Source organism: Hibiscus syriacus, unplaced genomic scaffold (assembly GCF_006381635.1).
Source record: "Hibiscus syriacus cultivar Baekdansim isolate YM2019G1 unplaced genomic scaffold, ASM638163v2 tig00117026_pilon, whole genome shotgun sequence".
In the NCBI taxonomy this organism is placed as follows: Eukaryota; Viridiplantae; Streptophyta; class Magnoliopsida; order Malvales; family Malvaceae; genus Hibiscus; species Hibiscus syriacus.
The window spans coordinates 683,342-744,289 of NW_024063529.1; the positions used below are offsets into that span (position 1 = coordinate 683,342).

The 60,948-nt window shown below is 32.7% G+C and overlaps 5 protein-coding genes and 4 pseudogenes across 5 annotated transcripts in view; 4 read left to right on the forward strand and 5 right to left on the reverse strand.

Annotated features, from left to right (window-relative positions):
- LOC120196053 (dihydroceramide fatty acyl 2-hydroxylase FAH1-like) overlaps positions 1–6,857 on the forward strand; it is an 11,488-nt gene extending 4,631 nt beyond the window's left edge. The window contains exon 5 of the mRNA XM_039197944.1: positions 6,772–6,857. Coding sequence (XP_039053875.1) covers positions 6,772–6,793 — 22 coding nt within the window. The 3' untranslated portion in view covers positions 6,794–6,857. The remainder of the gene's footprint in view (positions 1–6,771) is intronic.
- Positions 6,858–7,960: 1,103 nt separating this feature from the next.
- On the reverse strand, positions 7,961–10,422 carry LOC120196061 (dihydroceramide fatty acyl 2-hydroxylase FAH1-like). Its single transcript, XM_039197954.1, has 7 exons — positions 10,313–10,422; positions 10,122–10,181; positions 9,883–9,975; positions 9,594–9,790; positions 9,381–9,486; positions 8,435–8,581; positions 7,961–8,241 (listed from the first exon to the last, which is right to left on the reverse strand). Exons 2-7 carry the CDS (start codon positions 10,170–10,172, stop codon positions 8,122–8,124), a joined length of 714 nt encoding a protein of 237 aa, XP_039053885.1. The 5' UTR covers positions 10,173–10,181; positions 10,313–10,422; the 3' UTR covers positions 7,961–8,121.
- A 3,900-nt stretch (positions 10,423–14,322) lies between these two features.
- Positions 14,323–15,656, reverse strand: LOC120196033 (annotated as a pseudogene).
- Positions 15,657–17,456: 1,800 nt separating this feature from the next.
- LOC120196034 (G-type lectin S-receptor-like serine/threonine-protein kinase At4g27290) lies at positions 17,457–22,251 on the forward strand. Its single transcript, XM_039197934.1, is given in 8 exon segments — positions 17,457–18,169; positions 18,171–18,229; positions 18,232–18,741; positions 20,175–20,332; positions 20,420–20,630; positions 21,356–21,593; positions 21,676–21,826; positions 21,949–22,251. Coding segments are annotated over 8 exon segments (2,343 nt in total).
- On the reverse strand, positions 18,047–26,441 carry LOC120196063 (annotated as a pseudogene).
- A 6,468-nt stretch (positions 26,442–32,909) lies between these two features.
- Positions 32,910–36,719, forward strand: LOC120196089 (UDP-arabinose 4-epimerase 1-like). Its single transcript, XM_039197971.1, has 9 exons — positions 32,910–33,009; positions 33,536–33,660; positions 34,140–34,253; positions 34,360–34,467; positions 34,573–34,664; positions 34,981–35,122; positions 35,273–35,367; positions 35,543–35,672; positions 36,186–36,719. The coding sequence occupies exons 1-9, from the start codon at positions 32,949–32,951 to the stop codon at positions 36,555–36,557; spliced, it is 1,239 nt and encodes a 412-aa protein (XP_039053902.1). The 5' UTR covers positions 32,910–32,948; the 3' UTR covers positions 36,558–36,719.
- A 4,081-nt stretch (positions 36,720–40,800) lies between these two features.
- Positions 40,801–48,216, reverse strand: LOC120196035 (testis-expressed protein 2-like). The gene is given in 10 exon segments (XM_039197935.1): positions 40,801–41,032; positions 41,035–41,101; positions 41,338–41,538; positions 41,856–42,050; positions 44,124–44,203; positions 45,672–46,014; positions 46,250–46,904; positions 47,704–47,713; positions 47,716–47,917; positions 48,022–48,216. Coding segments are annotated over 10 exon segments (2,055 nt in total). The 3' UTR covers positions 40,801–40,925.
- Positions 48,217–50,104: 1,888 nt separating this feature from the next.
- Positions 50,105–55,307, forward strand: LOC120196078 (annotated as a pseudogene).
- Positions 55,308–56,351: 1,044 nt separating this feature from the next.
- On the reverse strand, positions 56,352–60,221 carry LOC120196077 (annotated as a pseudogene).
- Between the last annotated feature and the right edge of the window lie 727 nt (positions 60,222–60,948).

The window sequence follows — 60,948 nt, forward strand, 5'->3', positions numbered from 1 at the left end:
AGATATGTTATTGTTTAAACAAATCTTGTACTTCTTCAATATAATAAAAAATCTCCTTTTCCTGTTTTTTTTTTAGATTTTTCACGTAAATTTAATATGTTTTATTTTCTTTTTCGATCGTTTTCGTTTTCTGTCAATTGTTTTAATAATTACAACAGTTTTTGGCTCTTAAAGTTTTATAAATTCGTCCCCTCCTAAAATTTAGAAGTTCGTTCCTAATATAAAATTGTGTTCTCCCCTTGATGGAGAGTGGTATAACCAGCAAAGCTCGTTACAACTAACCTACCAAATTTTAAAAAAGTTCTCATTGCTTTCACCAGTTCATTAATGTTTGAGATTGCCATAAAGGATCCCTCTGTATAAAACGCTCTCTTCCTTTTCTTTACTGACTTCGCTAAACATAATTCTGTGCTTTTGCATCTTGTTTATTGCAGTAGCAAAAGATGGCAGGACAGGAGTTCACTGTTGATCTGAAAAAACCTTTGTCTTCCAGGTATATTTTCTACATAAAATTATGCGTCTATTCTTGTTTCGAATGTGTGGTAGTCGAAGAAATAATATTCGTAAAGCTTCACCTCTAATTTGGATTGTATGGCACAGGTTGGTCACCATGCACTAAGCCCCTATAGAGGTCAAGTGCATCCCATTATTTTGGAAATGTGATTAAATTTAGCTTACTGTGTTAAGGAAAAAAAGAAAAATATTACAAATTTTGCATACTCATTATTTTTAAGAAAAAAAATTAAAATTTTAGACTTCATTCTTAAATTTCTGGATCCGCCACTGTTCGTCAGATTGGAGAAACTTACCAAGACTGGCTTCACACTACTATGCTGACCAAGAAAAGTCCTCGGTTTTACGAGAATGATTTCATGGAGGTACCGTCATTGTTCAAGTATCCGTATTCACACATCTGCTCGTATTCGAAGGATGAAAATCGAGCTAACGTTTTTTCCCTTGTTTGACCATGAAACACAGATGTTGACTCGAACTGTGTGGTGGGCTGTGCCAGTCGTATGGTTGCCGGTTGCGTTTTATTTCATCAAAATGTCCTACACCATGGGTCTTACACTTCCTCTAATGGTCATATTGTCTGTTTTTGGGCCTTTGCATGGACATTTATCGAATATTGTTTGCATCGCTTTAGTTTTCGCCTTGACACAAAGGGGCGTTTGGTTCACGGAAAAGATCATTATCGAGAGAAATGATCTTTTCCGGAATTGTATTCACATGTTTGGTTCACAGAAAAATCATTATCAGGTAATAACTTATTATCAATAGTAGTATTTTTGGGTTAAAATGGTAGGAATGTAGGTAATGAATAATTCCCATCACTTTGGACACAAATATCCCTGAAATAATAATAAAAAATCATATAGATCATTCTCAATTCTTATTCTTCGTGTTTTACTCCAAATTATAAACTTGATAATAATAATATACAAAGATTTAATTTAGTAAAATATTGATAAATATGAGTAATTAAAATTATTTTATATTTTTAATATTTAGTATATTAATAATGTTATAATTTTATGAGGTGAAAATATTATTATTGTAAAAAAGTAATATTAAAATAATATTTAATTTTAAGTTATTAAAAATAGATCTTATACATTAAAAATAATATATTTGTCCATTTGAGATCACAATATTATTTTATATTTTATATAAATAAATATGATACTTATGAAAATAATTTAAAATTATAAGTTTGATATATTAATGATATTAATTATATGTTAAATGTATTATTTTTTGAAAGAAGAAACTAGGGTTTATTTATTTGCAGTAAATCATTTTACGGAAAATTTTACACATTTTCTTGTGTTTGTTTGATGTAAAAGATTTTGGTGAATGTAAATTGATTTACAGTCAAAGGAAAAGCCCGTGTTTTTGTGTAAAACAACTTACCGAATAAAATCCTCAAGTCATTTTTCATTCTTCTTCAAAGCATTTTTCACTCAAAGCAAATTCTTTAACAAACCAAAACCTCATCATATAACGCCAACATCCCTTCCTCTTTGAGGAAAACAGCTCAGACGATTTTGAAGTCTCTTCTCTGTTCTTCTTTCCTTTTATTTATGTATAATTTTTCTTAATATTTTTGTTTACAGAAAAGAAATAACGACGATACTCTCCCCGTTCACAATCGGAAAATAGACTTCTATGAACAATGGGTATTGAATCCTTTGTTCACCAAATCCAACTTCTTTGTGCTCTGCTACTCCCTCTTTAAGGAATTTCATTATTTCTCCTTCAAGTTCATTTTTCACCTTTTTTTTAATGCAATCTCCCTTATTTTCCATTTTTATGCCTTTTTATCCCTTAAATTCATTTCCTTTTTCTATGTTTGCAATTTTTTTAACATGATTGTATACGATACCAACGCACATATATACCATGTATTGCATGTTGATATTGTAGTGGAAATTTACACTTTTTTAACACAAAAAATTAAATGTTGTCTGGGTTACGAGTCATTACACATATTTTGCATTATTATTTGGCGATAGTGGATGATCCTTGTACTTTTGATGATCATATCATTTTATAAGCTGAGATTAAAGCTTGTTTGTCAATTTTTAGGCCTTGTGTTATTAGGTTAAAGTTTTATTTTATAAGATCAAATGTTGAAAGTAGCCGTTGTATTTAACTATAGAAAGAGTTTTCACAACTTTGTTGAAGATCAAGAATTAGTTAATGTATTGATGATTGCTAAATAAATTGTTGGCTAGAATGAGGATTATGCATTGGCTGGAAAATGTATTGATGATTGTTGAAGATCAAGAGTCAGTTAATCTATTGATGATTGTTTGTAAATGTATTCTCTTTTTTACGATATGTTTAACTTGGCTAGTGATCAATCTAGGGACTGTAAATTCTGAAAAATGTTCATGAAGCAAGGCTCGAGAGATGAAAGTATTGAGTATGTGTATCGGTTCTCTATTAGACTCGAATTTCAACAACCAGAAGAAACTTACTATGAAGAACGCACAAGAAGCTTGATATTTTACAAAGAAGTTTTAGTGTTGAAGGCAATGAACAGGACGTGGTGGTCGAATTTGCAAGGTTGGAGTGTTGATAAAATTCAATTGTTTTTGTTTCAATGGTGATTATGACCAAGAAAGAGATGTGTTGTAATCTTTCATACTTTTTCAAAGATATGAAGAGATAGTGTCCCAAGAGTATGGTAATTCACTTATTCTTGGATGGATGTCATATAAGTAGGGTTGGCTTAAGTGTGGATGATAAACTCCACTGTCCACTGCTTAGATTCATATGTTAAATATACATGGCTTCAATTGTTTACAAACAACATGTTTTAAATATCTGTGAAGTCTCTTATCCTTTCGTAAGTTAGCAGTAAGAATAATTAAGAGTATGATAATTCACCTATTCGGTTGTTTTGTTATTTGTTCACGTGTGATCTTGTTATGTGAATAATGCAAGTTTGCGTAGAGTGACTGAAACAATTAGGATTTTTGCTTAATTGCGGTAGAGCAAGAATGTTTTGTTTTTTATGTTTTGTTGTTAGCAACGTAGTTTTAGGGTTTAGGGTTTAGGTTATTATAAGTTATATAATAAAATAACACACAAATTTTATTTTAAACTCCTTGTATGTTCTCATTATTCAATCACATTTTGTTGATGAAGACAAATTCACAAGTGTGCTTGGTATTGTCCAGAAAAACAAATCCGTAACTATCTTCCTTAACTTGTTATACTATTTGTAATCTTACTTAAGAACATTATACACTTATAAAAATTAAAAAAAAAATTATACTTATAAAATTAACTTAATAAAAATAAAAGATATAAAATTAAAAAAAAATAGTAATGTGTTTGTTTCACTAAAACATATTTCAAAAATGTTTTCAGGAAAATTTACCAAACGACGGAAAATGTTTTACACAATATCATCCAAACACCAGAAAATTATTTTTGAAAATTGTTTTACAAAAATGTAATTCATTTTCCATAATTCATTTTCTGGAATTTTTTTTCAGTAAAACAAACAGACCCTAATTTATTCAAAATAGAAAATATCTCAAATTACAATAAAGATTTATGATCACAATCATAAATTAAGAACATAATTAGGAAAATTTCCTATAATCAGTGAAACAAAACTAGCAACTTAAGATACATAAAGATCATAAGGAAAGATTAAATCTAATCAAGAAATTCGAACAAAGATAGATACAAATAGATCTGATTGCATCGCAAACGAACCATAAAAGGGGATCAAGTTATTGAAATACCACCGACAAACCGTAAATCAGACTCGAGCGATGTGAAAAGCTATCCATGATCGCAATTGGGTATCCAAATTCAATCCGAGAGTCCAAAACAAGGAATATCAACAAGATATTAGAATAAGCGACATCTTGATCAATCGTGGTGATGTCAAATCAACCCTTAGAAGAAAAAAAGATAAACGAAAAAAATGGCCAAAGAACCGAAAAATCAAAAAGTATAAGAAAATGTGTCATAAAGACAGATGAAAACGTGCAACACATGCAAACTTATTGGAAAAAAATACATATAGAAAAGAAAGAGACAATAAAGAATACCGAAGTTAGCAACTAACATTAAAGTTGGTATCGCCGCCGATTAACAAAACCGAATGTTAAATGTATTTTTAAAACTTAGATAGCATAATAATTAAAATATTTTATAATTTTTCATTCAAATATTTATAATATTAAAGTTTTACTTGTTAAAATAATATATATCACAAGATAATTTGGTAAAATATACATCCAAATAATCTTATATTCTTCCAACCAAACATGTAATATTATATTTCTAGTAAGCAAACCATAAAGGATAATACAACATTCCCAAATTAATGCTACATTCCGGTAATCTTATTCTCAAATGTAATTTTATATTCCGTGAACCAAACGCACCCAAAGAGTTATTAGTTCGTTCTTTCTCTTGGGACTTATATCACGTACAAGTAGAAATAGATACCGTATAATATAATTTAATAGAATATATATAATAATATGACAATAATCTTACATTTTGATCTTAAAGTTATATAATCGAACATAAAAATATTACGAATGATACCCTAGTTGATCGGCAATTTTGTGTGAAGGGGAAACACCATTAACTTCATCATTCATGGCTCCCACCACCAGCACCCTATGGATGGCCTACGCCTTGTGTATCCACCTTTAGAAGTTGCTATATTTGTCCTAATTGTATGTACAAATTTTGTTTATTTTATTGGAATCTAAATTTTTAGATTAGTTACTTATTTTATTGGTTGTGTTTGCATTGAAATTTCATTTATACTTATTCTATTAATAATATATATATATATATATATATTATAAACAATATTTTTGAATCCACTGACTAATTGTGTTTGTTATCAGTTTTGGTACGTGTGTAGGCTTTTATTCACTCTCTCCATGGGATATGCTTTGTTGGGAGGAGGATTGACTGGGTATGTGATCTTTGATACGGTCCACTACTACTTACACAGAGGCCAGCCCACCAATCAAATCCTTAAAATCTTAAGGTAAGCTAATGTTGTCTTGTGTCATTTTCTTTAACAATTAAATCTCTAATTATCAACTATCGATGAGTTTAATAAGATGAAATGTTAAGTCCTTTTAATAAATTTAAGAATCTCAACCAAATCATTATGAATAGAGCAACCTAAATTAAATGAATTATCTTCATAATGAATCTAATAATATTCAGTTTGAATTAGATAATAAATTAATTAATCGATACTATAATTATATATATATATATATATATAAAGTACTATCTCTAAATTAAGTATAATATCACAAGCAGACACATGATGAGAGCCACCCGACATACATAAAATAAGAAATTTTTAATAAATCCTCCAAAATTTAAAACTTTGATTAGGTCCCTTTAAAAATTGTAAGAAATTTATTATGCTATATTTTTTGAATATTTTTAATTTAGTCCTAAAGAATGAAAAACTCTCGTTAAGCCTTTAAAAGTAATAAAAAATTTAATTAGACTCCCACATCTTAATGTCAATATTCACATTTGGACGGTTAATCAAGTTGCTCATCTTTGTTTGCTCATATTTTCTTAGGTCATGGGTCCCAAGTCACTAGGAGCATTCTCCTTCCTTCCCCTAGAGTCTCCCTTCATGTCATGGGTTCCAAGTCGCTAGGAGCACTTTCCTTCCTTCCCTAGGGCCCTCTTTCCCCTTTAGATAGGATTAGGATTAGATTTACAATTTGTCAAAAAAATATATATATAAAAAAGATGAAAACGGACTGCATGGGCATAACTAGGATTAGACAATAGAAGGGATCAAGTTACTAACTTCAAAATTTAGACGAATAAGACTTTTATTTTTAATATTTTACGGTGATTATAGGGTAATATATGTTTGAAAAATTCTTAATCATTTGATAGTGAACGTTCAAACACCCCTGTAGATGTCGTGCTTGAACACGTGACCTTTAGAGATAACAGTCATCTCTTTAACCATTGAGGTCGATTGATTCGTGCTAGACGAAAAAAGACTTAATTTGACAATTCAGTGATAACCTAGTCTCATATTTCTATAAAAAATCAGTTCCAATTACTTACAACGAAAAAAGAACATGTTTTAGATGGGGCTTCTTTGTTGGTTGATGAGAGCATATAATGCTGAATGCAGAAACAACACTTGAACCATCACTTCAGGAATCCAGACAAGAGCCTTGGGGTCAGCACGATTTTATGGGACACAGCTTTTGGGACCGTAACGGAAACGAAAGCAGCAGAGAAGAGTGGATAGATAACAAAAGCACTTGGCCAAACATGCTTTAGTTTGCAGCTGCCTATGATGTGTTTTGTGGAAGACATATCAACGGTTTTATGTTCGGAAGTGAGTGGCTTGGGGATGTCGGATGGACTTACAATATCATCCTTTTTATCAGGTGTAATTGTTGTTTGATGAATAGCGTACATTGTGTACCAAGTAAATAAAAACATATTGAGCGTGTATGAGTTTAGTCTTACGCAAATTGTAACCGAAAATTGCAACTTATAGTTGGAATAGAAATACTTTTGATCGTTAGTTGTAATTAAAGGTGAGTGTAACACCCCAAATTTTTGTGTTAATGAATGTGTGTTGATCAAGAGCTCTACGGACCGATGAATATAGGGTGATCAAACTAATGTTTAGTTAATGATCAAACTTAAAGGCGGACATCAAAATAGAAACAAAATATAATGTTAAATATAATTTAAAAAAAATTATTAAATAAAATAAAAAAACAAAAATCTAAAACAGGTAGTTTACCCACAATTTTAACTTTAACAACTTAAGAGTCGTACGTTTTTCTCAATCTCCAAACATAAGACACGATCCCTCACTTCGCTCCTATTTTTAAATTCAATACTTATTTTTATTAGCATACTACTAATTATTGACTTAATATTTTTTTAATTATGATATATACCGTAAAGCAGGTATAAAATCGTTAATTAAGCGGAATTATATAAAAGAAGTTATTATTTTATTTTTTCATTGATTTTAATAAAATAAGATGGTTTTTTTAAAACCCCAAATTCAAATTATAATTATCTTAAAATTATCTTAAACTATAAAAAACTTGAGGGTTATATTACTAACAAGTACATAAAGTATATTATTTTTTATTCAGGTACTTAAAGTGTTTTTTAATCAAAATAAATACATAAAATATTTAATATTTTTTATCTTATTTAAAAAAAGTTAACAAGTGAACTTAAAGAATATTTCAGATCCTTATTTAATAAAAATACTTTTAAAACTTATTTTGATAAAAAAAATTAAATACTTAGTTTAACCAAAAACACTTTAAATAGTTGAATAAAAAATAATGATATACTTTAAGTAATTATTTATAATATAAATAAAAATTTAATTATCATGTATGATTTCAACATCCATTCATTTATTACTAAAGACGGACAAACATGTTCAACACCCATTCATTTATTACTAAAGACAAACAGTTCAAGTACGACAACATAGACCCCATATAGCTTAAAGAAAAAGGCAACACGACACCCAACCGTCATAGACTACAGAACCGTACCCAACAAATCATGCATACCCGCAGCTTTGTTGTCACTTTTCTATCTACTCTTCTCAGCTGCCTTCGTCTTCGGAAGGGTCCCAAAAACCTTATCCCATAACGTTGTAGTTATCCCAAAGCCCTTGTTTTGAATCCTAAAGTGATGGTTCAAGTGATATTTCTGCATAACCAAGCATGCTGTTACATGACAAGACTCTTGTCGAAATGTTCGATAATTTTTTTATTTATATAAAACAAACACAAGTACAATTTTCGGATAAATGCAATCAATGAACAATAACATAATAAAATTTAGATTTTAGATGCTCATCCGGAAATACACACAGTCACCACTGAATTTGTTAGTGTCTTACCTTGAGGGTTTTGATGGATGGTTTGGTGGGTTGGCCATGGTGAACGTAGTAATGGATCATGTCGTATAAAACGTATCCGATCAGTCCACCTCCGAACATAACGGGTCTTATCGAGAGAGGGAATAAAATGCCATATAGATTCCAAAACTGGTGGATAGAGATAAAAGATGTCAATTTAGTGTAAATAATTTATGTTGATTTGTACATAGTACAAAATTGTCATATAAACTTTTTAATCGTACAAATTTTTATTTCATTATATTGTAAGGACACTTATCACACGGGAAAGAACTATTATTTTATCACCCATCGAATTTATCTTCAAATTTAATGATGGCACGTTACATTATTTTATTAAATTTATCAATTATTAAAAATTACTACAAAAATAATCTTTTTAATTATAAGGTGTTAGTTTATTGAGTATTTCGATTATTAAAAATTATAAAATAATCTTATGAGTATTATTTTATTAAGTCTATCTGTTACTAAAAGTTATAAATTATTTTATATGTTCTAAACTTGTATTTTTTCATTAAAAAATGATGATATTTTAAGTTTGATATTAACATGTTAACTGATAATTATTTAAAATTTTACGATTAGATTTTATCATAATATAATAAGCAATTTAACATTTAGTTAAAACATATTTTTTAACAAAAATAAATGACAAGTTTTAAATATATGAAATAGTCATATGACTATTTTATTATTTTTAATAATCAATAAACTCAACAAAATAATATTCTATAATTAAGAGATCATTTTATAAATTTTAAAAATCTAAAAACTAGATAAAGTATTATCATTGATGTACTTTACCTAAAATTTAAAAAAGGGATGATATATTAATTTTGGTATCGTTATTGAATCAAACATAAATCTCTGGTAATGTGTGTAGCTTATGAAGGAAGCATAAAATTAAAGAAAAACGTATACGTACCATTACGGCTAGTATAGCAGCTTCTGCAGGCGGAATCACAAGCCTTAGTCCATCGTTAGGGTGCTTGTGGTGACAACCGTGGATGAGATAGTGAAATGTGTTCCCCCTTTGCACAAAGTTGTCAATGAATTCGTACCAAAAAGGAAAACCCATCACGTTTGAGTAATAATTAGTAAAAGAATTGTGTTGCAAGCACCAAAGGAAAGAACTAACCAGTAACTATTTGTGTCGAGGTGAAAAAGGAAACGGTGAAAACAGTATTCGAGAAATGTCCACACGAAGGCCCCAATGACCGACAGTATGGCCACTAGGGGAAGTGGGAGACCCATGGTGTGCGACATTTTGATGAAATAAAACGCAACCGGTAGCCATACGATTGGCACTACCCACCACACAGTCCGAGTCAACATCTGCGTTTCATGTGCAAACAGGGGGGGGGGGGAACATTAGCTCGATCGTTTGAACACGAACAAATGTGCGAAAATGGATGCTTTTACGGTACCTCCATGAAATCACTCTTGAAAAACCGAGGACTTTCCTCGGTCATAATAGGGGTGTGAACCCAGTCTTGGTAAGTTTCTCCAAGGTGACCAACCTGTCACATATCCAAATAAGATGTGGGGCTTCTTAACCTTATTTCTTCATCTACAAGACTCAAACCTACTAGATATAGCCGACCCATTCGAAACAAGGACGGGCATAAAATTTTATATCATATGAACAAAAAATTGTACAAAGTACCTGGAAGACGAGGGGTTTATTCAGATCAACAGTGAACTCCTTTCCAGACATCTTTTGCTACTGCAATAAAACAAACTAGGACTTAGCATACAGAATCATCGAAGAGATTCTACTTTTATCTCGATCAAAGTGATACAAAAAAACCCCAAATCTTGAAAGAGATGAAAAAAATTTAAAAAAATATATAAGACCTCACTCTGAGAGTAAAATCTGCAGAAACAAAGAAGCAAAAGCACGGAATATGTTTAGTAAAGTGAAGAGCGAAGAGAAGGAAGAGAGGGATTTATGGAATCCCAAACATTAATGAAGGGTGGGGAAAGCAACGAGCACCTTATTTAAATTTGGTGCGTGAGTTCCATAACCGGTGATGTGGCTCTTCTCTCATGCAAGTAAAAAACAGATTTTTTTTCTTCTTGAAATGTGTGTTATTGACCTAAACTTTATTAATTTAGTTAGAAAGATTCCCATCCCACCTAGTAAAAATAAATAAATAAAATATACAGTAAAATACACATATGGTTATTTATTATAGATTATTGATTTGTTAAATTTTTTATTATTAAAAATTATAAAATGTTCATTTAATTATATGACGTTGTTTTTGTTGATTCTTATGATAATTAAAAGTTATAAAATAATCATTTAATTATTTATATATTTCAAACTCATCATTTTTTGTTAAAATTTGACGGTCGTTTGAATTGGGTGTTAACCTATCGATTGAGATATGATAAAATTTTATTTTAATAATGTCTATCGGCACCGCCATTGCTTTCAAGCATTGGCTCGTTGGTATAATGTTTTAAATATTAACTCGATGACATAATGTAAATGGATAGTCGATCTATAAAATACAACTCAAACGGATCTAGGATTAGAACTTATTATTTCAAGTCAATTAGTTAATGTTCAACTCAAACGACCGCTAATTTTTTAATAGAAAATATTGAGTTTGGAATATATAAATAGTCGGGTTACCATTTTGTAACTTTTAATAGTCGGGGGACTCAACAAAACAGTATCATATAGTTAAGAGAGCATTTGTAACTTTTAATAGTCAGAGTACTAAAAAATAATATTTTATAGTTGAGGGATCATTCATACACTTTACCCTAAAATATAATGAGTTAGTAAATCATATTTAATATGATTATTTTAAGGGTAAATTACCTCTGTAATCACTCAACTGTTACTTAATTTATGTTTTGTTCACCTAATTATTATTATTATTTTCAAAATCATATATAATATAATGTAATATTTTAGTTATTTATAGTTAACAAATTGAGTACGGAAGATGACTTATCAACGCTTGCGGTTGTACCTCCAAGAAACCTAGGGCATCTTAATTTATAATAGAGATTTCTAATAGAGATGTTATATAATTAGGGCTCTAAGATATGATAATTCTCTTTTCTTTTACTTGATTTGTTTTGAGATTACTAATATTTTTAATTGCTAATTTATTTGAGCACTCTTTTCCCTGTATCTATGATTAGAAATAATTTTTAACGAGGCCTGCAATTTTTTAAAAAAATAGTTAACAAATTGACGATAATAAATAGTTTGATGAAAAAATAAATTAATTAATATATTTAAACATAGTATTTACAAATGATAGAACTCCTATTTAAAATCTCAATATTTTTAAATATAAACTTCATAGGTGTATACATGACTGCCATTTAAAAACATTTTAATTTTTTATATATTACTTCATTAAAATAATTTAGACAATATCTTATAGATCAATGGCAGGTATGCTGACAACAGTCACATTCACCACGTGAATGTTGGTAAAAGCGAATGGGCCTGACCCATATAAATATATTATTTCACTTTTGCTACCCTTTTTCGTTACGAACGAGGAGGCTTTGTGTATTAAATATAAATATTATTCATATAATAATTTATACAAATTTTAATTTTGGCCCATATAATAAAACATATTAACTGTTAATATATATGATTTTATTCCATTTAATAGATATTGACATGTATATTAGAATAATAGTTCTTATTAAAAATATTGTTTTCGATTTTAACTAGTTCAAATTATTTAATGTGAAAATATTATATTAATATTTAAGTTACTTCTAGTATTTAATTAATGGTGGGAAAACAGACAGGTGTTTCATCCAATCCAAAACAAAAAAGTTAACTGAACAACTAACTCTAGTTTGGTCAGAATTAATCTTAGTTAACATTTTAAATTTAAATCTTCTATATTTATATTCTCTCCTTCCCATTAAATTTGTTTATTATTAATTTTTTAGTCAAATTTTTTAGCTATTCTAATAATATTATTAATAAAAATATGAATTATATTTTAAAAACATTCAATCAAGTAGTTTTAAAATATATATTTATAAAATTTTAATCGTTTAAAATTATCATAATCAAAATTTAAAAATTTTGACTTTAAAAAAATCAATAATTGACAGATTTAATAGGATAAAAGAAGTATCCATTTGTCCATAATTTTAAATAATTCAATAAATTTAATCATTCATGTTTATAAAGTTTATCAATTTAGTCTCGATTCAATCACTCTTAGTCCTTTTTTTTATAATTCCAAGTGTTTTACTAGTAAAATAAGAGTTTATTATACGTCTTCCAGTCTTCCAAAAATCATAACACTATTATCATTCTTTTGCCTATCGAGCGTTGAGGCCTCTAAAGTTCTATATCCTCTTATTTGCTATTGTCCTCCGGACATGGACGAAATTAGTCAGGGGTGGGAGGAGTTGTGTCCCTCCAACCCAGCAATTTCATTTAATTTATATATAAAATTTAAATATCTATGAGATAATGATGAAATTATCCCCTAACTTTAGAAAAGTTATACTTTGCCCCCTAAGGTGAAGTCATGGTTCTGTCTCTGTCTGGAGTTATGTATCCTCTTGTTAGAGTTCTTGACATGATCTTTGATAGTCTACATAATCTGTAAGAGTTAAATTTACTATTAAATAACTATATTTATTCAATCTGTCAATCTACAAGTAGTCGTCATGATGATAAAACATGGATGTTTTTTTTTCTTATAAAAATATTCATTTCTTTAGGCATTAAGGCATAAGTTGTGTGTCTAACTGAGACATAAGTTGTTTTCTCTAACATTCTCTTATTTTATTTTTACGTCATACTTTTTTCAAGTTAAAATGGGTTTTAAGGCGTTGTTCATCTAGAGTCGAAGGTTTACTTAGATACACAACTTATGCCTCAGTGCCTAAGGCCACACAATTCGTTAGTTTCAACCCTAGCCCTGTAATAAATGGTATCATAGTGAAGTTTGTGAGTGAAGTTTATTTTTTTATGGCACAATCAAGAACGCAAGGTTGTCACACACGAGGGTATGAAGACCCGTGCTGATAAGAAAAAAAGAGAACATTCAAGGGACATCTTGTCATCATTAGAAGAAAGGGTCAGCCGTCTCGAAAGATCCACGAAGGATGTAGACGAGACCCTTGACGTGCACGAAACACGCCTTAACAGTTGGGCTTCAATGGAGATGAGCTCAAATAGGAGACGCAATTAATACGTGCTCAACTAGACGATATACAAGGTGGGCCAAAGAAGTGGTAATATTCTTGAAGCTGAGATTAAAACTTAGGGAAGAAGTAGAAGAACTCAAAGGAGAACCACTTTTTGTGCATGGAAGTCCTGAGTAATGGAATGTTGGTTGTTGCACACAAACTGAAGATGGATGCCTCGAGGCCGAAGGATTTCAAAGGGACTAGATCAGCCCCGAATACGGAGAACTTTCTTTGGGACATAAAACAACATTTCTGAACTGTAAGTATCGAAGATCTCGATAAGGAAAATACTGCTAGCATTTATTTAATTGATATTACACTATTACGGTGGCATTGCAGATGCTCTAATGAAAAGCGGGGGCACTTCTACAAGAACATGGAAGAATTTTAAGTAGAACTCAAACAATAAAATTTCCCATGATATGTTAAATTGAAGCTCGATCAAAGCTAAACCATCTTGAATATGACCAGTCTATCCGAGAATATGTTTCAGTGAGCTCATGTTACAAGTCTCTAATATGAGCGACAAAGATGTCCTCTTCACCTTTATGGATAGTTTGCAATGCACGGCTAAGACAGTACAATGAACCAACCATTAAAATAATGTTTTCCACAGTAGCAGCATGGGCTGCTGCAAATTATTTAGCCTACTTTGTTATCTCTCTCTATCCACTCTTCTCAGCTGCTTTCGTTTACGGAAGGGTACCAAGAGCCCTATCCCATAACGTGATAGGTACCCCAAAGCCCTTGTTTTGAATCCTAGAGTGATGGTTCAAGTGATATTTCTGCAAAACCAAACATGTTCTAAATGGTTGTCCATAGTGAACGTAGTAGTGGGTAATATCGTGTATTACATAACCAATCAATCCACCTCTGAACATAACTGATCTTATCGATAGAGTGAATAAAATCCCACACAGGTTCCCAATCTGGTAAATAAAGATCGAAACAAAAATACCGGTAGAGACAATAATACAAACCCTAAAATTATATTATTTTGCATAAATCTAAGATGGTTAGATGAATAAAAATAAAAGATTGAGATTAACTTCTTGTTAGTTTTTTCTAATGACTATCTTCTCTTTTCCTTTTGTTAATGTTAATTGTCTATTCGCTCTCGTCAACGATCCTAAAAAGATGTAAAACTTAAACTCCAGGGTAAGTGAATCCTATCAATTTTAAGCCCATACCATTACAGCTAGTATAGCGGCTACTGCAGGTGGCCTCACAAGCCTTAGTCCATCGTTGGGGTGCTTGTGGTGGCAACCATGGATGAGATAGTGAAATGTGCTTCCCCTTTGCACAAAGTTGTCAATGAATTAGTACCAAAAATTAAACCGAATATATTCAAATAATAATCGACCGAAATTGAATCAAATTTAATAATGTTAAATCAAGCACTAAGATTAGAATTAATTTTCGACTTTATCGGCTTGTGTTAGTGTTGTAAGCACCAAGGGAAAGAACTAACCAATAACTCTTTGTGTCAAGGTAGAAAAAGAACTGGTGGAAACAGTACTCATGAAATGTCCACACAAAGGCCCCAACAACAGACAGTACGAATATTAGGGGAAGTGTGAGATCCATGGTGTAGGACATTTTGATGAAATAAAATGCAGCCGGCAGCCATATGACTGGCACTGCCCTCCACACAGTCCGAGTCATCATCTGATTCATGTCAAACAAGGGAAAGAAACATTAGCTCGTTTTTCAACATTCGAATCCGAATACACCCGAATCATCTGTTTCATGTACCTCGTTGAAGTTACTCTCGAAAAACCGAGGACTTCCGCCGGTCAGAATAGGGGTGTGAACCTAGTCCTGCAGGTAAGTTTCTCCAGGGGACCAACCTGCCATACATCCAAATCAGAGGTGAAGTCATTTTTTCCCCTTCATCCATAAGGCTCGAACTTAAAACTTAACCGGAATAACTGGAAACCGAAAGTTGTACAAAGTGTCTGGAATTATTCAGATCAACAGTGAACTCCTTTCCAGCCATCTTTTGCTACTGCAATAAACAAGCTAGGACTTGGCAAAGGCACACCAACCTAGAGAATGTGGGTTAAAATCTAAGCACAGAATTATGCTAAGTGAATACTGAAGGGGAAACACTAGTATTTTTCCATCTTATTTTTTTTAAGGGAAAATTATTAGAAGACCTGACTTACCAGTCATTTATGGACTCAATCAATAATATTTTTTCATCTTATTTTTTTAAGGTGGATCTTCACATCTTTCCTACATATAAATAAGGAGTGAACAGTTATTTAAAAATTATTTTAAAATTAATGAATGCGATTCACCTGAATCATGAATAACATGGCAAACTGGATCCATGAAATAATTTATCGTATTAAGGACATGATTAAGTTTTTCAATTAAACTTGCACATAGGGCTCAAATCTTGGGTACAAGTGTTTTAGATGAAACCAAATCGAAACTCGTTAAAAAAATAGGTCTAGCCAATCTATTTAAATTATACTTTTTATTAAAGATAATAAAATATTCAAAATATGATTTTTTATTATGATTTATATATCTTCTTCAATCAATTTAAATAAAATATATATTTTAAATTATTTAAATTATATTAAAATTAAATCGGATAAGTCACCTAATTTTTTAGTTTTTTTTTAAAAGGGGTAAAAAATAACTTTCAAAAATTCAAGAATCAAAATAGAAATTAAATTTTTTTATTAATGTGCTATGTCAACAATCTAATGAAGATTAACATTCGAATGATCAAAGATTATAACCTAAAAACATAACTGATAAAAATTAAACTTTGTCAAAACTAGTTTTGATAAAAATTAAACTTTGTCAAAACTAGTGATCAAAACGAAACAAATCAAAAACAAAATAGACCATCCGTGTAGTTTATCTTTATATTAACTTATATTTTTGTAGTTTTTAATGATGGTAAACTAAAATTTTACTATCTTTTAGGGCAAAATACAATTTTACAATTTCATTAACTTATATTTTTCAATTTTACTATTTTGGGAGCCAAGTCTCCATGGTGTCAACCGATTTTAATCTAACCATTTACTATTTACTATTTACTATTGTTTGGTGAAAGGGACCATTTTCTGGTCATCGTCAAATGCAACTGATTGTGAATTTTTTATAAAAAAATTATCCAGAAATATTAAAAAATTAAAACAAACAGTGACTACAGGAATTAAGTAATTTCTTAATTTCTTGTGACAAAATAAAATTGACTTTAATTTCTTTAAGAATATTGACTTGACCATAGTACTTTTACATGTTCCATCGTACATATTTAAATATAATAATTGTAATTATTTTTAAATAAAGGAAGGAATTCAATTGCATGATGTTAAAATCTCAAATTATATACCTTTCTACAACCTTTAGATCATAGTTATATCAATTGTCAAGATTAAAATATTATTATATAGAGAAGGAGAATACATTTATATAGAATAAATATTACCATAGTAATACTTTGATAATACAATTAAAATATTTTAAATTTTAAGGATTGATTTAAAACCCGAATCATAATTTGAGGATTACCCCACGAAATTAACCCGTTTTTAGCATACTAATGGAATAATTCGTAGCTGCCAAAATGGACTTACTAAGCAAATTTCCATATAAAAATTAGACTGGTTACTTAGCTAAGTTCTAGCCTAAAATTTCAATAATATATCACTTTAGGTCATTGTTGCTTACAAAATTAACCAATAAATTTTAGCCTATATGTTATAGCTGTGATGGACTCATTCTTTCATAGAAACTAATACTGATTGAGAAGCTTAACCAGGGATCATCAATGGCAGTTTTCAATCTACACTTTGTTGTGTTTTCTTTCTTTTGTCTGTCAATAACCTCCCTTGCAGTCGATACCCTTACTGTGAACCGATCGATCAAGTACAACGAGACCATAGTTTCGGCTAATGGGAGTTTCGAGTTGGGATTTTTCAGTCCTCAAAGTTCCGATAATCATTATGTCGGAATATGGTGCAAGGAGATACCTACCGGGACGGTGGTTTGGGTTGCCAATAGAAACAACCCTCTCAATGACACAAATGGAGAACTGTTTCTTGCAGAGCAAGGAAACCTAATCCTTTACAATGGTACCAGAGGAATTGTTTGGTCTATAAATTCATCGAGATCGATTTCAAGTTCGAGATCAGCTACCGATCTTGTTGCTCAACTTTTGGATACCGGAAATTTCGTCATCAAACGAAACGGAAACGGAAATGTTGAGGATTTTGTGTGGCAGAGTTTCGATTATCCAACTGATACTCTTTTACCAAGCATGAAGTTTGGGATAGACTTGGCTACAGGCATAAATCGGTACCTAACATCGTGGAAGAACACCAGTGATCCTTCGACCGGTGACTACACGGACGGGTTCGATTCAGATGGACTACCGGAGGTTTTCCTCAAGAAGGGTTCAGAGATTTTATTCCGGACCGGACATTGGAATGGTTTGGGGTTTAGTGGCCTATTGTATCTAAAGTCGAGCACTATTTACACATTGATTTTGTTTCAATGACGAGGAGATTTATTGCAAATATGAACTCATAAACAAGTCAGTTGTTATAGGAGTGTTTTAGCTCTAGATGGTGCCTTCCACCGGCTCATATGGGACGATCAAAACCTCAAATGGCGGCCGTATTTGAACGCGATGACAGATAATTGCGATATGTATGCGGTATGTGGTGCACATGGTAGTTGCAGCATCAACAATTCACCAACATGTAGGTGTTTGAAAGGATTTGTGCCCAAGTATCCCAATGAATGGGAAATAGCAAATTGGGCGCAAGGATGCGTCCGGAATGTCCCGTTGAGTTGCGAAGTCGGAGAGGATTTTATCGAGTATCCCAGAATCAAGCTGCCTGACTCCAGACACTCTTGGTTCAACCGGACCATGGATCTGAAACAATGCAGGGATCGATGCTTGGGGAACTGCACTTGCACTGCCTTCGCAAATTTTGATGTTAGGGATGGTGGAAGTGGGTGCATACTTTGGTTTGGTGATCTCATTGACATTAGGGAGTTTGAACAAAATGGACAGACTATTTACGTTAGGATGGCTGCCTCTGAAATAGGTATAGTAATTTTATTTACGTATCTAAAATATTTTTATTAAATAATATTCAAAATATTTCATCTTTTTCATTAAGTATCTAAAGTTAACACATAATGTTCGTTAAAAATAACTAGACAAAAGAGATAATACATTTTAAATACTTACTTTCAAAAAAAAAAAAAAAAAACTTTAGGTACTGCATAAAAAATATATTTTTAAGTATTTATTTTTTAAATATATCTTTTTTATTTTAAAATATTTTATTTTATATTAGTAACAGGAAAGGTTATTCAAAATATAAGCGAAAATAACACAAATCATTTACTACTATATCAATAACTAATTGACGTTTACTAATTATTATAATACATTTGTGTATCCATCTTATTTTAAAAAAAACATAATGAGGTGGCACCGTTGATTTGCAATGTTCATCAAACATAAATTAATACATTGGACTTCTGTTTTCAATTACGTACAAGTGAGTACTTTGGCCGTTTCGTAAGTAACTAAGAATTAGAATTGAATGATTAATTTCAAATTTTATGAGATTAAAAAATGTATTGAGTCAAAATATTTATAATTTTAATTACATCGTTTGATAAGTAAACCATCCTAATTTCATATTAGTTCTTAAACTACATCAGATTTTCATATTAGTACTTATACTATATCCGATTTCGTATTAGTGCTTGAACTATATCCGATTTCCATATGGCATGTGTGGCAAATGCTTTAAATTACGGTGGTTATGGCAGGGCCTTTGAGGGCGTCGAAAGAAAAGAAAAGGGTGAAGATCATTATCACTGTTTATGCGTTGGAGTATTTGTCATTGGCATTTGCTTCACCTTGCTTGCCATGCGGAAGAAAAAGGTAACTTCTCTAAACTATTAACACTTGCTTTTGGTGTCTTTCAGGGGAATATAAGGCATTATATATTCAAACATTCTTAACTATTTGTGAATGAACACTCATATCCTTACATGCACAGTGCTCGAACCTAGAATCTCAAAGGATAACAATAAATCTCTTAACTACTAGGTTCGTTTGGTTCATGTAAAATTAAATTCGATTCAAAAGATTAAGACCATAATTATTATAAACCATAACTATAATTATCATATTCTAAGACAAATTATGTAAATAAAATTATATAACCAGATTATAATAATATTCATAATATCGTCTATTAATATTATATGTGACGAAATCTATTTACAAATTACAATAATAATTATAATTGCATCATAGTTTTAATTTATAATCTTACTATTTATTAAGGGAATTCAATTAGTCTCTCTTTTTTTTTCTTTTGAATAGTTTAGGATAATTTTAAAATAATATTTATTTAGAAATTTTTAAATTAATTGACACCGTACATATACTCTACAAACGTAATTACTCGAACTCGGATCTTGCGGATAGAATAGCAATCAATCCCTTGCATAACAGTTAATTCGCAACATGATCCGGAGCAAGAAAACATCAACGAGAGAAGGAAATCAGATTTGGAGGTACCATTATTTGATTTCGATACAATATGCAGAGCCACAAGCAATTTCTCACCGCGAAATAAGCTTGGACAAGGTGGCTTTGGAGAAGTGTACAAGGTAAAACCCCACTCTCTTGAGGTTCGATAGATACAATCTGCAGTTTTGACCATTGCGTAATATACAATTTTACTCAATTTCTTTCAGGGAATATTGGAAAATGGACAGGAGATTGCTGTGAAGAGGCTTTCAAAGAAATCATGCCAAGGAATTGTGGAGTTCAAAAATGAAGTTTTATGCATCTCCAAACTTCAGCACCGCAACCTAGTGAAGCTTTTAGGGTGTTGCATTGAGCCGCATGAAAGAATAGTGGTCTATGAGTTCATGCCCAACAAAAGCTTGGACTCCTTCATATTTGGTTTGATTCGATTCATTTTTGTTCCGCTTTCACCAAATTATTATTGGATAAAGTACATCAGAGGTCACTAATCTATGCTCAGACGATCATCTTGGTCGTTGAACTTTTAAAAATTATAAAATGATCGTTAAATTTATCGAATTATTACAAAATAGTCATTGCGGTTTTATAATGATGGTAAAATCTCGATAAATTTAACGGCCATTTTATTACAACTTGATAAAACTTAGTGATCATTTTGTAACTTTTTAAAGTTCAATGACTAAAATGATTATTTTAGCATAGTTCAATGACCTTTTAGTGTATTTTACTCATGACATAATGCCAAAATTATCCCCAACATTTACCAGAATAGCCATTTTAGTCTCTATTTTTTTTGGAGCATTATGACCCCTAACATCTCGTTTTAGGGGAAAAGGTCACTGACATTTACTAAATAGTCACTTTGACCTTTATTCTTTTATTCTAGAGCATTTTGGCCACCCAACACTTCATTTCAGGATAGAAAAGTCCCTATTTTGGAACGTTAACCATTTGTTAATTAATGGTTTCCATCCATGGAGGGGTTTTTCTACCCAAAATGAAAAGTTGGTAGTAAAAAAAAAGAATAAGGGCCAAAATGACCGTTTTAGTAAATTTTGGAGGTTAATTTTGGTATTACGCTTTTACTCATTATTATTTTGAAATTGACTGAATGCAAGTAACATGGAAATATAATGTGGCAGATGAAAAGCAAAGCATATTGCTAGATTGGCCTACGAGGTTCCAAATCATCAATGGAATTGCTAGAGGTCTTCTTTATCTTCATCAAGATTCGAGACTTTGAATCATACACAGAGATTTAAAAGCCGGAAATGTACTACTCGATTACGAAATGAATCCAAAAATTTCTGATTTTGGTTTGGCTCGGAGTTTCGGAGGAGATGAGACCGAAGCCAACACACATAGAGTGGTTGGAACGTAGTAAGTATCGATAATAACTTCTCATGAACCATGTATATTATGAATGTGAAATTCGTTAAATCGAATCGATGATCTTCTGCAGTGGTTACATGTCTCCCGAGTACACGATCGATGGATTGTTTTCAATAAAATCCGATGTTTTCAGCTTCGGAGTGCTGGTGCTAGAGATAGTAACCGGAAGAAGGAACAGGGGATTCTCAGATCCAGACCGCAAGCGCAACCTTGTTGGGCATGTAAGTGTTCCATCAATACATGTCGGTCTAATTATTATCTTCATGCCTTTACTATGGTTAAACTTGAAATTTAGTCCATCCATTTTATTTTTTTTAAATGATCCTTTGACATTGGTCATCAGGCTTGGAGGCTTTTCAATGAAGGTAGGTCATTGATTGATGAAAGGACAAGGACATCGTGTGAAATATCCGAAGTGTTGAGATCGATACAAGTGGGCTTACTATGTGTACAACGTCGTCCGAAAGACCGGCCATGCATAGCGGCCATGGTTCTTATGCTGAGAAGCGAGATTTCTTCATTACTTCGGCCAAAAAAACCAGGCTATTTTGCAGGGGGAGATGTCTTCGATAAAGATGATCCTTTGTCAACCAATTTCCCCTTTCCTTCTAATTCATTGACCATAACATTACCAGGACCTAGATAGTAATTTTATGGAAAAAGGTATAAGACTAAACTCGGTTGATATTTCATGAAAAGTGTAATTCAGAGACACGTAAATGTAATTATTCTTGATTTTGTGGCTTGAAAAGACTCGATGAATACTTCATGAAAGTTGTGATCCAAATATACGTAAATGCAATCGTTTTGATTTTGTAGTTTAAAAAATATAATAATTTAGATATTACAATATATATATATATATATATATATATTCAAAGGTCAAATAAAAATTTAGAACGGTTTGTACAAATAATTAAACCTGAAAAATGAATTTAAACCAAAAAAGAAAGTACATATATAAACAATTCGGGTCAAACTTCGTGTAGAAATTTCTCAAACTTCGATTACCCAATAAATTTAATTAATATAATCCTGAAAATAATTATTCAATGACACTAAATTCAAATCTAAGTTACACGAACAATTTATCTCAATGGTTAGGCCTGTAAATGAACTGAACGTTCAGCGAACCGTTCATGAACCGTGCGGCGGGAAGTTCGTTTATGTGCGTTTATTTATTAAATGAACGAACATGAACAATATTTTTTGTTCGTTTAATTAAATGAACGAACATGAACATAGGTCTCGTTCGTTCATTTACGTTCGTGAACGTTCGGTTATGTTCGTTCGGTTTGTTCGTTTATGTTCGTTCGATTATGTTCGTTTATGTTCATTCATTATGTTTAACCCATCTTCTTAAATCAATTTTGGTGACCAATTTGTAAGTATCTTAAAAATATTAATTAATATGATATTCTGATGACCAACTCCATAATTAATCCAATTTATTTGGAGATTAATCCAATATGTTAACCTGTGAGGCACCTCGCACCTATTTTCATTTCCCCCTTTTTTTCCCAAACCCTAGTGTTCACTAGAGAGTGGAGACGATCGCTGAAAGCTTCAAAACAAGTTATATTATAGTGCAATATGAAGTTACATGTTTGTTTCATCTCTTTCTCTGTTTTTTATTTGGCTTAATAGTTGATATGTAAAGTTATTGCAGGTATCTTCACATCTAAAACTCAAGAAAACATCATACTTCTTTCTAGAAATAGATGGGAATATAAAGGTAACAATCGGAAGTATACGAGCATCAGTAAAGAGAAAAATATAAATTTACCAGAAAACAAAACAAAGGTTTCTATGCCATTTCTGAAAAGAGTGTAATAGGAGAAAATGATTGTTCATATGTAATCATGGACCACTAAGATAAATGTTATAGCGTTAAATTAAAGTTGTGTGAATCATTAATATCTTTAAAAGATCGATCGAAATATTGATATCTTCAAACATTTCATCACTGCTAATCAACTTTTACGCTATTTATCACTGTAGATTTGGTTGATTTGCATTGTCGACTATTTTTCATGAAAGAACAATGGAAGGTAGGGTCTCCAACGTTTATGTTCGTTTATGTTCGTGTTCATTTATGTTCGTGTTCGTTTATGTTCGTGTTCGTTTATGTTCGTTTATTTATTAAATGAACGAACATGAACAAATTATATTCCTTAAACGAACATGAACAAAAAAAATTTTGTTCGTTTAGTTCGTGTTCGTTTATGTTCGTCTATTTATTAAATGAACGAACATGAACATACCTCCGTTCGTGTGCGTTCGGTTCGTTTACAGGCCTATCAATGGTTAAACGAATTGTTGTTGTTTTTGAGGTCACGAGTTCAAGTACTAGCGATTGCAGTAGGGTGATTAAGATTTTATTATCAAATGGTTGAGAGTATTTAATGGTTAAACGAATTGTTGTTGTTTTTGAGGTCACGAGTTCAAGTACCAGCGATTGCAGTAGGATGATTAAGATTTTATTATCAAATGGTTGAGAGTATTTAAAACATATGCTACTTTATAATCATCTTAGCTTAATAAAAAAATATCTACAATTTTTTCAAGTGGTCTCACTAATAAACCTGACCTAAAGCCTAGGCCCGAGTACTAAACGATGACAGATCATATTAATGGCATTTAACATCATCAAACTATGATTAGATTATAGATTGGTCTCCAAACTTCAAAATATTTTAGTTGAATCCTCAAACAATTAATCTTGTTCCAATCAAGACCCATAGTCAACATAGTAATTTGTATGGCCATTATATTTCAACATAGATCTGACGTGCAGAGGCAAACCTAGGGTTGGCATGGAAATTATGAACTAGTCCCCTTGAATTTGATGAGATTATAAGTTGGTATATGGTAAAAATTATATTTCCTAGAATGATTAAAGTCAGATTTATTCCTGAAAATTGCAAACTTAGAAGATAATATTGTGATGAAATTTAATGTTAAAAAAAGGATAGTACCAAAATTAGCCCCTAATATTTGTCTTAATGGTTATTTTGGTTCTTATTCTTTTTTAGGGGCACTTTAGCCCCTAACATTTTAATTTTTGGTCAAAAATGACACGTGGTGAATGGAAACTATCAGTTAACTAATGTTTAATGCAGGTTGTTGATGTGACATTTTCACATATGCTTAATTGCTAATGTGTCATATGTTATAACACCTCAGCCCGATCTGATTGAAATCAATTGATAATGTTACAGAAGATCAAATTTGATATTGATAACTTTTAACCTAATTCAATTGTTGGATAATTAATTAATCAAGTTTTAATTGTTGAGAATGCAGACAACAAATGAACAATTGTATATTGAATACTAGAACTCTGCATTGAATATAAGATTGTTGTTTATACAACTTCACTTGACTAATATAACAACCTTAACTATTCAACTAACCATGCTAACATCCTAACAACCTTAACTGCTATAACAACTTCAAGAAGCTTCTAACTATTCAACTGATGATCCCATGCAATCTAAGCTTATACATGTTGCAGTACTAACAACATTGATATTGACTCATCATGCTAACATTCCCTCTACTTCTTATTCTTCTGACCTTGAACACACTATTACTAGTTATACTAGATTACAAGCAAGTACACAACAAGCTCTAGAAAAACTAATTACAACTAATTTCTAACATTCTCCCTACTTTCTCAACCTTCTTGACAAAAATATGAACACTTGAATCGAAAGTGTCGATGCCTCATTCCGTTCGATTTGAATCGAAAGTGCCGATGCTTCTTTCCGTTCGACTTGAATCGAAAGTGTCGATGCTTCATTCCGTTCACTTGAATCGAAAGTGTCGATGCTTCCTTTCGTTCTTCTTGTTCACCTTCATTTTTTTCTTCTTCATCCTCTTATACAAAGTTCCTTGACATATATTTTTTCCTCTTTTTTAAAGGACTATATTATCATACTTATTACAAATTCACCCAAGTAATTATATCCATTTTGCTTTACCAAATTGAAAAAATAGGTGATGTAGTAAACCACGAACTCCTTAGGACCACCACCGGTTTAACACGCCTGCTACGGCTCATCTAACTGGTCCTGCACATCCGAAGTCCAGAGAGTAAGATTATCCCTTAGCAGTTGCATTATGAGAGTGTTGTCCTTGTATGACTCTTCTCCCAGTGTGGCAAGCTCAGCAATGGTTTCCTCGAATGCCTGTTTAGCCATGCTACATGTTTTATCAGACTAATTGAGAATCTCATAGTAGAACTCCGAGAAATTTAGAGCTAGCCCCAATCTAATCGGGTGCATTGGTGCTAGACCCACCAGCACAATATCCTGAGCTGCCTTGTAAGACAACATAGTATCCTCAGCAGCAGCTTTCCTCTCATCACCAGCTTTAAACTCCACCAAATAACGATGATAATCTCCTTTCATCTTCAAATAGAAAACCTTAGACTCACTAGCAGTAGCAGAAGGGATCAGATTTGATACCAATAAAGTCAAGATACTAGCGCAAACATTCGACAACTCAGATTCAATCTTCGATCTATACTCATTGACGAGCACAACATGTTCCTCGTTCTTTCGACCTTCTTCTTTTTGCTCGATCGAAGAGACTATTCTCCACGTGGCACGTAGAGATCCGATCATGTTTTTGAAGGCAACGGAGAGAAGAATCCTTTCATCGACGATTAGTTTGCCGGATAGAGTTGAGCCGAGGACCAACTTTTGCATGAACTGAACCATCTCCTCGTAGCGCTCGGCTTGCTCAGATAGCTTGGCTAAGTACACGTATTGATCGTGACTCAGGTTATTGGGGACCGTCGTCGCCATTTGCAGGAATCAGTGACCTTTCGAGGGAAACAACATCAACGACGGCAGAAGCAGTCACGATAGAGCTAACAAACTCCATGCATCGAAAGAAAAACAAAGTCATGACCGTTTGACGAATGATACCATATTGAGAATGCAGAAAACAAATGAACAATACTTGTATATTGAATACTAGAACTCTGCATTTAATACAAGATTACTGTTGTTTATATACAACTTCACTATTGTAACAACCTTAAATATTCAACTAACCATGCTAACATCCTAACAACCTTAACTGCTATAACAACTTCAAGAAGCTTCTAACTATTCAACTGATGATCCCATGCAATCTAAGCTCATACACGCTGCAATATTAACAGCATTGATGCTGACTCATCATGCTAACATTCCCTCTAGTTCTTCTTCTTCTTCTGTTCTTCTGACCTTTAACACACTATTACTAGCTATACTAAAGTACACGCAGGTACACAACAAGCTCTAAAAAAGCTAATTACAACTAATTTCTAACAGTAATTAATGGACTGATTGTAATCACAATATTAATTATAACATCAGTGACCAAATTATACAAATCAACATACTTTGGGGTCGTCTCCAAATCATCATTAATCAATGACTAAATTGAACAATCTTAATCATTCAACATTGATAGTATTGATATTATTCATGTGATATCAATATTGCCTTAGAACAATATCAATACTAGATTAACAGTATTGATATTGAATTATTTTTTCAAATTACGAAACTCAAATTAGTATTGATACCTTAACTCAATATCAATATCGTACAAGTATGGTATTGATATTAATCAATGGTATTTATACCCTTTTAAGGTTATTGAATTTGAATCTCTAATGAGTATCGATACTCTAGCATTTGGTATTGAAATTAAAGTGATTACACGGTATGTATCATGTCATCCAAAATAATAATGTCTCATGTGCGATGTCATTAAGAGATGATATGATATGTGTTACGTCAATAATTAAATATATATAGAAATGTTATGTTAGTAACATGTATTGATATTAATCGACTAGCGAATTTTATCTATATAAATTATTTTGATAAAAAAATAAAATATTAGAAACTAATTTTATCATTATGTGATGAAAAATACTATATATGTATTGTCTAAGGTTGGAGAACTCAACCGACAGCATCACATGAATGTTAAGAGGCCAAGGGTTTTTTTGAGAATTCAAAAAATGTAGTTCAGTAGTTTGTTTTGTTTTGTATCATGTTGTTTGCCTTTTTTTTTTAATAAAAAAGAAAGTACTTTTTGATGATCTCAAAAAAGGCTTTTAGAAAAAGTAATAACGTGGCAGCTGAGTAGGGGACGTCCTTTTGGTAACCGGTCCCTTCTTTCCAACACACTCGCATCATGTCGGCTTCGCTTTAAATTTCTTTCTTTCTTTAAATATTTGTATGTATAAACATGCAACCATTATAAAGATCTATATTTACAATTTATAATAATAATAATAATAATCTATAAAAATATAAGTTTAAAGGAATTTTTTCAATCGAGAAACATACATTTTATGGCATTATATTATTAAATTGATATTAAGAAAAATAATATTTTAATATATTTGTAATTATTCTTAATAAAAATAACACTAATAAAAAAGAGTTTATTTAATTAGACCAAATCATGATGATAATAGAATATTAATTAAAAATATTTTATTTAATTAGTGCCTATAATTTATGTTGGCATATTCATAGTTTATTTGATTCGGTTTATAAATTATGATAATTGTGAGGTTATAGAAGTATATGATAAACTTTTAATAGTATGAAATGATTATAAGATAATATTTATTTAAAAATAATTAATTGTTAATAATTTATGCATGCTTTACATTTATAACTATTTGAATTTAAGTCTTCTAAAAATAATATTTTTTATTATTGAAGTCACTTAGTAGACTTAGAAATATGTAATAATTAAAATTTTAAGTTGGGTTATTGTGAATGATAAAAACAAATTTTGAGAGAGCTGTTGTTTTGGGAGGGGAGGCATGGCCCATAACATTTTAGGTTTAATTACATCTTAGGTTGATAAATGTTTTGAAATGATGTAAATCACTCAAATTCCAACTAATTTTGAAATTAGGCAAAGCTTTTGACTTCCATTTTTTTATTTAAATACTTATTAGATCTCATCAATTTTGATGGCAAGATTAGTAATATCCTCATTATTTTTATTTAAATACTTCTTCAATCCATATCAATTTTAAATTTAAATAATATAAATCCTACCTCTCGTTTTCCAAATTTTGGCTTATCAATCAAACCTTTAACCCATTCATTTTACCATTTTGTGGTAGTATTTTGTTAACTTCCACATAATTACTTCCGTTAAATACTAACGACGGGTGGCTATATTGAACCCAATTAAATAGTTTAGTGGTTATATTAACATAATTTTAAAAATGATGGCCGTTTTGATTCCAACCCCATATTTGGGTGGTCATTCAACCCCGAATAAAAAGTATATGTTCAAAGGATTTTTTTAAATCTAAAAATACATACTCCCTTTTTATTAAATTTATTCCTTTTGCATTTTATAATTGTCTCATTTAAAATATCATATTTGAAAAATCAATAAATAATAACATTTATTTTTTATTTTTTATTTTTATATATCCTTTTCTTTTACAATTATCAAAACAAATATGTCAAATATATTAATAATTTTCTAAGTGATAATTTTATCATTTTCCTCATTATATGTGGTCAAATTCATCTCATAAAACTACGTGTTTTGTCACTAAGAAACACAATTAATGAGACGAATAAAGTATATTTTATAGTATTATATTATTAAATTAATATTAAAAATAATATTTTAATATATTTCTAATTATTCTTTATAAGTTAAGATAATCGTGGGGTTGTAAAAGTATATAACAATTAAAAGTTTTAAGCTCGACTATTGTGATGAATAATTTTTTTTTAGGGAAAACTTTCTAAACGTAATAAAAGATAGGGTAAACTGCCTATTTGGTCACTCATCTATTACTTAGGTTTTGTTTTAGTCATCCAACTATTTTTTTCAGGATAAACTACATGTTAGTACTCGAACTATTACATTTGTTTTTGTCACCGAACTATTATTTTTTCAAAATCATACCTAATGTTTCATTTTGGTCACTCAACATTAAAAATTAAACGGTGATACTAACGTGTCACCATAAGATAATGCTATTTTATCATTGAAAAAAATACCATGTCAATTGTTCTATTGAATTTTTAACAATGGGTGACCAAAATGAAAATAAAACGTAATGTTCGATATGATTTTGAAAAAAATAGGTAGGTGGTTAAAAATGAAACAAAAGTGATAGTTGTGGGTACTAAACATGTAGTTTACCCATTTTTAAAATCACGTTTTGGTTCTATTTTGGTCACCAGTCGTTAAAATTTTAACGGTAATGTTAATGTGTCATCATAAGATAATACCACATCAACATAAAAAAATAAGAAATATCACATTAACATAACTGTAAATTTTTTAACGACAAATGACGATAACAGAACTAAGATGTAATGTTATGTATGATTTTAAAAAAAATTGAATGATCAAAATAGAAACTAAGTAATATATGAGTGATCAAATACGTATTTTTCCTAAAAAAATTTAGTCAAAACTTATCAAAATATCAATCTTCTATTAGTTTTGTATACTTTTGATTGATATAATAATAAATTTAATTTTTAATATTTTTTAACATATTCAACCATCTTTTAGTGGAATCAATTCAACCAAATTTTAAATTAAGGACTTAAATAAAAAAAATATTTTCCTTGATAATGTACAAAAAATGGAAATGAAAAGGAGATTTGAGGTGGCAGTGTGTTGTCAAACTTGTTAGATGCAACTACTTCTTCCTTCATTTTGGACTTTATTAGATTCCTCACTAATTAGTAGTAGTTAAGAAAAGGGCCCATAAAATAGAAAGCAAAATTGACAAGAAAATGTCAATTCAGTTTGGAAGTATATGGAAACAATTTCAAGCCTTAATTGTGAACAAAATACATACAATTTCATAATAAAAATTTGGGGAAAGAAAGTAAATAATTATAATTATTTTTTTAACAGACCGAAATACTAAATTCTTCAAACAATATCAGAAATTTAAATATTAACGTTACGATAGAATGAATTGGATAAAGATAATTATTTTTATTATAAATCTTTACAATACCAATTTAAATTAATTTATCAATTAGTCAAATATCGATAATTACAAAAAAAATTAATCTCACTTTTATCTTCAAATGAAGGGTTAATTACCAAATTTGATAAATGAAAATAATTGATATGAACTTAAGTATTTTAATTCAACGTGGAAGCATGAAATTGATAATAATAATAATAATAATAAGAATAATAATAATAATAATAAGAATAATAATAATAATAATAATAATAATAATAATAATAATAATAATAATAAAAGGAGTCCACCCCCTTAATCCCTATTCAGAGCACCACCACGAAATGCTCCAATTATTTGCTATTCTCATTAATTAATTAATTAATTAATTAATTATTAATATAATTTCTACTTCTGACATTTGAATTATTTTAATAGATTCCTATATTAACGTGTTTTTTTACAATATTTTGATTTAATGGTAAGAATAAATTTAAGGAGTTTTTAAATTATAGTTAACTTAAATTTATCTAGAATGAATTATTTAGGTATATTTAATAATTTGGTTTGAATTTAATTAGTAATTTAATGGTTATTTTTAATCATTTAATATATTTTAATAGTAATTTTTAACTGATAATGTTAATTATTTATCTAAAAAATTCTAATTCTATAAAATAAAGCCAAATCATGAATGATCCTGGAGTGTAAAGCTTAGTCTGGTGAGCTCGTATGAGATGCCTGAGGATTCATGGGAGTTCAGTGTAGGACGAGGTTTGTTTCTTTTGTAACCACAGATTTTTGGTGCATTTGTATGTGGGATATGATTAATCGAGTCATTTATAGATGATTAAGTGATAATTCAATAAGGACGTCGTTTAGGAGCACTCTTTTTCTTCTGTTTAACTTTAAGGATATCTTTTAATGAGACTATTATCGATGTCCTATTCCATATGGCTTTATGTTTGATCATACAAATCCCCTTTAAAAAAAGAGAGAGAAACTTTCAAGTTTAAAATAAAATTATTATCTTTATGTAAGAACATTAGTGATGCTACTATTAAAAAATATATAAATTTAGATCGAATATTATAAAAATATTAATATTTGTATATATTTTTAAAAATAAAATATTAGAATTTAGCATAAATCAATTTATATAAGTAGTTAAATAAATAGTTATTATCTCTAGAGGTAGAGGTCACGAGTTCGAACACCCACGGTGACAATAAGGAGATTGAGTTGTAATTATCAAATAATTAAAAATATTTAGAATTTATAAGGGAGCAAATTACAATAAAAATGTTACATATGGCAAAAATACATAACAGAGGAACCTTGTGAAGAATTTGATCAATATTTTATAACGTATAAAACTACACCTAAATACATCGACACCTTTACTCACAAAGACTGGATTTTGTTTTGGATTCATCGCTTCACCCTGTTGGCGCCTCTCATCACCACTGAACAAGGAGAAAATTCAGCCTATATATTTTTTTTTAACTTTTAAAATGTTTGCTTTTTTATTTTTGGAACTCTTCTTCTTCTTCTTCTTCTTCTTCTCTTAATATTCAAACGTACGCGTATGAGTCCTCTGTTTCGCTCTCACGTCTTCAATTATCGTTGGTTGGTTCTTTTTGGTTTAATTTATTCTGCTTTCTGCGTTTACTCTTATTTTATTTTAATAAAAGAATTTCTTGCATTGTGCTTTTGCATGTATTTACCAATATTATATTATATATATGATATTAGATCTTTCTAAATTTCTTCATTTGGGTTTCTTTTTGGCCACCTTCAACCCATGTTTATGTTCTTTGGTTTCTATTTTCAGGTAAATTTCGTTTCTTTTTCTTTGTTCTTCTTCCATTAAAGCTGTTTTTTTTTCATTTATCATTTATGATGACTTTGAATTCCCTTGCTCCTTTTGAGAACGATCGAATTCCGTTGATGGGTAATTTTCATTTCTTGTTTTCATGGGTGATTTGGGTTTATTACTTTGTTTTCCTCTCTGGGTTTGTTTCTAATTAATAAAATTTGAATAAAATGATTGATTTTAAATTTATTTGCTTTTATTCGGATTCATATTTGTTTGAATACCATCATTTTCGGTGGGTTTTGTTGTTTTATTGATTGGTGGAGGGCCCATATATTAAATATTTTCCTTTTTCTTTTTGCCTTTTTTTCTGTTGCTTTATGGATCTCTTAATATCTCAGGTAATAGAAATTGTTGTTTTTGTTTTACTTTTGCTGCGGTATTGCTAGAACAGCATTTCCAAGTAAGGGTTTGGAAATTGAGGCATAAGTTCGGGTTGTTTGCCAACTTAAGACAAGTCCTAGGAAGCTTTTTAAAGATGCTAAATTTTGCTAGAGGAAGAAGCCAGCAAAGGTCTACCAGATCTATGCCTTTTGCTGGTAACATCTCTCTTCTTCAATTCTAACCCAATTTCTCTTCATTTATGATTTCTTAACCCATTGTGTGGTCTCGGTGCTAAAAGAGGAGAAGACCGGGTTCGAGTTGTCGCTTGTGTCTGTAGGTTGTGTCGTGTGCGCAGTTTTAATAGGCTAAGAAAAATTCTGAACAGATATTGCCTACATTGTAATCACAAATTATGATTTCTACAGATGTTGTAGTTAATGTCATTGCCATGAGACTTAATCATGCAGTTTTTATTTAGAAAGTTTAAATTTTGATAAAGGTGGAGAGAAAAAGAAAACTTCATTTCATTCTCTATTTACCTTTTACTTTCAAAATCTTTGTAAAAATTTGTTACTGAATGTAGAAAAAATTGTATTTTGTTATGTCTACAGTTTAAAACATGGTTGAGTTACTTTACATTTTGGAACTTTGACTTGGTTGCACTTTAATGAATTTATAATGATTTAAAGGTAGGCAAAAGGTTTTCTTAATTTACAATGGTTGTTCGCGTTTTGCATGTAGGTGTGGAATATCATGATCCCAAAAGGAAGAGCAATTTTGTTGGAAAAATCCTTATGGTTGTAACCCTTACAGCCTTATGCATTATCATGCTCAAGCAATCCCCTACGTTCGGTACTCCAAGTCAGGTAGCGTATTGGTTCTATCTCAATTTTTGACTTCTCTATTCTGCAATGCCGAAGTTAAAATGTACGAGAACGGTTGATAATGGTGCCAACTATTTGTTCTCTGTAGAACATTATTTATAAAAAAATTGTTCGAATGTTTTCCATGCAGATATTTGATTAGCTTTGATAATTGAAGATTAATCAACAATTATTTTTACTATTGCTATTGTTTTCACTTTACATAGTTTATGTATGGACATATTACTGGGTTTGTAACGGCAATTATAGAAGGACCCTATGCCATTTTTTTAAGACTTCATTCTTGCTTGCTCTTGGCTTAGTTGAATCAAGCTGTTCACTTGATTATGGATGTTCCATTTGCCCTTTGCATATGGTTAATATCACCGCCTGTTGTTTCCGTAGCAATGACCATTTTTAGTTATGTAATTTTTCAACTTCTGACATTTTTTTCTTCCATTTATTGACTTCTATCTTTCCAGTTTTCCAAACATGAAGAAGGCGTAACTCATGTTCTTGTAACGGGTGGTGCTGGCTATATTGGTTCACATGCTGCTTTACGACTTCTGAGGGAGTCATACCGTGTAACTATTGTGGTATGTTTGTAGTTTAGGATGTTGAACTATCATTCCTTTTTGTAATCTTTCACAGCTTGTGCATAATTGGTGTGGATTTTAAAGGAAGAACTTACCTCATTTGTAGGACAATCTTTCACGTGGAAACATAGGTGCCGTCAAGGTTCTGCAAGACTTGTTTCCAGAACCCGGAAGGCTTCAATTCATTTATGCTGATCTCGGTGATGCAAAAGCTGTATCCTTGTATTGAAATTTATCATGAATATTCTTTTTTACAATTATCACTTTAAGGCTTTGAAACATGGATGTGGTGTATCAGTTCCTTGATTCTATAGTTTAGGTAAATAAAATATTTTCAGAAAATGCATTTGACGCTGTGATGCACTTTGCGGCTGTGGCATATCTTGGGGAGAGTACAATGGATCCTCTCAAGTAAGTCTCCTTTATGATTTATGTTTGGCATAGCTAATATAGGTCAGATGAACTGTGAAATAGTAGGTTGCTCATTAGGCTGTTTTATGCTATACGGAAATTGAAAATTCTACAAGAACTAACTTAGTTGAAGAGCTTCGCTGTGTGCTGTAGTGCCCGGAAATGACGATAGTATATACTTAATTTTTGCCGACTCCCAGATATGTCGTTGTGAAATGTTATTTCATGGTTGATTACTTAATATTATTTGAAACTTCTCAATCCATACTGTATAAATTAAAACGTTGCATATGGTGTTTTTGGCCTTGATGTGCAGGTATTATCACAACATTACTTCAAACACGTTGGTCGTGTTAGAGGCAATGGCTGCTCATGGTGTTAAGGCTCTGATATATTCGAGTACATGTGCCACATATGGGGAGCCTGAAAAGATGCCAATCACTGAAGAAACCCCACAGGCAAGTTGTAAACTGGGTTTTATTCTTAGTTATTTTCCTAATTTTTTGTTCGAGGCCTATAAAATTGAAGGATCTTCATATATCAACTGCTTTTCTGAACATTTACGATTATAATGCAAGGCAATTAACATTTGTTTCGAACCAACTCAGGTTCCAATCAATCCATATGGAAAAGCTAAAAAGATGGCAGAAGATATCATCTTGGATTTCTCCAAGAACTCGGAAATGGCAGTTATGATCCTAAGGTTTGTATATTTTTTTAGTTCTAAAAGTGAATCTTTTTAATCCATGTTAAGATTTTCTCGACATTTTTTTCGTTTTTACTCTTCTGGTTTCTTCATCTGAAAATGTGTAACTTTTGATAGTCCAACAATTTTCCATTGGTTTGGAGTTCACATATTTTTGTTGAATATCTTTCAGATACTTCAATGTGATCGGGTCAGATCCTGACGGAAGATTAGGTGAGGCTCCCAGATCTGAATTGCGTGAGCATGGGCGAATTTCTGGTGCTTGTTTTGATGCGGCTCGTGGTATCATTCCGGGTCTAAAGGTATTATTATTTCTTTTACCCTTATATATATATATATATATATATATATATATAACTAGAAATTCGAGTTGTACAAACACTGAAAATGGTGTCGGATCATACTGGAAGTTCGTTTCTTGTAGGTCCATAGATGATGATTTTGCAAAAGCCGATGCTTTAAGTGCATGATACGTGTGTGCGTGCGTGCGTGTGTATATATATGAGATCACCTTTGCAAGCATCTTTTTATTTCATTAGGCTAATTTATCATCTCCTGAGAGATTTCAAAGATCTGGACTGAATGAACAAATATATGTTGTTTCACATGTTCGACAACGATACTTCTTTTTTCGGGTGAAAAAGGTCATCTAATGTATGATAAAATAAACTGTCAACTTTTTGTCAAACTGTGCTTTTCAGGCAGATCTGTATGAGCTGTTCCATGTTTGTTGTATGCTTATAACCATTATAAAACTGTCATCACACCTGTCGATTCACATGTTCACGGCATCACCTTTTCGGGCTTTCGTGTAGGTCAAGGGAACAGATTATAATACACATGATGGCACCTGCATACGAGATTATATCGATATTACCGACTTGGTCGATGCTCATGTTAAAGCTCTTCAAAAGGCAAATCCCCAAAATGTAGGAGTCTACAACGTTGGCACCGGGAGAGGTAGATCGGTGAAGGAGTTTGTGGAGGCCTGTAAGAAAGCAACAGGGGTAGAGATAAAAGTCTACTATCTTTCCCGCCGACCTGGAGATTACGCCGAAGTATTCAGCGACCCAACTAAGATCTACCGTGAGCTGAACTGGACAGCTCAACATACTGATCTCAAGGAGAGTTTGAAGACCGCATGGAGATGGCAAAAGGCGCATCGTGATGGATATGGAGCCTCTTAGGTGATATGCTTTTCCTCATTGGATCACCGGGTTTTTATCCGGAATGGCCAACACAGATACCTTGGATGTCCCCGACTTCAGCCGTGTTTCTTCTTCTATTATATCCGTCGCATCGGAGGAGGGAGGGGAATTTTTCGAGATCAAGAAATATTTTGCATTGGATAGTTGATTATATATGTATTTGAAGTGATAGTGATAGTGATAGTTTGAATAGCATTGATTATCAGGCTTAGGTATTGCCTTTATTCATATCCTTCTTGCTGCATTACTTTTCAATAAGGCTGCCTTTGTGCCTACTAATAATTAACAAACCATGGAGTTTTGCAAAAATTTGAGATTTAATGAAAGAAAATGCGAAAGTAAAAAAAACACATGTAGGGATGAAAATGAATAGAGCAAAGGTATAAGGAATCGGGTAGGAAATTATACCTTTGTCAAAATAGGTGCACATGACCTGTGAAAAGCTTACTGATGTTGATTTTGATAAAAGATGTAATCTTTTATCTGATCCCTCGTATTTTTTTCTGTTCACTTTCATCCCTGCGTGCTTACTTTAATTCTATGACAGCTGCTGAAAATTTCTCACCTAGGTTTTGTATTGACATAATTGGTTAAATATTTTTTGAGTTGAGATAAATTACTAGTATTTTTCTTTAATTTTACCTTTTTATTTGTCTATTTCAAAGCAAAAGGGTTGCTCAAAATCATATTTGATTAAAGTCAAACTCAAACCTAAATGACCCAAAAATTCTCAACTTCTTCAAACTAGATCATGTCATTTGAAGAGTTTTCTGGCAAATTAATCCCAGGAGGCAAAAAAAGGAGTCGATTGGTGAAATTTAATTTTTTTTGTCACCATTATCGACAACTGGGTTGACTCTTAAAGAGAGGAGAAAATGAGATAAAAATGTGTTTTACCACCTAACACATTCACATAATACAATTAATCGGGAAAGAAAGTCTCTATTATTTACCGACGCCGTTCCTTCCGTCACTTAATGGACTTGAATCAGTATCAATACTTCACACATAGATCGATACTCTCCTCAAGACTTCCGATATGGAAAGTATTTGAAATAGAACTGTCATAACTATTCTTTTAAAAAATAATTAAATATTATTTTAAAAAATAATTATGATTTTTATTTGAAAAATTGAGATTTTGAAATAATTTGAATAGTAGTCGCCATCGACCTTTGGATTCGGTAGGTATAATGCTTAAAAACGTCTTTTAAAACAATTTTAAGGAAAATCATTTTATAGACAAAATTTGGTTTGTATTATCAAAGATTCAATTTAATGAGTCCGGGAGTCGATTACGCGTGGGGAAGGATACGCACCTCACAGCGCCAAAAAATCAGCACTTAATCGCTTACTCGTTGTCGTACTGGTGGAAATTATACATCGAATATAAAGTTAAATTATGATCCATGCATTGAACATTGATTAATTTATTTCGAATTATAATTCTTTAATTTGAAAAGAAACCTCGAGATTAACAATCTTCCATCGGGAAAACTATCTCGTGTATTCTTTGTCTAAAAAAGAATATTACCTCCTTGACAAAAGCACGAATTGAATATAATTGACTATCTACCTTTGCATAAAATAAATTACTATATAAAAACGCATTGAATGATTTAAATAAAAATAATTAGTAAAATAAACTAGATTTATTTCAAGTTCTCATTTAGTTAAAATGTCGTATCAGATCGCACCACTTCGACCAAGTGATGATTTCCACGCTCATTCTACGAATACGTGTTCTTGAAAATATTCGAATATCTCATCAATAGATAAAAAATAAAATGGAAATAAATGTAATTGGAAATATACGAATAAAATATTTACAGTAAATTGAGCTAAGAACATTATTTAAATAATACACATAACTATATATGTAAATATATTCATACATAAAGGATTAAAATAGAAACAAGTGAACATTACAAATCAAAATACAAACAATAAAAATAAGCACATTGGTGATTTCAGGGACCAAAATGGTACTAACAAAAACTTAAAGGGTTGAACAGTAAATATAAAAAAAACCAGAAACACAATCGAATACATTAAATAATATAGGTACCAGAAACAACAATAATCCATAAATGATGTTAGAGATTGAAATAAATTAAGCCAGAAAAATAAAAGGGCCAATAATAAATAAACCTAAATGTATTCCTATTAAATAGTGACTACAACAAAAGAATCATAAACCTTAGGACCAAATTCGGAAATAACAAACATGGCCTAAATATAAATTAGTGACCAAAATGTAAATGCTAAAATATAAGTGATCGAAAGAGAATAATGAAAAACTTCATTCATGACCTAAAACAGAGCATTACAAACGTTGAAGGGCCTAAAGTGCTATTAGCCCAAAATTTACAAAAACACGGGAATGGGGAGGAACGAAACTACGTCATTTCGATCAGGGGATATAAACTCGATTCTAAACCCTTTCCCTCGTCTCTTCACCATTTCTCAGTTGCTCTAGAAACATAGAGAGAAAGAGTTCCCAAGAACTCTCTCAACTTCCCTTCGTTTGGAGGGAAGGGACAACCATTCACTGGTGGCCGGAGAAGACAAACCCCCTCCCAAAACCTCCTATTTGTTCTCCTGAACCTAAAAAGCAACCTCGTTTAGACTAAAAACTACCCTAGAATCATAGATCTAGGATTTACCTCTTGAAAAAAACACAAATCCGGTCACCCCTTCAACTTTTCGGCGAGCAAAGGATGTGGTAAGGACCTCTTTTCGACTCCCCTCTCTTTGAATGCTTTTCCTTTTTTGTTGTTTTTGTGGGTTTCAGGTCTCTCGGCTTCTCTCTTTTGTTTTTCGAATATATTTTTTTTTTTTTTCGAGGTTTTCTTTCTCCTTTTTTTTGTTATCCCCTCGTTCTCGGTTCTTCCTCCTTTTTATGTGATGAATGTGATGGCTTTTGATGAATGATTGGTGTTGCTTCCGAGAAAATAAGGTATGAGTACCCTATATTTGGTTTGATTGACACCCCGATTTTCTCGGGATTTATTGCTGCTTGAAAGTGGGTATATTTTTATTTTGATTTGTTTGATTGATTTGTTGCAATTTTATGTCACTGTTGATGATGAAAGTGGTAGAGGGATTCATCAATGACGACGCACGCTGCGAGGAGACGAGCGGTGGGGTGCAGGCACCGATTGGTGACTCTTTGGTGGTTGCTGCGACGATAGATCATGCTAAGGTTAAAACAAAACCCTAATCCTTGGGCGATCTGGACCGTTAGATGTGTCCAGATCCAAGGGCTAAGATTAGGTGACTGGCAGTTAATGTGGGAAAAACCCTAGCGGGTTTGGGTCAGCTGGGTCTGAGACGGGTCGAATCTTGGGTCTTGGCTCCAGTTGGGCTAAACTGGGTGGGGCTTGATGTGTTGTAATTTGGGTCAGTTAGGGTTGATGGGCTTGGTCTAAAATTGGGTCTGCAAAAAAATGTAAAAAAAAGTTAATAATTGATAATAATAGTATTAATAATTATAATAATAAAAAAAATATTATTATTATTTAAAACCCGGACAAAAAACGGGTGTCTACAAGAACATGATGTATAATCTAAATTAAATATGAATCTTAAGGTTTAAATAGGTTATGCTACGATCTTTGTTATCAAATTTACGATGGTATTATGTAACTTGAGATGCAAGTAAGTTTAATCCCTGTACAGTACATAAATTATAGATTTAGTCCATTTAGTTTAATTAGGTTATCTTTAGTCCTTACTTTTTTATTTAAAATTTTAATTCTAGTTCAAACAATACTCATCAAGCGTGTTAAATTAAATCCAACTATTAGCATTTGTATTACACCTAAGTTGTAAATTTAATTTTTGATTACCAATTTAATTATCTTAAGTACTGTATTCTAATCACATTGTCCATGAATTATTTAGGTGAAGATTAAAGCTTCAAAATTGAACAAATTAGAATGTGTACATATTCTAAAACTTAGCATAGTAAAAAAAGATGACAACAAATATTTTCTTTCTTTCTTTATGTAGTCCAACAAGAAATAATTTTAAATTTATCAAACTCCATTACAAGGAAAAACAAAATTACAATAAACTCCAAAATATATTATATATATATAGGGAAAAATGTGTTAAATCTTTTAATCCAAAAGATGTGTTTTAACTTTACATTTGGGTTAGTATTTGAAACACTATGAATGGAATATTTTAATTCCACCCATGTGTTTAAACACTCCCATATACCCATTTTTTTATACACATTTATTTTTCTATATTTTTTTATTACATCCTTTATATCACATGTCATCCATCCTAAGTGTTTAAGCTCTTCAACAATGGCTGAAAATGCCTGTTTGAGTTGGTTCAACCCACCTCAAGTTTATTTATTTTATCTTTACTTTTCATCTTCTCAACCAAATGTCTCCCCTTCTCCTCCATGTGACGCTTCTTTTCTCCGAATTTCTCCCCATTCGCTTCTTGAAATCACGTAGCTTCGCCCTCCTCCCCGTCCTCGGCCCCCAATCATTGTGTCGGCGACCCTGCATTATGCCTTCCGAGCTCTCTCATAGACCTACAATATATCGAAGACAAACTCGAAGATTCCTCTGAATTCCGATGCATTCTATCTTGTAGGTCAGTTGTGGGATGGGGAGTTCCTAGATCACGCAGTGACCTGCAACTTGTACAAGAAGAAAGCACAGGCATTGAGCTTATCGATAGTCTGGCCTTGGAACCCTTGCTGCTTCCGGAATCAAATCCTTGCTTTCTAGATCACTATTCGAGGCGCTCCCACTATTTTCGTGCCTTTTGATTCAGTAACCTGCGGAGCCGGAGCATCACGCTTATCGGAACAGCCTTCTTGAAGCCATATGTATGGGGCATCATTCCTTGGGATCCAATCATCTTTTTCTGCTAACATCCATGGAATGCATGCACTCTCGCAATTTGGAAGCACCATTGCTTCCCGTATAGCTGCCTACACAAATCACGCGCGATTTTCTTTCATTGGATCAATGCTGAATCCGACAATGGAATTCGTGATGTGACAAAAGATAAAAGTTGTGGCACTTATTCGCCAGCAATGCTCGAACCCCAAGGCCGAAGATAGAAAAAGCAAGAAGGTCTATAACTATTTGAATGGTCATATCAGACGATGCATGTAATTTAAAGGGTAAATTTGCTTGGCATGACAAAATGCAAAACCAATCAATAACAATACCGTATGCAAACTAAGGAATAAATATGGAATGCTCTTCGAGCAACATGTCACTACGTAACAGATCAAATTCGTACCTTAAACCGATTGATCAAGAATAACGCGATATGTCCATTAGTAATCTTGTGATCCCCAACCGAAGACTCCAGATCGAACTCTATATCGGGCATTGATGTGAAGCCAAACCATAACTGATCAGAAGGAGGTGGCCTTATATATAAACGCAGTGTTCCTCGAAGGGATACAACCCTTACTGATAAAGTCAAAGGCACCTCCAATTTGAAATATCATTTAGTTTAAGCACAATAAAAATTAAAATCTTTACAACAACAGACATACTTATAGCATGCTCAATTCATTATAACATAATGAAACCGTCCATACAGAAGCAGTTTATTGTTGTTATTAACCAGATAAGTTTTGTAAAGAACATAATGGCATGACAAATCACCAGATTAATAATAACTGAACCATCCGGCTGAGATCAAGAGGCAGAATCTCAGACCTCAACAATGGCGAAAAATTAAACATATTGTTGCTTCAGAAAATGTTTCGCCTGTTTTATGATCTACATGATACGAGTATTTCGCTAAAATTGCTATCAGTGTCTCTTATTTTATATGATTTTCTGCAGGCTAAGAGCCTCACTAGTCAGATTCAGAAGCTTACAAACTTCCACAACAAAGTGCTATTGCTCTTCGATTACTATTGACAATAATCTAATTTCCTCAAGGCTTCTTCAAATTTGCTTAGACCTTTTAAATCATTCAGCTCATAAATGCCAGTTTCTGAAAAAATCAGCTAGAACTAATCACTAATCATGCCACCTAAAAGCTAATCCAAAAGCATATACAGTAACTGCTTCGAGCAATAATTTCAGCTGACTTGTACTCCAAATCCAGCAATGCGTTTGATATATCCAACATTATAACAGTTCCAGACTCTAATTTTATTACTGATTTTTCTCGGTCAGACTGAACTATTAGTTCCTCTGTTCCAAAAAACTTGTCACATGCGCCAAATTTTATGTACAGGAAGTTATTTTAGACTTTTTCACCACATCACTTATGGATCCAATCGATCTAATTTTTAATGTGAACATATTCCCCATTTCATACTTAAATTTGGACAAAAGCCTTCAACTCATCAGGTTATGTTTCTCTCATGCAATCATTTTAGAGATAAACCATTTTTCTCCCGAAATTAACTGCATTAATTCCATCTTATCTGGGGACTGGTGGTAGAGAAGAACTCCTTTGAATGAGGAACTTTAAGGGTTCACCCACACCCTTAAAGTTTTCCATTTTCCATTTATTAATTTATGCTGCTTCCAAAATAAAACTATTATGCAGAAGTTACATGAACAATAGGCAATAAAAAAATGTGTCTACACTATTTTTCCAAGTATTAACAACAGAGATAGCAAAAACTCCACAAAACATCCAAAGCACCAATTCAAACAAAGACCTAAACAATCCTCGATATTCACCGGAGAAGGGAATGGGTGGCTAGCTGCATTCTGGAGTTAGCATCTGTTCTGATCCCGAAGAGAGAAAAATAACTCTGTGATTTGGAGACTTTTTTTCCAAATGCAAGTATGACATGGAAAACAAAAGAAACTGCCATGAACTACTTGATTGATGGGACCTATAAGCGATGTGGTTGGATAAAGTATTTCTCTTTATGGACAGAGAGACTATTCGATTCCTTTTCAACATTTAAAAACCAGCCTCTCCTTCACACCATCTTCTTCAACATCAACCTCCTTAAACTCCATATTCTTTAGCAGCTGCTGCATCTCCCTCCATTCCATTGATCTCATAATCTTCTAACCAAAATTTCACCTCTAATTTGAGTCTCAACTGCATGGAACAGCAGTCTAGCCTAAAGATTAACTAGTTGTTTACTTTTCTCCCTCTTTTCTTCACGTCTCTTTACTTTTTTCGGACTTCACCGTTTAACCACATTATGTCCAAAATAACAAATTCACTTTTAATTTTTTTAACGTATTGGGTAGTGTAAAATATGTATCCAGACATGTAGGCCATATCCATGTCAAACATAAATATGATACAAATATGCAGAGTATAACTAAGTCTGTGCTTCATAACAAGTAACTAAAAGTTTTCCATGATATTCTGGTACCAGCCAACTTAAGAGATACTTCAGGGAATAGCTATGAAGTTCAACTTGCATGCTCCTAGACTACTCTGTATCTTGGGGTAAAATATTTTTTTGAGTTGAAAGAACTTTGATTGGAAGATATAGAGTTGATGATCATTTAATTCCATTTTTATGAGTTTATTTAACGAGAAACGCCTATATGTATAAAGAGATTCACACACCTGTGAAACCTGCTTGGCTATGTTATTTAGGACAGACTTCAATCGAGAACCCGATTTATCTTTAGAGCCTTTTCCACAATCTGAAACATGAAGAGAGTGAAATCAAAAGATGAAATAGGACATTCATCCTAACCAAATTAAGAGAAATCAAAAAGACAAGTAGAGGATTGATTTAGAATTTATACTTGGAATAAACAGGTTAAGCTACAAAAGAGTGCATCTGAAAAAAAAAATGCCTACAAAGTAAAAGTTGCATCACCTTTGAATAAAAGAAAAGTAGAGTGAAGCAAAGTGAAATGTTGAAGTTATTAATTTGGAAAATTCAAGGGCAGAATGAAGCGGAAAGAGGTCAAAAAACATTATTCATGCATTCCTCTCCGTACTACTGTAATTACAGATCAAAAAATGTAAATAGATTGGAAGATAAAGGAAGCTAGCTAATGAATTTTAGTATAATTTTATAAATACATCCCTAAAGTTCCTCGACGAAACAAGGATATAAAATTCTCTGGTTTCTCTCCTTGGCTGAAATACAAACAAGTAGACAGATAGTTTGCAGTTTACTCTAAGAACCACTTCATGTTTCTCCCATTATTTATTTCTTTAAGTTTCTTTCCATGTCGGATCGGGGAATAGTGAATGAACTAAAAGTACCATCCATAACTGCTCCTTGTGCTATATTTGGAATCAAACAAAATCACAAGATTCAATATAATTTCAGACAACGACAATGAAGGCATAAAAGCAGATTTCAGAAAATGATATATGATGGAAATGCAAAGAAGAATCTAGGGAGTAATGTGCATGGGGTTTTATACAGTTAGTTGTATTTACAGGCCTCAACATAGACCTAATAAGGATAAGAGTTATAGTTCTTTTATCATTTGGCTGATAGGAGGCTATTCAAATAGTGCTCTTTCTTTAGGAAGATAGATTATTTTGAAGCTTTTCCCTTTTTTTTTTTTTTTTCCCCCTTTTTCTTAGATTTTCAGAGCATAATTCAACTATAAACACATGCCCCGTACTCTCAAATCCTACCAAAGCTGTCCTATACTAGCCTCGTCTCACCTTTGAATTGAGAAACATGTAATCCAAGGAAAAATTCCTCGAATCAATTAATCATGCCTATTCCCTTTGCATGATTCCTTCATGGTTTACTAGATCTCAGATGACAGGGCAAACCACAAGGCTAGCTAATGTGGCTAAACCTTATACAATAGATATCAAGAAACCAAGAGAATAAGCATCTCATATACATAGTCATGCTACCTGCTTCTCTTCATAAAACCTCATATACTAGGGACATCATTAATGGAAAGATAGCAAGACATGACAACTCCAGGAAAGACATTTGGAGTAAGCAAGGCCTTCAATCTTGGAATTTTTCTAAGTTCAACATGTCCGAGTGCTTTGAATATAAATGGAAATCCACTATTTTGACAACTTCATAGTTAAAGAATTAACAAACTGTATGCATGCATAATGCATATCTTTTTGAGCCATGTTTATTGTAAAGTGCATAAAAATTTGGTATCTTATTATACTAACCAATTCTAGGGTCGACAAGATCCTCTTTATTAAGATTCAAATGCTTTCCGAAATGTTCAAAGCCTTCAAGAAGGTCTGAAGACATATTCTCAACAGAGTTTGATTCAGAATTTGTATTCTCTATGCCTTTCTGAAAATCTAGGTCGCGAACTTCAATTCTTGTCTCAACATCCATCAGAACTCCACCACAATACTCAGCATCAACCTCGAACACCGATACCTCATTCATGTCATTGCCAAGAAGCCTCATCGCATGGATATAAGGTGGGAGATTCCCAATGTCTATGTTAGTACAAAAGACTTCACCTATGTAATTAGGGGTCCTCATGTTGGACAATGTTCTCTGTTGTACCAAATCATCAGAACAATCATCAAATGGACATTGAAATACTTTCCAGAAGAACTAACTACAGAAAAAGTAGAAAGCAAAATGAAGAATGGGGTGGAGGCAAACAGGCAGAGTAGACTTACTCAGAAAATGCAATAGGTAAACAAAAAAGAAATATGAAGAGGCAATACCATGCATGAGACAAAAAGGGAAAAAAGAAAATAACATCTTAATTTGGTGACTTTCTAACCTGAATCCGTGCTTGAATGGAACTTTTCAATGCTGCATTGGCTTTGATGTCAAAAAAGACTCGAGAAATTATCAAGTTCCAGCAAAGTATTCCTTCATCAGAATTAAGCTTTTCATGTTCAGACTCAAAGTCAGAAGCAGCAGTAGAGGCAGCATTTTGACTTGCTGAACGAGGAAAACTTTGTGGCGATGTAAACGCCATATTTTCCTCAGTTGAAGTGTTAAGCGACCTGTTTGACACTGATTCTTGGCATAGATGCTGTTTCTCACAAGTCTTCTTCTCCTCAAGGGCAGATTGATTACTTGAATTTCCCTTTTTCTCACTAACTTTTGAATTCTTTTTTGACAACCTTTTCCAAAATAATTTGACTTTTGATATAGATCCATCGGACTTGCTTCCCTTTTCCGTTGGCTCAGCACTGAAGCCTAAGGAGGGCTTCATAAATGAGGAATATCCAGCACTTAGCAATGCCATGTAAGCATGGAAGTCTACATTCAACTTGATGAACCATCTGTAATTGTCCTCACATGAAGCAAGACGAAGACCTTTGCACCAAGACTCCTTTTCCCAGGCAGTCTCCAGATAAAGGTAAATGATTTTACTTCCATTGTATAGCGAACTCTTGCTCTCGACTTTTAACGGATATCTCTTGGCCCTGTTAGACCATTAATTCGAAGCAAAGGAATGAAGTAGAGTCAAATGTTTTGAAAGCACATAACTAGAACAAATGATTGAGCTTATATCAAATTATGTTACATAGTCTTGGATATCAATTTTGGAAATTGGCATGTGTCTACATGTCTGACTTGGCTTTTGATTAAAATTTGGACTTGCAGAGCGCGCTAAGAGTATTCAAAAAAATTATATACAGGTACATGAAATGAGATAACATTGTCTAAAACAAAACTTTATAATGTAATATCACATATAAATAAACATGTTTATTTTATATTCATCATGTAAATTTATGTAATAATTTGAACACAATGGCTTTTTAATTCATTACGAATTCTTTACTAGCCATAAATTCAACTCGGACCCCAATTGCAGGAGTACAAAGACCATGTCGATTTTTGTAATAATGAGTCAGAAAAGTATTCGATATCCTATACTACCATTGAAGAACATTCATATCAGAATCAGACTATAGAAATGGTGAACCAAACTTCTTCTTCTTCCTCCAATTGCAGGAGTACAAAGATCACGTCTACTTTTGTAATAAAGATTCGGAAAAATAATCAGTATGCTATACTTACCGATGAAGAGTCAACACGAAGACAAACATTACAAGAAAGTATGTGACCAACGGCATCTATAATCCTCAAATGACAATGACACCATTTAAATTTTAAAAAAATGGAGGAAACTATCACTGTCATCGCTGTTTCGACATATAATAACAAAACATCGATTCTATAATACGAATGGAGATGGAGGGGGGAGGGGCACAATACCATTTCCTGAGGGCAAGTTAGTAGCAGAAACAGCCTGAATGATGCAGCCCTTGAGAGGAATAAATATGCAAGACGAATCGGAACTCGTGAGAGTCAGGTACTGATCCTGGATTTTGGCATGCTTTCGAACAGGAGAGACCTCTATCGTTACATCCTTTCTTCTCTTCTGCTCTTTGGATGAAATTTTTTCTGAATCAAGAACCCAAACAACCCCCTAAGACAATGATAACAATGAATTCAAAATCCCAAAAAAAGTATCCTAACAGTAACAACAACAACAACAAATAACAAGCTGGGGTTCTCTAAAATCGATATTACCTGCATGTTTTGGCAAATGGAATCGAGGGAATGCTGGGGATTCCGAGCTGCTGCTGCCGCCGCATCGGTTTCATGTTTGATTCTTCGTTGGATTTTGCGATTCAATAGACCCACCACAGCCAAAAATACTATCAGTTCCAAACCCAGGATTGCAAGAATCCCAGCTACAAATCCAACGAAAAACGCTATCAACATCCTTCCGAATTATATGTATATATTTATTTATTCATTATTTTGATTCCATTTGCGACTGTTCTATTCATTGTTTCATTTTAATTTAAAAAAAATTATTGAAGAAAAATTTGATAGGGAAATTAAAATAGTAAATCGCAAAAGGAATTTGTCATTCTATGCAACATTCTTTGATTCTCCTTAAACTATTCCTTGTTCTGCCGGAATTCATGCACCATTGCACTCCACAAAACGATGTCAGTTATAATATGAAAAAACCAATACAGTTATGAAAAATAACGGTAGCCAATATTGTACAAGTCCCTATACTATAGCTTCACTTATTTTTTGGTTCCAACACTTAAAATGACAAAAAAGTTAGGGTGAACTACGTATTTAGTCTACCAACTATCACTTTGGTTCCGTTTGATCACCCAACTATTTTTTTAAAAATCATCACTAATATTACGTTCTGATTTCATTTCGGTCGCTCATCATTACAAAATTAACATAACTTCTAATGTGTCATTTTTCAATGATGACATGAATACCTTATGATGACACGTCAGTATTACTCTTAATTTTTTTAACGATGGGTGATTAAAATGAAATCAAAATATAACACTATTGATGATTTTGAAAAATAATAGTTAAGTGATCAAAACAAAACTAAAGTGATAGTTGGAGGACTAAATTCGTAGTTTACCCAAAAGGTTTTAGTTAACTACTGGTTACTTAGATTTTTGTTTATTCACTTTCCTCGATGATTTAAAAAATATAATATATGGTCACTTTCGTTTTATTTAGTTAAGATGTGGTCGTCAGGGGTTAATTGTCGTTAACTAGATGAAATGATATTTTGGCATAATCACACATTTGGTTCATGTTATTTACATATTTTTTCTTAATTTAGTCTAACTTTTAAAAAATTAAAATAAATTTAATCTTTCAATCGAATGATGTCACGTGTTACCATTCAGTCGGAGGACTAACTTTATTTTAATTTTATATATTTATTTTAATTTACTTGGTTTGATGTAAAATAAATGTATTAAATTAAAATAAAGTTAATCCTCTAATCGAATGGTAACACGTGACGTTCGATTGAGATTAAATTTATTTTAATTTAATAAAAATATAACTAAATTAAAAGAATAACGATAATTAACTCGTTGTGACACCTTATGTTAGTGCTCTCTCTACCATAAGATATGAGGGTCGCAATGACTTTGAGAATCGTACATGGAAGCCTTCCTCTGTTAGAGTTCTCTCGAACGTCACAATCACTTCCTCTTCCTCTAGTAAAGCTTGCTCCTCGTTTGGACACTGTTTCAAATTGTTCTTATGTGTCAAGATTTCTTTCCTTTATTTATGTAATAAAGTCCACAATGTCATAAAATTAAAAAAATTAAATAAGAAAGACCAAAAATAAAAGGGATCACTAGTGTAGTTTACTCTTGTAACAAAGCATAGGAAGGTCAAATCCCAAAGGAACCAATTCAAAGAGAAATTACCAACAAAAATTAAATAATCCAATTTTTTTTTGAAATTATCATTTAAAAATATTATAAAAAATATCAAAATAAAATTTTAGTTACAATCCAAATAGTTTGAACTTTACCCATAAAACGTCTGCTCCAAAACACTGCTATCGGATCTACCGCTCAATTTTGTTATTTCCATCCCATTGCCCTTTCTTCTCTCTCAGCCAATTTGGCTGCTTCAAGTATAAAATATCTATTTGAGCTTCTCCAAATTTCTCCTACAATTTTTAGTTCCATCTCCACTATTTTCTGGGTTCTCTCTCTCTCTCTCTTGCATTTTTTTCTCATGGGTTTTGGTATTTATATGTTAAAAAAGCACCATTGGGTGTAAATCTAAGCTAAAAAAATGGGTTCTTTTGCAGGGAAAATCGAATTCTGTTGTCGGAACCTGTAATGATTGATTTTGAGTCACATAGATACTATTTGTAATTTTTCTACTTCGCCATTGAGTACTGATTCTTCCATGTTGGTTTGTGTAGGCAATTATCACCAGGTATTCTTCGCGGTTAAAATACTTGAGAAACCATGCCTGCTTCAAAGAAGGTTTGCTTTACGTCTTTCCTGCTTGCCATGGGTCTCATTCATTATAGTACTTATATATATAAATTTACTCTTTTTTCGTTTTGAATTTTTGAGGTGTTTGCTATGAAATTTATCTGCATTGAGTAATTTTGTTTCATTTACAAATGATTATTTTGTTGAATATGTAAGAGTCACGGTTTTCTTATAGTGCAATAGATTGGATGTGATTCTTAATTTCTTATGGTGTCTGAGATTTCTGACATTCAAGATTTTCTCTTCTTTCTGCTCTAACGTTTATATTTATGTTTTTTTAAGTTGCTTTACATCTTACAGTTTATCTCGGGGTTTTTCTTTCTCTTTTTTACAATTTTTAGTAGTCAGTAGTCAGTACATTGTGGTTCTGTTGGATTTGAAGCAGTTTGGCCTTTTTCAAGATGTGGTAAATTTTCTTATTGGATTTTCCTTGTTTACCAGAGTTCTGATTGCAGTCACATTGGCTATGCGTTTGATAAGTTGTTGAAGCAAATAGGACACCCAGTTGATTTTGAACTGCCAGATTGGTTAACAAGTGGAAACTTACATACACCTTGATAAGGCGCAGTATCCTTTTTTTCTCGTAAAATGGCTCTTTTCACGCCTATGACCTTCATCTTTTGCTTTCCATTTTGTTTCTAAGAGACTTGACTTTCCTTTGATTATATGTCTATGGATTGCTGATTTGTTGGTTTAACAACTTAAGATATATATCTCACAAAGAGGATTAAAAGGCGCCTGGATGATGATGGCAACTTCTGTTCTTGCACTTCATCCTCCGGTTCTGCTGTTTGTGGCGGAGATTGCCACTGTGGGTAAGATTTGTCTTAATTGATCAGAATTCACGATTGAACTACGTTATAAGTGACTGTCTTTGGATTTGAAAGTGTTAACATTTTATATTTTTGGTTTGCTCGCGTGTTACTTTGATTTATCAGAAAGTTATTGAAGTGAATTTCATCTTGAGTCTCAAATGGTATGTTATCAACTTATCATTGGATTAGAACCCCATATCAGCGCAAGACTACTGTACCCCGAAATTTGTTTTCAGAAGATGCTCTATCTTATATACTTTTCTTTTACATTATACCATGTGAGAGGTTAATTTAACTTGGCTTTTTGGATTTGTAGTGGGTTAAGTTCGGGGAAATCTCTGCTTACGTTTTATCAGCTTGGCATAAACTAGGGTTGTTATGGTGTCTGTGGTCAAGGTTGCTAGAACTTTTTGCAGCAGCTAGATAGGTGTTTGCCTTTTAGTGATGTTTCTTTGGTGATAGCATGCACGTGATAGGGTTAGAACTTTGAAAGTATACAGTTCTTATAAACTACCTTACTCGGACCCATGTCCAACACTTGTGCTTGATACATTACGAACATGAATTTGGGATGTGAGTCATGTGACCCTTTAAAGATCCTCCAAACACATGGAAAAACTTGGAACAAATTGAATGTGCCTATGTCAAACACTACCATTATCCAGCATTCACTCTAGTTTGAGTAACATAGATCATAAATATTTAGTATGTAGATAACCCTTTTTTGACTTTTTGGTGTTGTGGACATCAGCCTAATCTACTGTGTCAGCAGAGAATTGAGAATTATCATGAACAGGCAAGAAAAAGAAAAAATTCCAAGCCGTTTTTGTTGAAATCAGTATTGTTTTAGAACTTGATGTCAATGTTACCTTCACAAACCAAATAGAATATTTTTGGGCTGAGGCATAACATGCGATTTGGTTGACGTATCTTCGTACTGTGCACTAGTACTATGGAGTTGCGTATGTAATGTTATTGTTACATGCAGGATGCTCCTGTCTAGTTGCTCTTGGTTGCAGCTGTGGGAGTTCATGCCTCGATAAACCATTCCAAAACCGACCTATCAAAAATTTGAAATTGATTCAGGTATAGTTTGAATTTTTCTTAATCTTGTTTTTATCTGTGTTTTATTGAAGTTTTCATCAGACCGGGATTCTATCCATGTCTAATATGGAATAAGTATTCTTTATCGCAAGTGTTGAAGCCCTTGAGGATCTGTAGAAGCATAGGGAAAGAGCTGATCTCTTCCGAATAATAACATGGATTTGTTGGCATGACACTGTTAATAATAAGAATCTTGTGTCCGTATTCTACGAGACGGTTTGTGCATTTTGCTGGAAACTGGTTACTCTCAATTGACGTTTTGTTTGTACACTTTGAAATGTGAAATTAAATGAGGTAATACTTGTAGACCGAGAAATGTGGGGCAGGCATTGTGGCAGATGAAGATATTAAGCATGGAGAGTTTATAATAGAATACGTGGGGGAAGGTACGTAACTCTGGCCCCATCCATTGTAGTTCCTATCCCTAAAATAAGCAGTTCATATTTACATTTTGGAGTTTGTAAATTTTTTATTAGACTTTTTTCACTGTAGTTATTGACGACAAAACATGCGAGGAGAGGCTTTGGAAGATGAAACATCGTGGAGAAACCAATTTCTACTTATGTGAAATCAATCGTGATATGGTAATTGATGCCACATAAAGGGGAACAAATCCAGATATATAAACCATAGTTGCTGCCCCAATACTGAGATGCAGAAATGGTTCTCTACCTATCCATATTAGTAGACTTGCATTAAATTAAGTTTTAATCTCACACATCTTTTTTTTGTTTATTTTTCCTTTGCCAGGATAATCGATGGTGAAACAAGGATTGGATATTTGCATGCGAGATATAAAACAGGGCGAGCCTCTGACCTATGATTATCAGTACGAATGCTTGCCTGACTCACTACATGTGAAAAGAAAATATGTGCCATTTCATTCACAGATAATAAAATCGATCCTTTTTCCATATGAAATGCTGAGGCCACTGGTATTGGTTCCTTCGAAACCATTAGTCTTGTCTAACAAATTTAGCAGGTTTGTTCAATTTGGTGCAGATCAAGATTGTCACTGTGGTGCAGCTGGTTAGCTGAAGATATCATCAGATGCTGCAGCATTAAAGCTAGTAGCATGCCAAGTGGTAATGTCCTTTCTGACATTGAAAGTTGTGTTATCTGGAAAAGATGTACGTATTAAGAGGCCTTTTTCTCAGTATCAAGAACAAGATGCGTTTCGAAGTTAGAACATGCCTTCTCTAGTTAATTTGTGGTTATAGTTTAATTCTAGCTTTTGCAATTGGTTATGGTTTGAAGGCCTTTTGACCTATTCACTCTTTTCCTCTCTCCCTCCTAAATCCTAATTCTTGATTCTTTGTAATTATTTCTTTCATATTCATGATGTATATCTATGACCCATTGTTATTCGATTGCGACCGAGTTGTTTTTTATTTTTGGTTATGCGTTGTGGTCTTTGGCAAAAAACGTGAACTATTTTTTTGTGTGGATTAAACAGAATGGAAGTTTGCTGCTGGTAAGTGAATTGTCCTTTATCCTCTTATATTAAATTCTGAGTGAATCAAATGTTTAAATCTGGCCTTAAGTTCAGGAACTTCTCGGCAGCTTATAATCAACAGCAGATGCGTTTTCTATGTTGCATCGGTGAAGTGATAAAAATATCTCGTCCGATAAATGATAGGTCTGTATGATCGATTCAACTTTGCGAATATTGTACTAATAGGTTTAGTTGTATAAATGGCCTGTACTTGTGATTAATTTCTTTTCCTGAATTAAGTTATCATAATGAAAGAAAAATTTTCTTGGAAGAACTTTGGATGGTTTGTAAACAAGGGAATTCACTTTCATATATTCAAGAGACGAATACAATAGGGTTCACAAAAGAAGTTACCAGTTGGCTTAGAAAGATGAAACTAGGAAACTAAATCCGAATATGATGAGATTTTAGAAAACAAGTCATTCAGATTGTTCTTAAGTAGGCTAAATTATTCGAATTGCTTCTGTTAGTTGGCCAAGTTTTTTTAAGTACCGTAGGTTCCCGATCCTGTTTCATACAGATTCTTATAAATTTCATTTCTGACTGTAAACTTTCAGTTACTTTGGGATTATTAAACGATTCGACAAGTATTCAAAAAGCACACGGTAAGGAAGTCTTCTTTTCTTCTTTTCCTTTTTGTGTTTAAGTACAGCGATAATATGCAAGTTAAGTGTTTTATGTGGTTGCAGGTCATGTTCGAAAATGGTGGTGTCGAATTTCTCAATCTCTCGAAAGAGGATTGGGAGCTCATTACTTTGTAAGGTCAACCATAGGTAAGTACCATTGGGAATTGACATAGAGTGTTTCGCCAAACAATTTGGCAGCCACTAATACTCTTAGGAAACCATCGGTCTAGTGCTTGGAGATACATATAATGGCTTGAGTTACAATTTAGCATATTCGAAATAAAACAGGACATCGTACAAGTGTTTGTAGATTGATTTACGTTACATCGAGATGAGTTTCAACATCTTGTTTTGATAACAATGGTGAGTACATAAATGGTATTGAGTCGGAAAAGTTTATGCCCTGAATCGATTGTCTTGCAGGTACACAGCTGTTGAAGAAGAAATGTTAGCAGAAAGCCTGATAGGCCGAGAAAATGACCGGCTTCGGTTGCATTCACATGCAATGTACTAATGTATTTTTTTCTGCTCAATGAAACACACATTAGTGTGGTTTATCTTTCTTTTACAAGTGTTTTCCATCTTTGTTTTATGAGGCCAAGGGATGTATTTTTTTTTTTTTGTTTAGGAAAAAAATTTAATCTCCCATTCTCCCCTTGAGGTGTGTTTGTACTCACCTAGATTTCTTGTTAATCAAAAAGGAAAAACAATGACATTCCACCGATAAGCAAAGAAGAGCTGGCTTCAGGGAGATAATAGAATTTGTGGCGGCAAAGAAACATGACCGATGATGAAGAGAGAACGGGAAGGAGAATCCCAACTCCGGTGGCCTGCTGCTCTTGTACGGAACTCACTTTCTCCGCGGTCGAATTCTTCATCTTTTCAGTTCTTGGAAAGAGGAAGTTCACGGGAATCAAACGATCAAGGAATATTTCCAATAATGGCCTCGTCAATGACAGCGAGTTTTTCCGACGACACCCGTTATTGTCGACTTTTACTATATATTCATATATTGTTTTGTTTTTAGGATAAATTGTATAAGTGATCTTTAAAATATGAGTAAATTTTGTTTTCAGTACTAAAAGTTTCTAAAGTGACGAAACATTCACTAAAGTTATCGTTTTATAATAAATCGATAAGTTAACAAAAAAACAATCATTGGAACAACAGCATAAGTCTGATGTGACACGTTTAGCCGGTTAAAATGGTATTATTTGGCCATGTTTACACCCTTTTATCAATTACAAATCTCACTTGAAAAAACGAAATCTCAACTACAATCTTTCTCTACTTCTCTGCAATCTATTTTTGACGATGCTGATTTAATTTGTGACATTCATTTAGGTAAGTAACCGCATCTTGCAGAAAGACCAGTTGGGTTGTTCATACATATTGTTGAAAGCTTAGGTTTGTTTTGGATGGGAACTGAGATAACTAAAGAAACTGTGTTGCAGAAAGACGAGAAATTGTTGTACAGTTGTAAACTACAACAACCAGAGATTGAAATGGTGGTCTGTTATTAGAACAGTGATTGTTATATAATAGTAAAGGTGGTGTCTGAAATCGTTTGATCTGCAGATGAACATAGTCCGAGAAACAACCATATACAACAATAACATGGAGTTCCAGTCGATGCCTGGAAGAATCATGGCATGTTAAGAAGAAGCATGAATCAAGTTGAGGCATTGGACAAGAATCACAGATCGAAAACAAGAGAGGAAAGTGAAACTAGCTCAAGAGCTCGGCTTGCAATATATATATATATATTAGATTTTTTTTACTCGGATGAGTAAGCTCCGAGTCTTTGTGTTGTCCTAAACAATGGAGTTAAAGGGTACTATTGTCTACTGTAGCTGGTCAAAGGGTGCCAACGTAGTTAAAAAAATGCCAATTCAGTCATTCAGGCGTACCACATGAGTAGTATAAAACTTTATACTGAACTAATATCACGAATTAATTAAACACTAATTAATTAAAAATCTTAAAAAAAATGTCTAATCGTTGCTTCCTCACCATATCATGCGTTTAAGTTTTTATTTATTTATTTATTTTTTTAAATAGGAACAACATTACTTACAATAAATAACAACTGTATCTGTACCATAAATAGCATAATTGATTACAATATACTCTAATGTTTGCTTGAGCAACCAGTCAGTCCATCAAGCTTCCATGGACACCAGCGCTTGGCCTTGACCCCGAGGAACGCCGAGGTCTGTCGATAGCTTCGTACATAACTGAAGGTTCAACGAGGGACGGAATCAGGATTAGATAATGGAATAGATTAAGTCGTCTAACTTCAAAGTTACTGAGTACATCATCGGTTGTATGTTTCAATTACAACCGAGAATAACAAATAATATGATGATGAGAGGATCGGAGCGATCAAGCGGGAACAAAATGGTGCACCTGTCTATAAACCGTAGAATCGCCATACGATTTTCTTAATTCAACCACATACAACGATGGACTTATCTCAAACACCTGACAGTGACATATTTATACCAATAATGATCAATACAGGTGCTGGACCTTGGTTATGCAAATTTCTAGTAAAGAAACTGAATCACTCCCATTCCAAGTCAAAATTGACAACAAAAGAATTACCTCGGCTGCAACCGAAAAACTGCCGACGACGCACATCTGGCCTCGGTTATCTGTTGCTTTCAACTGAAATAGAGGAGCATACAAAGTTCAGCACTACATGTTACCGTCATTGCAGACCAAATTACCTGCAGGCACGTTACTACACGTCGGTGATGACGGTGTGCTTGTGTTCGGGTATCACTAAAGCGTTAGGCGAGACTATACAATGTACTAACCCTTCTGTTTTTCATTTTGACTCGAAACCCCATTTCTGTTAGAATGTCTTGGATCCTTGCAAGCAAATCTTTAGCAAAATGATTGGATGTAAATCTGATCTTCCTTTCAGAGACATCCTGTGCATAAAAAGTGTGAATTGGAATGATATAATAGGGACCATATTGCATACAGATCACACCACTTACCTCTTCCTCGAAGAGACCAGAAAGGTCGAGGAAGGAGGACATGCCTATCAACTGAAAAGCATTAATGAGCGTAGGTGATTCAGGACTTGTACTTCCATCATATGCCTTCATGAAAAGATAATGCTTCTATCAGTTAAGTTTGAAACTCCCAAGCGAAGGACTCGTTACAGACGCAATTATAGGGAGCTCATAGTCATACCACTTCATTGAGAAGGCTTCGTCATCAATGTATGTATCTTCTTCCTCATCATCGGGTATAGCAGGAGTATAGTCTTGATTGAACCATGTGTCGTTTTTTATTTCCGCCATCGTTATCCTGGTATCCGGATTCGGATCAAGTATCCTTCTTATCATGTTCCGAGCACCAGATGACAACCATTTAGGAATCTGAGTATCCCCTTTGCAAATCTGAAATTTCAATAGAGAGGATTAGATATCGAAGTAGACAATGACATAGTATTCACCAATTATGGCCCTTGAATACCTTCTGATAGAGAACAGCAAGATTCCGATCATCGAAAGGGAGATATCCAGTGAGAATGACGTATAAGATGACGCCGCATGACCCATGTCTGAGGAGGCACCATTATACCCTCTATTAGCAAGAATCTCTGGTGCAACATAGTTAGGACTTCCACATGTTGTATGCAGTAAGCCATCCTCCTGATATTTCGAATAAAATTCAAAACCAGAACAAAATCGTTTTTTTTCATGAATTTATTGTCTAAAGGAGTACTTTACCCGAATATGTCGAGGCAATGCACTGAGGCCAAAATCAGATATCTTTATGTTACCATTTGCATCGAAATTTTCGAGCTGAAACATAGAAAGAACAGATTTTAGCAGATTAACTTCATGAAATTCATATATCATGTTTGATTTTTGCTTTAACATGTCGAAAGACGTGGAAATGACCTTGAGATCCCTGTGGAAAACACCTTGGTCATGGCAGTAACCGACAGCGTCGATTAGTTGCTGGAAGAACTTCCTTCCTTCAGCTTCCTTCAGCTTCCCTTTGGAGGCCTGTGATACCAGAAGAAGCTAAAGAATGCAACTAAATTTAATGTTATTGAAGAAGAAACCCCCGTAAATTTGAGTCACTTACGATTTTGTCAAACAATTCCCCTCCGGTTGCATATTCTAGGACCATGTAAATTTTTGTTTTGCTTGCCAAGACCTGCAAGTTTAAAGTAAAGGAATCAGTAAAGTCATTAGCCGAATGTCAACTTAGCTAGAGGTAAGCATGCACACACAACACACACACGGTGAAAAGCTAAAACTCCGACGATCAGACCACATTCTTCATACTTGAATCACCTTTAATTTGCTAATCTCAAGTCTCAAGTCTCATTCCCTAAGAATACAGAGGACAGTGATGAATTAACCGAAAACTCGAAGCTTAAAGCTGGCCAGGCACATTCAGGAGTTCATAGTAGTTATCAGGGGATACAACTCAATATCAAGTTCAGCTACTCCATTTGCACTAAAATCTCGTCTCTTGTTGTTTTCGGTTTTTGTTCTTTAATTTTTCTCGGAGAAAACACCTCAATTCTCAGTTTCCGTTCCCGATATCACGTGAAATCGAGCAGTGGCACGTGGGACTCAATTGATGCGGCCATGGAGCACAAAGAGTGAAAGGGCAAGGCCAGGCCAACATTAGCCATAAATGGCCCCCATACTCATGAATAACACCAAACCAGATTTATGGTCCCAATTCACTGTGACACACCTACTTCACGTTCAGAAGCATAATAATTCCAGACATGTATATACATAGACACACAGATATGGATGGATGGATGGATGGATGGATGGATATGAAAAAATCTAAGGGGTGAGTGGTGCCAACTGGTGTGAGAACTTTTGAACCATACCTTTCTGGTACAATTGTGCATGCAGTCCCTGTCTTTCGACTTTTGAAATTTAATCCTATATTAAGTTAAGAAATTGAATCCCTCTTCTTGTCTACTTTAAAAACAGAGTCTAGTCTAATTCATAACAGATATTCAAATTTAACCGAAGTCGAGTAACTCGATTCTTGTAAGTAAAAGTGGAGGGAACAAATTCCGAAAGTACAAAAAACGAAAACCGGATCGACATAAATTTTCCTTTCCTAGATATATTGTATCTTTCAAGTTTAAATCTTTATCATGATTATCCAGATAATTAAGCATCAGTACTATGCTTAAAGCATTAGTACAGTGGATAATACAAAAAGGGTAAATTACATATTTAGTCACTCACTTATTCCCACAGTTCCATTTTGGTCACTCAAATATTTTTTTCAAAATCATACCTAATGTTGTGTTTTGGTATCTTCCGAAAAAATAGAATGCGATTCGTAATTTTTAAATTTTTTTTGAATGATGACATGATATTACCTTAAAGGTGATGCATCAACAATTTTGTTTATTTTTAACTACAAGCAATCAAAACAAAACCAAAACACGCTAGGTATGATTTTAAAAAATATAGTGAAGTAACTAAAACGGAATCACCAGATTAGTTGGGTGACTCGATACGTAATTTAGTCTAAAATAAAGCAATGAAAACACAATAGTAACAATAATAGGTCTAATTTCCGCGTAGTGCCTCTACTCTCAAGACATACAAAATTCAGTCCCTCTACTCTAATCACAGCAAGTTAGTCTACTGGTAGAGGGACTTGCAGCATGATTAAACACTAAAACAATACCTCATGTAAACGAATCACATTGGGGTGCCTGAGCAGCTTCAAGGTGGAGATTTCTCCTTTATCTGCAAAAAAAAAAAAAAACGAGTAAAGAAATGGAGAACCCATTGAAGAGAAGAGTAGGTCTATATAAGGAGAATTTGAAATGAATAAGGGGGAGACCTGATCGGTGATGTTGAGTTGAATGAGCCTGTATTTGTCGATGATCTTAACAGCAAAGGGGAGAGATGAATGGAGATTCTTAGCCAATTTAACTTTGGCGAAGTTCCCTTCTCCTACTGTTCTCCCTAACTCGTAATTCCCCAGCTTCACAATCCCTTTCTTCACCTCCTCCTCTCTTGTTATTCTCTTGCTGCTGCTCATTCGCTCCTTCACCTTATTCATCTCTTAATCTCAATCACCACATAGATAACAAGGTAACAATATATACGTTTTGTGTGTGTGTGTGTATATATATATATATATAAGTATAATGGATTCGGAATACGTGGAATATTTAAAATTTTCAAATTTATATATATACTAGTTATTATTTATATTTTTTCCATTGATGATTTAATTCGTACTTATAAGATTTTGTAATTTATCTCTTAACTTCCTAATCAAGTACATACTCTCTTACGTAAAATTATGTGTAGTCCCAATTAGATGAATAGAATAATACAAGATTTAGGGTAAATTATGTATTTAGTCCCTAACTATCATTTGGTTCTATTTAATTATCCAATTATTTTTTTAAAATCATACATAACGTTACGTTTTGATCATCTGAAGTTAAAAAATAAGCAGAACTATTGATGTGACATTTTTTTTCTATAATGATGTGACATTATCTTATGATGACACATTAATATTATAGTTTATTTTTAATGACGGGTGACTAAAACATAATCAAAATGTAACTTTATGTATTATTT

Coding starts and splice junctions, on each gene's coding strand:
- LOC120196089 (XM_039197971.1), top strand. CDS start 32,949: ATGCTAAATTTTGCTAGAGGAAGAAGCCAGCAAAGGTCTACCAGATCT. Junction 34,468..34,572: donor ATCTCGGTGATGCAAAAGCT/GTATCCTTGTAT, acceptor TCTATAGTTTAG/GTAAATAAAATATTTTCAGA. Junction 35,123..35,272: donor TCACTGAAGAAACCCCACAG/GCAAGTTGTAAA, acceptor GAACCAACTCAG/GTTCCAATCAATCCATATGG.
- LOC120196061 (XM_039197954.1), bottom strand. CDS start 10,172: ATGTCTGGAAAGGAGTTCACTGTTGATCTGAATAAACCCCTCGTCTTC. Junction 9,791..9,882: donor TCAAGAGTGATTTCATGGAG/GTACCGTAAAAG, acceptor CATGAAACGCAG/ATGTTGACTCGGACTGTGTG. Junction 9,487..9,593: donor CTCGACACAAATAGTTACTG/GTTAGTTCTTTC, acceptor CTTTGTGCAAAG/GGGGAACACATTTCACTATC.